Source organism: Pseudophryne corroboree, chromosome 1, assembly GCF_028390025.1.
Source record: "Pseudophryne corroboree isolate aPseCor3 chromosome 1, aPseCor3.hap2, whole genome shotgun sequence".
Classification (NCBI taxonomy): domain Eukaryota; kingdom Metazoa; phylum Chordata; class Amphibia; order Anura; family Myobatrachidae; genus Pseudophryne; species Pseudophryne corroboree.
This window is the reverse complement of record NC_086444.1, coordinates 227,598,951-227,671,039: the sequence shown is the minus strand read 5'-3', so window position 1 is coordinate 227,671,039 and position 72,089 is coordinate 227,598,951. Positions and strand designations below refer to the sequence as shown.

The 72,089-nt window shown below is 45.1% G+C and overlaps 1 long non-coding RNA gene and 1 pseudogene across 1 annotated transcript; both read right to left on the bottom strand.

Annotated features, from left to right (window-relative positions):
- Nucleotides 1-9,601: 9,601 nt before the first annotated feature.
- LOC134948932 (5S ribosomal RNA) lies at nucleotides 9,602-9,719 on the bottom strand (annotated as a pseudogene).
- A 3,639-nt stretch (nucleotides 9,720-13,358) lies between these two features.
- LOC135053500 (uncharacterized) lies at nucleotides 13,359-53,465 on the bottom strand. Its single transcript, XR_010242890.1, has 4 exons — nucleotides 53,298-53,465; nucleotides 37,563-37,669; nucleotides 23,779-23,991; nucleotides 13,359-13,592 (listed from the first exon to the last, which is right to left on the bottom strand). It is a non-coding gene; the product is annotated as an uncharacterized LOC135053500 (long non-coding RNA).
- Between the last annotated feature and the right edge of the window lie 18,624 nt (nucleotides 53,466-72,089).

The following is a 72,089-nucleotide window of genomic DNA, read 5'->3' as shown; positions in this document are numbered from 1 at the left end:
TGCAATAGGCTGATACACACACCTATGACTTGAATGGCGTGAAATCAAATGAACTGAGGTCCTCATTCCGAGTTGTTCGCTCGCTAGCTGCTTTTAGCAGCATTGAACACGTTAGTCCGCCGCCCTCTGGGAGTGTATCTTAGCTTATTTTAGCAGAATAGCGAACGAAAGATTAGCAGAACTGCTAATAAATAATTCCTTGCAGTTTCTGAGTAGCTCCAGACCTACTCACAGATTGCGATCAGCTCAGTCCATTTAGTTCCTGGTTTGGTGAGCAAGTCGCCACAGAAACAGTACTGATGGTGCCAGGATGCTGGATTCAAGTATTGATGCTGGTGTCAAGCCATGAAAGAGTTGAAGCTTTATTCCAGCAAGCTCAAATCAAAGGTTGTCTGTATCCAGACCATGATTGACATACAGTAATAGAACTGTAAAGTTTGCCAGCAGATGAAAATGTAGACTATCTTGCCTGACACTGAAAAAGGCCATATAGACTTTGATATAAAAGCTGCACAAGTATGGCAATTTGAATTCACTGTTTTCCAACATGAAGATGGAGAAGAGTGCTGTATTGAACAACTACAGAACACAGTCATGCAGGAGTGTAGTTGTCTCAAGCAGAGTGATGCAAAATAAGAGACTATCTTGATGTTGCCAAAGATTTAAAGACTTATTATTATGGGACGATTAAGAAGATTTGAGCAGACAACAGACACTTATTTTATAGAAACAAGATTGTGTATAATGGGATTTCTATAGCATGATTCATAATATTCACAAAGTGGACATCAGTATGATTGAAGGAATTTTTGTATTATTTAGAAAAGAGGAATATTCATACATACACAAAATTGGGTTTTAGAGCAGGATGTATACATATATGCTTTGTTAACCTGAGGGTGGTAAAAGCTTGAACTTTTTGGGATATTTGGTACACAAGCACATACATTTATGTTTAGAAATAGAAACTGGTAGAGGAGATATTATCAGTAGGATAAAAAAAAATTATTTTGTTTTCATGTAATGGTTTATCTCACAGTGGGGTAAATTTACTAAGTTGGGAGTTTTTTTTTAGAAATGGTGATGTTGCCGATAGCAACCAATCAGATTCTACTTAACATTTATATAGCTGCTTCTAGAAGATAATAAATATAATCTGATTGGTTGCTAAGGGCAACATTACCAGTTCTAAGAAAAACCTCCCACCTTAGTAAATTTACCCCACTGTCTATTGTTCTTAAGTCAAAAGCTAATTATTTTTATGGTGGTTGAAAGAGGAGATGCGAGGACTTCACTTGAGATGTGCCTCAGATGACTATGGCTACAGATTTGTTGGATACACAGATTCACCAATATTTATTTAAGACTTTATTGAACTTTACGGACATTAGTTACCTTATAAGTAAATTATATATTTGATATAATCTTATGTAATCATAGTTGTGATATTGCTATATTCTTCATGATATTGTTATATTCTGTGTAATGAATTGATGTAAAGGACAATGCGGGTTTTTGACATTGTAATGGGATCATATTTGCTATATGTGGCATGCAGAAATCAGTGGGTGTTATGTTACCAGTGGGTTAAAATGATTTCTGCATGCCTAACAGTTTATTGTGTTAGGCCCAGTGCAGTAGTCATCACTCTAATGTTAGTGACCTTTCTGATGAGGTCACCATAACGATTTATGGGCAGACTGATATATTGGCCAATGTATACTAACAACCTCAGATATGATGTGTACTGTAATTACATTTTATTGTAATTCTAATGGTTGTATGGTGCACCTGCTCTCTTGTTCCTATGTTCTAGTAGTTATCACATATCTGTAAACAGACAAATATACCTTCTATGTGCCTAGCTGTTTACTGTGTGATCCAGAATGAGAAAATGGAGTTTGCACACATACTTGAGACAGAAGATAGACCATGAAGATAAGCAGTGAGTCACGGTGTTGTAACCTAGAGTGAGTACACTGTCACTGATACCCCTTTTCCACCTAAGTACCGTGTCCGATCCTGGATGTTTAACACTGCTACAACCCGTGTCGGTCACCCCGTTTCCACTACACTTCGACACGGATTATTCCTGTGTCTGATCTGTTTCTACCTAACCCGGGTAAGCTCTGTAAAAGCCTATTGCTGTCATTACAAATGGACTTTTTACTGTCTCATCAAGATGATAGCATCCTTGTTCCAGTCACCTGCCTTCTAATTTCTTCCTCTCCCCGAATATTAAGCAGCTCTTTGATCTCTGTGTCTGACCAGGTATGGCTAGCCATGTTGCTGTGCTGGAGCTTCTGCTGCTGTATATTGTCTGTTTGTTTGGAAGCTGCTGCAATAAAAATATCTGTATGTACCCAGCGTGACTTCAGAGTGTTTTGTTTGCAAGCTGCCTCAATGCCTGCATGTGCCCAGCATAGTGTTGTAGCTGCTGCAATAGATGTGCATCCGCGTTTGTTTGCTGCTGCGTTGCCTGCATGTGCCCAGCGTGTCTCCCAGGGACATCACCTTCCAGTGCCCCAGAAGCACCAATCGGCGTCTCAGAGTGTTACTCGGGTCTGAAAACACGTGTAATGACCGTTTCCACTGCACCGTTATCCGTGTCATTACCGTGTTCTACCCAGGTAAATAGCCGGGTAGGATTCCCCGGTCACTCAACCCGTGTTGACCCGTTTCCACCTACTAAAAACCCGTGTCGATGCGCGCCCCCGTGCTTGTGGAAAAGTGGTATGAGTATAGGTCCAAATAACCAGTTAGAATAAGATTAGCTTTGTAAGCAGTAGAGATAGTATATGAAGGGAGTCTTCTCTGCATGAAATTGGGATTTGGCTATGACGACGGATCTCCCTCAGATGATTGATGATTTGAAAGACATATTCAAAGTTGAGTATTAATTCTTGTTTGATTATAACTCTTGAATTGCATGCTGTTTTGTTAACATAATTTATATGAACCAATAAGCTGTATTTAAATATTTGAACATACTAAAGAGTTAAGAGTATGTTTACTGATTGACATAGAACAAAAGTGAAAAGGATTATACAACCTAGCCCTAATTTCTCATACGTCCTAGAGGATGCTGGGGTCGCCATTAGAACCATGGGGGGGGGTATAGACGGGATGCGCAGGAGACATGGGCACTTTAAGACTTTGAAAGGGTGTGAACTGGCTCCTCCCTCTATGCCCCTCCTCCAGACTCCAGTTTTAGAATTGTGCCCAGGCAGACTGGATGCACTCTGAGGAGCTCTACTGAGTTTCTCTGAAAAAAGACTGAAGCGCGCCATTAAGGGGGTGGAGCTTCGTCCTCACAGCTCACACGGCTCAGCGCCATTTTCCTCTACGCAGGCTGCAGAGACGCTGGTCCTTCCTCACACTTCTGAATAAGTATCAGAGTGCAAAACGGGGGGGGGGGGGGAAGCACAGGAATATTGGTGCAATATATATTTAATATAAAAGCGCTGCAGGTCTGGGGCATTCTTTAGTGTTTCAGAACCGGTGATTAGGCGCTGGGTTGTGAGCTGGCAAACTCCCTCTGTGTCTCTCTGACAGACTTTACTGTGGGTCTGTCCCCTATATGCCCGGTGTGTCTGTGTGTGTTTGGTACACGTGTGTCGGCATGTCTGCGGCTAAAGGCTCTTCCCAGGAGGAGACTACATTAGGGACACAAACGGCTGTGGGAGTGACGCAGTCGGCACCGCCGACTCCTGATTGGGTAAATATTTTGAATGCTTTACATGCTAATGTGGCTCTTATTAGTAAGAGATTAGATAAATCTGAATCTCAGAACCAGGCATGGAAGAAATCTGTGGAGGATGTGTTATTACAAGTCCAGACCCCCCCGGGGTCACAAAAACATTCATTTGCCCAGTTGGCAGACACGGATACCGACACGGACACTGACTCCAGTGTCGACTATAGTGATGCCAGATTGGATCCAAAATTAGCAAAGAGCATTCAGTACATGATTGTGGCGATAAAAGACATATTACATATCTCTGAGGACCCTGCTGTTCCTGATAAAAGGGTCTGTAAGTATAAGGAAAAGAAACCTGTGGTAACGTTTCCTCCCTCTCATGAACTGAACACTCTTTTTGAAAAGGTTTGGGAAAGACCTGACAAAAAGTTTCAGATTCCCAAAAGGATTCAGGTGGCATATCCGTTTCCCTCTGGGGATAGGGAAAAGTGGGGAGTCACCCCCCATTGTGGACAAGGCCCTATTGCGGTTGTCTAAAAAGGGGGCTCTCCCGTCTCCTGACACGGCAGCCCTTAAGGATCCTGCAGATCGTAAGCAGGAAAATACATTAAAATCCATTTATGCCACCACGGGTACGCTGCTCAGACCAGCCATTGCATCTGCGTGGGTGAATAGTGCTATCGAAAAGTGGGCAGATAACTTGTCATCTGACATAAATACCCTAGATAGGGATAGCGTCCTTTTGACACTGGTTATATCAGAGATGCTGCTGCTTACCTAAAGGAAACGGCGAGAGATATTGGCCTTTTGGGGTCAAAGGCCAATGCTATGGCAGTCTCAGCTAGGCGAACATTGTGGATCCATAAATGGAATGCTGATGCTGACTCCAGGAAAAATATGGAAGCTCTGCCATATAAGGGTGGTGTCTTTTTTGGTGACGGTCTCGCTGATTTGGTATCTACGGCTACCGCGGGTAAGTCATCATTTTTGCCTTACGTTCCTTCACAACAATAGAAAACACACCACTATCAGATGCAGTCCTTTTGGCCCAATAAATACAGGAAAGGCAGAGGTTCTTCCTTCCTGTCTACTAGAGGAAGGGGAAGGGGTAAATGATCACCGGCCTGGCAGGTTCCCAGGAGCAGAAGTCCTCCCCGGCATCTGCCAAATCCACCGCATGACGCTGGGGCTCCTCTGCAGGAGTCTGCACCAGTGGGGCACGTCTCAAACTCTTCAGTCAGTTCTGGGTTCATTCGGATCTGGTCCCATGGGTTTTAGAAATAGTGTCCCAGGGGTACAAACTAGAGTTTCAGGACGTTCCCCCTCGCCGATTTTTCAAATCGGCCTTACCAGCTTCTCTTCCGGACAGGGAGGTAGTATGCAACAACAGGGAGGCTTTTATTCGAGCCTGTTTGTGGTTCCGAAGCTGGATGGCTCGGTCAGACAAATCCTGAACCTAAAATCCCTCAATTTCTACCTAAGAAAATTCAAATTCAAGATGGAGTCTCTCCGAGCAGTGATCTCCAGTCTGGAGGAAGGGGATTTTATGGTGTCGGTGGACATAAAGGATGCCTACTTACATGTTCCTATTTATCCTCCACATCAGGCTTACCTGAGGTTTGCAATTCAGGATTGTCATTACCAATTTCAGACGTTGCCGTTTGGTCTGTCCACGGCTCCGAGAATTTTCACCAAAGTGATGGCGGAAATTATGGTTCTCCTTCGCAAGCAAGGAGTCACAATTATCCCGTACTTGGACGATCTCCTGATAAAAGCGAGGTCCAGGGACCAACTGGTGTAGAACGTTACACTCTCCCTGGCAGTTCTGCAACAACATGGTTGGCTTCTAAACTTGCCAAAATCACAGTTGATTCCGACGACACGGCTGTCATTTTTGGGAATGATTCTGGACACAGAATTACAGAGAGTTTTTCTTCCAGTGGAAAAGGCTCTGGAAATTCAGAACCTGGTCAAACAAATTCTGAAACCAGCAAGTGTCAGTCCATCAATGCACTCGTTTGCTGGGGAAGATGGTGGCGGCCTACGAGGCCATTTAGTTTGGCAGGTTCCATGCCAGAGTGTTCCAGTGGGATCTGTTGGACAAGTGGTCCGGATCCCACCTGCACATGCACCGAAGAATAATTCTGTCTGCCAAGACCAGAATCTCACTCCTGTGGTGGCTGCACAGCTCTCACCTCCTAGAGGGGCACAGGTTCGGGATCCAGGACTGGATCCTAGTAACCACGGATGCGAGTCTCTGAGGCTGGGGTGCAGTCACACAGGGGGAAAACTTCCAGGGAAGATGGATCAAGCCAGGAGACTTGTCTACGCATAAACGTTCTGGAGTTAAGGGCCATTTACAATGGCCTTCTTCAAGCGGAACATCTGCTTCGCAATCTGCCCGTCTTGATCCAGTCGGGCCATATATCAGCAGTAGCGTACATAAACCGCCAGGGCGGAACAAAAAGCAGAGTGGCAATGGCGGAGGCCACGAAGGTTCTCCGCTGGGCGGAAAGACATACAAGCGCCCTGTCAGTGATTTTCATTCCAGGAGTGGACAACTGGGAAGCAGACTTCCTCAGCAGACACGATCTCCATCCAGGAGATAGGGGTCTTCATCAAGAGGTCTTCACAGAAGTGACAGGTCTTTGGGGAATTCCTCAAATAGACATGATGGCATCTTGTCTCAACAAGAAACTTCAGAGATATTGTTCCAGGTCGAGGGACCCTCAAGCAATAGCAGTGGACGCCCTAGTGACACCATGTGTGTTTCAGTCGGTGTGTGTATTCCCTCCACTTCCTCTCATTCCAAAGGTACAAAAGATCATAAGAAGAACAAAGGTTCAGGCGATCCTCATTGTTCCAGACTGGTCAAGGAGGGCTTGGTATCCAGATCTTCAGGAGTTACTCATAGGAGATCCCTGGCCTATTCCTCTACGAGAGGATCTATTACAGCAGGGGCCGTGCGTGTATCAAGACTTACCGCGGCTGCGTTTGACGGCTTGGCGGTTGAACGCCAGCTCCTAGCCCGAAAGGGTATTCCCAGTGAAGTCATTCCCACACTTCTTCAGGCTAGGAAAGGAGTAACGGCTAAACATTACCACTGTATTTGGAGAAAATATGTGTCTTGGTGTGAATCCAAGAAGGCTCCTACTGAAGAATTTCAGTTAGGACGTTTTCTCAATTTTCTACAAACTGGTGTGGATGCAGGCTTAAAGTTGGGCTCAATTAAAGTACAAATTTCAGCCTTATCGGTTTTCATTCAAAAACAATTGGCCTCCCTTCCAGAAGTTCAGACTTTGTGAAAGGCGTGTTGCACATCCAACCTCCATTTGTGGCTCCAGTGGCACCATGGGATCTTAACGTGGTGTTGCAGTTCCTTCAATCACATTGGTTTGAACCATTACAGAAGGTGGAGTTAAAATTCGTCACTTGGAAAGTGGTCATGCTGTTGGCCTTGGCATCCACAAGGCGGGTATCGGAGTTAGCGGCTTTGTCTCACAAGAGCCCTTATTTGATCTTCCATGAAGATAGTGCAGAGTTGAGGACTCGTCAGCAATTTCTGCCAAAGGTGGTTTCATCGTTCTACAAAAACCAACCTATTGTGGTGCCAGTAGCTACTGACGCCTTAGTGGAGTTGAAGTCTCTCGATGTGGTCAGAGCAGTAGCGGATCTTGCCACGGGCAAGCAGGACTTTTGCCTGGGGCGCCGCCTTCCGTAGGGCGCTGGCGCCATCCGTAGGGCGCCGGCGCCATCCGTAGGGCGCCGGACCATGGCAAGATCCACTACTCTGTGCCCCCCGCTGGCCGCTGTGTCCCCCGCTGGTCCCGCTGTCCCCCGCTGTGAAGGGAAACTAGACGCTACGCGTCTAGTTTCCCTTCGTGTAGAGCACTATTGCTGTGCGGTGCGCGATGATGTCATCGCGCACCGCACAGCATTGTGGTACTGACAGACGCTAGGGGTCATAATTGACCTCTAGTGTCTGTCATCTGATGAAAGAAACGGCGCCGGCGGAGATCGGGAGCGGGGATAGCAAGTATATTTTTTTCTTTCAGCGGCGCTACTCCACTGTACAGGGGGCGTAACTGACCACGCCACCTGTATGAAGCCACTCCCCCATTTTCCGCCCGGGGCGCCAAAGGGTCTAGAACCGGCCCTGCGTCAGAGCTTTAAAAGTTTATGTTCCCAGAATGGCTCAGATTAGGAAAATGGAGGCTCTGTTTGTCCTGTATGATCCCAACAAGATTGGGGCTCCTGCTTCCAAGCAGACTATTGCAGTCTGGATATGTGCTACGATTCAGCATGCTCATTCTATGGCTGGATTGCCGGTATCGAAATCGGTGAAGGCCCATTCTACCGGAAAGGTGGGCGCGTCCTGGGCGGTTGCCCGGGGGGTCTCGGCATTACAACTTTGCCGAGCAGCTACTTGGTCGGGTTCAAACACTTTTGCAAAGTTTTACAAGTTTGATACCCTGGCTGAGGAGGACCTGATGTTTGGTCAATCGGTGCTGCAGAGTCATCCACACTCTCCCGCCCGTCCTAGAGCTTTGGTATAAACCCCATGGTTCTAATGGTGATCCCAGCATCCTCTAGGACGTATGAGAAAATAGGATTTTAATACCTACTGGTCAATCCTTTTCTCTTAGTCCGTAGAGGATGCTGGGCGCCCGTCCCGGTCCCAGTGCGTACTGTATCTGCAGTTATTAGTTATGGTTACACACAGGTTTTGTTATGTTTATAGTCAGCCTGTTGCTGACATTGTTCATGTCGTTGACTTGAGTTCTGTTGAATACCACGTTGTACGGCGTGTTTGATGTGTGAGCTGGTATGTATCTCACCTTAGTTTAACAATAAATCTTTTCCTCGAAATGTCCGTCTCCCTGGGCACAGTTCCTATAACTGGAGTCTGGAGGAGGGGCATAGAGGGAGGAGCCAGTTCACACCCTTTCAAAGTTTTAAAGTGCCCGTGTCTTCTGCTGATCCCGTCTATACCCCCTCATAGTTCTAATGGTGACCCCAGCATCCTGTACGGACTAAGAGAAAAGGATTTACCGGAAGGTATTAAAATCCTATTTTGATGTGATTGTAATACAGATGTGTTTCCGCACTGAATATAATAACACAGAAATTGACAGCATATATTGAAAACCAACTTCTTGTACAGGTTGAGTCTCCCTTATCCAAAATTCAAAATCCCACATTTATGGGTCCCCTACTGAGATAATGACAACAATATTATTATTATGTGTATATATAAATATATTATATAGATATATAATATACATATATTTGTGTCATTATCTCAGTAGGGGAACCAAAAATGTGTGATTTTGAATTTTGGATAAGGGATACTCAACCTGTATTGCAATTGCTAGTATTGCCAGTGATAACTTATTGGTGGCGCACCGAAGATACAATAGAACACTACTGGTAAGTCAATTCACATAAAACAAAAAAGTAAGACCCTTTAGTGGCGCACTCATTAGAAGAAAAAAATATAGATTAGTATTGATAGCTAATAATTTAAAACATAACTTTTAATTGGCATTATATAAGCATTAATAATCAAGAGTTTTGATCCGTCCTGTACGTTGTATATACAGTATAGAAGAAAAGTGGTACTCTAAGATTAGAATAATTCAGGCAAAATAGCCAGATATGCAGCAGGATACTAGTATTATTCCTAACTTTAGGGATTGGACAGCAGTGCCCTCTGGTGGATATACCATACACCCTGAATTCACAAACAGTACTGGGAAATTATTTCTTGTTCAGAGTTACCGTCTGCCCAAAATTCCTATATACGGCAAGTATAATGGAGAGTATACTAGAAAAAATGAGAAATACAAGCAAATATATGAATCTGCTGTCAACATTAGACTGGATTGTTATTTCCCATAGAACCTACTACACCGGATATTCTCTGGGGGTCCCCCTCCTGGTACTGATCTGGCCCAACACTTTATTGCTTCCAAGATCGGACGAGATTGGCCAATTTAAGTGTGGTTTGGTAGTAGATAAAACCGTGACTCTACCGGAATCGTTGATGAGAGTTCATGCATATGAAAAGTGAGTATTGGATAGAAAAATAAAAGTCAAAGTATGATAGAAAAGTGGATCTGCTGTTGGCGTTAGGCAGTGAGAAACCTGTCAGTTGGAAAATTGCCACAGGGACTCACTGAATCACCAATGAGAGTCCTGAAACTCAAAAGTAGGAAAAGAACAAGTGTTAGTATTTGGAGAATGTAATAAAGATCAACGGTAAGGATTTATGTCTGTATCAGCAGGTATCATTGAATTGTGCTACGTTCACCTTGTGTTCTACAGTGGGGCAAAAAGTATTTGGACAGCCACCAATTGTGCAAGTTGACCCACTTAAAAAGATGAGAGAGGTCTGTAATTTACATCATAGGTACACTTCAACTGTGAGAGACAGAATCTGAAGAAAAAAAACAGGAAATCACATTGTATGATTTTTAAACAATTTACTTGTATATTCTTGTGGAAAATAAATATTTGAACACCTACCAAGCAGCAAGATTTCTGGCTCTCATAGACCTGTTACTTCTTCTTTAAGAAGCTCTTCTATCCTCCACTCGTTACCTGTATTAATGGCACCTGTTTGAACTGGTTATCTGTATAAAAGACACCTGTCCACACCCTTAGACAGTCAGACTGCTACCTATTCACCATGGCCAAGACCAGAGAGCTGTCTAAGGACACCAGGGACAAAATTGTAGAGCTGCACAAGGCTGGGATGAGCTACTCAACAATAGGCAAGCAGCTTGGTGAGAAGAGATCAACTGTTGGTGCAATTATTAAAAAATGGAAGAAATAAAAGATCGCTGACAATCTCCCTCGACCTGGGGCTCCATGCAAGATCTCACCTCGTGAGGTATCAATAATCTTGTGAACGATGAGGAATCAGCCCAGAACTACACGGGGAAACCTGGTCAATGACCTCAAGAGAGCTGGGACCACAGTCACAAAGGTTACCATTAGTAACACACTACGTCATTATGGATTGAAATCCTGTAGCACCAGAAAGGTCCCCCTGCTTAAGCCAGCACATGTCCAGGCCCGTCTAAAGTCTTCCAGTGACCATCTGGATGATCCAGAGGAGGATTGGGAGAATGTAATGTGGTCAGATGAGAGCAAAATCGAACTTTTTGGTATAAACTCCACTCGCCGTGTTTGGAGGGAAAAGAATGATGAATGACATCCCAAGGACACCATACCCACTGTGAGGCAAGGGGGCTGCTTTTACGCAAATGGGACAGGACGACTTTACCGTATTAAGGAGAGGATGAATGGGGGCCATGTATCGTGAGATTTTGGACAAAAACCTCCTTCCCTCAGTAAGAGCATTGAAGATGGGACATGGCTGGGTCTTCCAGCATGACAATGACCCAAAACACACCACCCGGGCAACTAAGGAGTGGCTCCGTAAGAAGCATTTCAAGGTCCTGGAGTGGCCTAGCCAGTCTCCAGACCTCAACCCAATAGAAAATCTGTGGAGGGAGTTGAAAGTCCGTGTTGCCCAGCGACAGCCTCAAAACATGACAGATCTAGAGATGATCTGCATGGAAGAGTGGGCCAAAATTCCTGCTACAGTGTGTGCAAACCTGGTCAAGAACTACAGGAAATGTTTGACCTCTGTAATTGCCAACCAAGGTTATATTACAAAGTATTGAGTTAAACTTTTTGATTGTCCAAATATTTATTTTCTGCAAGAATATACAAATAAATTGTTTCAAAATCATACAATGTGATTTCCTGGTTTTTTTTTAATCAGATTCTGTATCTCACAGTTGAAGTGTATCTATGATGGAAATTACAGACCTCTCTCATCTCTTTAAATGGGTCAACTTGCACAATCGGTGGCTGTCCAAATACTTTTTTGCCCCACTGTATGTCTGCATCAACATGTATCAATTAAACTGTGCTTTATTCACAAGATCTTATTTCCTATTAGCAAACATATGGGTTAACAGTGAAAATCCTATGTATCCCATACAATCTTGAATTGATAGAATATTGTTACATTCAACTGACAGGACTTCTCTGTCTGCTGCTCAGCTGTTAAATGTTGCCAATCAAGAAGTTGAAATGTATATAAAGAAAAAAAAAAAACATGCCGCTGTACTGTGTATTTATAAAGACACTGTGTCAGTCCAATTCACTTCCAAAGAACATAGACCAAATCGTAAGAAAGAGAGATGGGTCAGTTGATTAATGATAATAAACATGAATGAAGGGTGATCCCTTCTTTGCAGCTGAGCACGTATAGCACACCAGGGTAATCATAGGTAAAGCCAATGCAGTGGAAAACAGGTGGGTGAATATATTACGTTACCACTCCCACTGGTGTGCGCAGACGGAGGTCAGAGAGGTGTCACAGACCGCTGCTGAGAGAGGTCACTGAGGGTGCTTGTCGGGTCCTGCTGCCATGTGCCGCCGGAAGACGCGTTTCACCCGTCAGGCGGGCTTAATTGCATCCTAATTTCATGTGTAGACAATCTGACTGGAGACATTCACAAAGACGACATTTCAACAGTGTTGACATTGTGAATGTCGACAGGTGAAAAATTGTGACATTTTTAACACTTTGACATTTTCAATGCCAACAATATGGTGTTGACATGCTGACTGCACCTTGATTTACCTGTCTATCATGTTTGTATCTGACTTTCAAAAGAAAGAATACATTGGTTCCAAACAGAGCATTTTTCATTGTGCCCTATTAGTTATAGATAGGTAAAGAATACAAGTGGAACAAAGAACAGTGTTAATTCTAGTTCTATCACATTTCAATGATTGTGTGTCACCATCATTCAATAATTAATTTTTATAATCTTTGACATTTTCATTTATAAAAACATTTTCCATTTGGCAAGTACATCAAGGACACAAAAGACTTCTAATCACTTTGATTAATTTGTTAAACTATTGAAATGTTTTTTTCTATACCTCTAATATTGAAAATGAACAGAATGTACAGCTCTGATGGAATATAGCACATGCTAATGTGGCAGCTGCAAAACAGAAGGAAACTCACATTCGTTGGCTGGAATCCAAGACGCATCTGTAACAGTGACAGAACCGTTAGTGCATCTCTCGATTAAGATTCATGCTGCTAACAGCTCTCTTGTGCTACAGCTTCAAACCGCAAAGCTGCTGAAAAAATGGTGTTTATGGACAGAAGCCTTAATATGGGGACTGTTGCTCCACCAAAATGTGAAGGTTCTGTAAGCCTTAAACAATAGAATGAGAAATAGCTTCAAATCTGTAGACGTACAATACATGTACTGTATTAGAACACAGAAGGGGAAATGCAGAATTTTTAGGGTAGTACGGATGGTGTAATGGTTCCTTCCATGCTTGCGTGGGTTCTCTTCAGGTTACTCCCACAATCCCACAATCCAAAAATATACTGGTAGGTTAATTGACTCCTGGCAAAAAAATAACCCTAGTGTGTGCATGACTAGACTAGATGGGCCAGGTGCTTCTTCTTTGCTGTCAAATTCTACTGTGTGTTTCTATGTTTAAATGTGTGCGTGTGTGTGTGTGTATATATATATATATATATATATATATATATAGGGTGAGGAGGGATGGATGGCACTCCAGCAATCGAATAAATACTCAGGAAACAAAGTCAATAGCCAACGTTTCGGAGCTGTCCTCCTTTATCAAGACTTTAAAACATAATGAACATACATAACATATATATACCTAACTGTGTACTCAGCACGTGTGCACAGGGGAAATCGCCGCCGCCATCCACTCCGGAATCCACGTGACGTCATAGGCAGCCGCCGGCGCCCAGGATCCGTCACAGAGGCTGCAGGCGGGGGGAGTGACCATCACCATGGCAACAAGAAATAACAAACTGCGGGAAGAAACAGCAATGATAAAGCCGCATGTACAGCCCTGTATTCTAAACGAAAGCACTGCAGTCTGACAAAATAACATACTATGCAACTGCAAAACATGTAGATATATACACAAATTACTATATAAGTTGTATGGAATGTTGCTGTAGTGGTAAAATCGATAGAGGGCTGTAACATGAATGCATTAGTAAAGGGCACATAGAAAGCAGCTGGACGCTAACCTGAAAGATGATGAATGAGATATTTAAAGCAATGATCAAAATAATTAATTGCTACAAAAAAGATGCGCAATGTAGCCCAAATGGACCACAAGTAATAAATGTAGTATCAATGATCTAAATGAAACAATTAGATACAGACAGAGCAAGAATAAATTATAAAAAGAAATTCAATGGTAATGATTCATTCAGTCCGAATGGTTGGACTGTTTGTAGTAGATGTATCCACCTCGCTTCTCGCTGGAGTAGGATGCGACCCCTGTTACCACCTCGGGGACAAGGGGGTACCCAATCAATGATGCGGTACCTGATGGAGGATAAATTATGGTGTAGATCCCTAAAATGTCGGGCAACCGGCTGGTCACATTCTTTGCCTTCAAGGGCTGCACGTATACTAGACCTATGCTGGGTCATACGTTCCTTCATTTGCCTTGTGGTCTTGCCCACATATAGTAAACTACATGGGCATTTGATGTAATAGACCACGAATCTCGTGGTACATGTTACTGGGTGTTGTATTTTGAACACTTTACCAGATCTCGGATGTGAGAAGCTGTTACCAGTCTCCAGGAAACTGCAAGTGATGCAGCCCAAACATCGGTAATTGCCACCTTTCCTGCTGAGGAAATGAGTGGCTGTGGCAGTGGTATGCTGGCTAATGTCATTGTGGACCACCACATCTTTAATGTTTCTACCACGAGAAAAGGACGGTAGGATAGTGGTGTTATGTAATGCTGGTAAACTGCGATCCTGTGACACGATGGGCCAAATGGTTTTAGCAGATTTCATCAGTGCGCCGCTAGAGGTGGTGTATTGTTGAGTCCATACTATGCAGTCTTTTTGGGCTGTTGAAATGTTCTTATGCAATGCCAGTTCTCTGGAGATCGAAAGGGCCTTCTGCTTGGCTGCTTTCAATGCTCGAGGATGGTAACCGCGTGCTAGAAATTTAATGAGCATCTTATCAATTTGATCAATGGTGTCCATGGGATCACTGCATATACGGACAATTCTCAAAAATTGTGAGAAAGGAAGGCCCTTAATTAGGGATGGCGGATGGTGACTGGCTGCATGTAATACCGTGTTACGGTCGGTGGGTTTGAAGTACATGGAGGTATGTAAGGTGCCATCATCTTTTTGTGTTACTGTGACATCTAGATAATGGATGCACTCGTAACTATGATTCGAAGTGAATTTAATGGAACAGTCTTGTTCGTTGATGTCCTTTATCATGGCAAGGAATGCTTCCTGTGTCCCATTCCAAAAGAGACAAATATCGTCTATATACCTGGTATACCCAGTGATGTGCTGACATCTGGTGTCCTCCATAAAGAAAAAGTCCTTTTCAACTCCGAACATGTATATATTCGCAAAGCTCGGAGCTACGCAAGAGCCCATAGCGCAGCCCGAGCGTTGGATGAAGAACTTCCCATCAAAGATAAAGTAGTTCCGCGTTAAAGTGAGTCGTAGGAGTTGAATGAAAAATTCTACATCAGGCCCAGTGTATAACGGGTGGTTCTTGATGTACCTTTTGACCATCTCTATACCGTGTTCTTGTGGGATTGATGTGTATAGGCTCACGACGTCTATGGTACACATCAGCTGTTTCGCTGGTAAGGGTGAACGTTGTTGTAGCCACAAGATAAATGTAGTGGTATCCTTGAGAAAGGATGCTTCTTGATTGATCAGAGGCTGTAAAAAGTGATCTAAATACTTAGAGATGTTGTAAAAGAAAGACTCTCTCGCCGCAATATATATATATATATATATATATATATATATATATATATACATATATATTTATATATAAAGTCTACCTGAAGTAATGAGGCGGCACTCAGAGTCTTGTAAAACAGCAAACTGTGTATTGATGCAGATCAACGTTTCGGGGTTTCCCCCTTCGTCAGGATTAGTGCAAAGTTACAAACAGTGAATTTAAATACCACTTACCCCCTCCACAGGACATCCCCTCTGGCCGGAGCCGCTGGCCGCGCCGTCCCGGTCTTCAGACTGACGTCACCGCTGTCTCACCGGAAGTGACACGTCGGCGCCGGGTGGCGCGTCCATGGCAACCAGGCCTTAACAACTAAAAAACAAATCACAGTGTAAAACAATGCCGTGAAAATCAACATATAAGACACGGCTTTTGTGTAAAAACTCGGTACAAGGTATTACCTATTAAAACCACAGTATTAAAAGTGTTTCTCACATATGCACGTGACTTGCTTTGTGCTAAGCATATTGTATCTTTAAACATAGTGAAACATTTGGCCATACTTACTACAACCTACACCAGGCTCCCCTCTGTCAAACAACAGGGAACCTCCCTTTTCCCCTGTATCCCTAATAACCATTTATAAGCTATACAAGCATATATTAAAAATGGTGTAAATCAACTGGCTCTGAACTTCTCTTTTCTCGATTCTATCTATACCTGTGTGGATCCCCGTCTGTTCTCCGCTGTAAACTGAGTACAACCCTGCCTGTGTTATCCATCCCCTAGTGTAAATATTGTTATCCCCATTGCGTATTTGTGGGGACTGGTCGTGTGTCATCCAAGTCACATTTAAACACCCCTCCCCTACTCTGTTAGATGAAGTTGATTAAACCAAGATTATCATTCATGCCGGCAGGTCTAAGGGTGTTTAGCCTATGAATCCATCTTGATTCTAGCTGAAGGAGTTTTCTGCCCCTATAGCCCCCCAGTAAGGATTCTGGCACGTGATCAATAATTCTGTGTTTAAAGGTGGCCATAGTGTGTCTATACTCGAGAAAATGTTTGGCAACAGGTTGATCCCCTTTGCCTGAAGCAAGGGCATTTCGCAGTGAAATCTGCTTTCTAGACCTCAACATTAAAATTCAGGAAGGTCAGTTGGTGACGTCTTTGTTTAAAAAACCGACCGACCGAAATACAATTCTGAGGTATGACAGTTGTCATCCAGCCTCCACGGTTAGAAGTATCCCCTACTCTCAATTTTTGAGAGTGTGCAAGAGTAACAACTGCACACAACAGAGGGACAAACAATTAGATGAAATGGAGCTTAGACTGAGAGCCAGAGGTTACCCACGACAATTATTAGTTCAAGCGAGAAGGAAAGCAGAAAGGATGAATAGAGAAGAGTGCCTGAAACCTAAAAAAGCAAAAGAGCTGGAGGGTGTAATTCCTTGGGTCTGTGAGTTTGATGTTCACAGCAATCAGGTAAGCAAGGAGGCAAAGAAATTATGGCCCCTTGTGGCAACTGACCCGGAATTACCGATGTTTCGCCACCAGCGGGTTATGCCCAGCTATGTCCGTGGTAGGAGTATCAAAGACATGGTGGTCAAAACTGATATGGCCAAATTTAAAGTAACACCAGTGCATTTTTTGAAACGCAAAAACGGCTGTTTCAAGGGCACAGGATGCACGACATGCTCACACATGTCTGTGGGAGACCACATTGTACATCCATACTCAGGAAAGAAGTTTCCAATTAGATGGCCCCTGACTTGCACCACTAGATATGTGGTTTATGCGATTATTTGCCCTTGTGGCAGGTACTACATAGGCAAAACTGAGTGCCAATTCAAAATAAGGATGGCACAACACAGGTTGGCTATAAGAAATGCCCTTGCTTCAGGCAAAGGGGATCAACCTGTTGCCAAACATTTTCTCGAGTATAGACACACTATGGCCACCTTTAAACACAGAATTATTGATCACGTGCCAGAATCCTTACGGGGGGGCGATAGGGGCAGAAAACTCCTTCAGCTAGAATCAAGATGGATTCATAGGCTAAACACCCTTAGACCTGCCGGCATGAATGACAATCTTGGTTTAATCAACTTCATCTAACAGAGTAGGGGAGGGGTGTTTAAATGTGACTTGGATGACACACGACCAGTCCCCACAAATACGCAATGGGGATAACAATATTTACACTGGGGGATGGATAACACAGGCAGGGTTGTACTCAGTTTACAGCGGAGAACAGACGGGGATCCACACAGGTATAGATAGAATCGAGAAAAGAGAAGTTCAGAGCCAGTTGATTTACACCATTTTTAATATATGCTTGTATAGCTTATAAATGGTTAATAGGGATACAGGGGAAAAGGGAGGTTCCCTGTTGTTTGACAGAGGGGAGCCTGGTGTAGGTTGTAGTAAGTATGGCCAAATGTTTCACTATGTTTAAAGATACAATATGCTTAGCACAAAGCAAGTCACGTGCATATGTGAGAAACACTTTTAATACTGTGGTTTTAATAGGTAATACCTTGTACCGAGTTTTTACACAAAAGCCGTGTCTTATATGTTGATTTTCACGGCATTGTTTTACACTGTGATTTGTTTTTTAGTTGTTAAGGCCTGGTTGCCATGGACGCGCCTCCCGGCGCCGACGTGTCACTTCCGGTGAGACAGCGGTGACGTCAGTCTGAAGACCGGGACGGCGCGGCCAGCGGCTCCGGCCAGAGGGGATGTCCTGTGGAGGGGGTAAGTAGTATTTAAATTCACTGTTTGTAACTTTGCACTAATCCTGACGAAGGGGGAAACCCCGAAACGTTGATCTGCATCAATACACAGTTTGCTGTTTTACAAGACTCTGAGTGCCGCCTCATTACTTCAGGTAGACTTTATGTATGGGGTTTGCACCCTGGGAGGAAGGCACCTGAGCAGATCAGTCCCATAATAGGGGCAGTGCCGAGTGCCGGAGCAGAATTTGTATATATTTATATATATGTATATAAATTAGAAATCCCTGCACTCTCACACAGCTCAGCCAACAACTGGGGTGCCAATCAGAGCCCGACCCACTCAGAGGTGGGACCCATAGTACAATACAAGATTATCCACAAGGTGGAACAGATAGCACTCTCCAGATTTCAATTCAATAATCAAAAAAATAAAAAAAGGTAATTTTTAATGTAAGAAACAGTCTCACAGTTCCAAGGTAATGTCCATATTCATCCAACGTTTCGGTCCACACCAGGACCTTTGTCAAGGAATTACAGCATGGTCAGCACAACAGCATCACAACGGGGTCAGTAGTACAGGTAACTGGAGTCTGGAGATATTGCCTCACCGGCCCCTGCTAAATAGCCAGCATTATGGCGTCAATCCCGCCCCCATGCACACAGGACGTGTGGTGGAGCGCTGGCTGGAGCGCAAACGTCACTTCCGGTTTTACCGGAAGTGGTCTCTTTGCATCATCAGGTTAATGGAGTCTCAGCACACTGGACGTGTGGTGGAGCGCAGGCTGGAGCGCAAACGTCACTTCCGTTTTCACCGGAACTGAGCTGCGTGTATCATCAGGTTAATGAAGTCTCAAGCACACTGTGGAACGCAATCCGGAAGCGGGAAATTAACGAAGTGGAACGCAAGCGTCACCGCCGTTGTTGCCAGAAGTGAGCTGCGGGCCATGACATTAGCGCAAACTATAGCTCATCTCAGCAGCAATCAACACTTCTGGGGAATCCCAGGCATGTTAAAATGCAAGATGTGTATATTTAAATATAAGGGGAAAAAATTGCTGCGGAGAGTGAGCATAACAAGTAGACAAATTTCAATCCGGTGGCGATGGTATTATGTCCATCATGTCCGGACCATAATCAACATCAATGAAAAAAATGAGAACTACCTCAACCGCGCTCAGCTTAATGAAGTCCACTTGAATGTATTGACCGTTCAGTAGTCTGTCAGTTCGAAAAAAGAGAGGAGGTCGTCTTCCAATCTTTTTTATGTACACCTAGTCCATAGGATGGAGAAATTCCCTCTGGGTTAGTCCAAAGTCCCTCAAAAAAAGAATAGAAGAACAATATCGTGTAGTATGTCCTAGATTCGGGGACGATCAGTATTTCTAGATTCTGTAGTTAGTCACGATGGTTCGTACCGTACTCACGTCTACAAAGGAAGAGTTTCCACTCATAAAGGTTTCTTTATGGGTCCAAACTTCTCCTAGCTGGCTGGATTGGGATTCGGTCTCCTCTCAAATCCTCCCAAAGTGGTCCCAAAATGTAAAAGACAGGGAGAAGAACGACCCAATCAATAAATCACAGTGGCTTGGATTTTTTCACCCCACTGCTAGCCATCCGGTCTGGTGTGGATGTCGCCTATTGTTCTACAGGAGGTTTATCGATGACATCTTCCTGTTGTGGAAAGGGTCAAATGAATCATTTAACCAAATGGTTAATTCATTGAATGGACTTGATAGTCCGGTGAGATTCACTCATCAGATTGATGCCTGCAACATCAACTTCTTGGACATTTCAATTACATTGGAAGGGGGTCGCATTAGCACAAGTCTCTATCGGAAACCAACTGACCGGAATACCCTGTTACTGGCAACCAGTCAACACCCGCCTGCCCTTAAGGACAATCTCCCCATTTCCCAATTTTTGAGGGTCATGCGTAACAACACGAATAAGGACATCATGGAAACCCAACTATCTGAAATGACCTCATGATTTCTTGAGAGAGGGTATGATAGGAAGACTGTATCTAAATGTTTAACGAAGGCCAGGAGAAAATTTGAACCCTCTACAGCCGCGACGCAGGTGACATCCACACCAGACCGGATGGTTTTCACGACCACATATGACCACTTGTCCAATAGGGTCCGGGGAGCCATTCGGAAGATTTGGCCTATTTTAACCACGGATGATCATCTGAAGCTGAAAAAGAGCCCCCCCCCCCCCCCCCCCAATGATGGCACACCGTCGGGCAGCCAATTTAAAACAATTACTCCTAAGACCTATGGCTGGGCAGGAATCACCAACAACGATGACATGGCTTCATGAAAGAAGACCTGGATGCTTCAAATGCAATGGGTGCACCACGTGCAGGGGTATGTTAACAGGACCATCCTTCCCGCACCCCCACTCAGGGCGCCCTAAAGCCATTAAATACAGATTGCACTGTACTATGGACCATCTGATATATATTCTAATGTGTCCGTGTGGACTATATTATGTTGGAATGACAACCAGACGATTTCGAGACAGGATGACAACCAGAGAACATAGATACACCAAGCGACTACCACGGGGACTGCCACCTTGCCGGTGGCTAGACATTTTATGACTCTGCGACATCAAGTATCTGATCTTAGGTCCAAACTGATAGATTTGATACCCCCATTACCACGAGGCGGTGACCGTGCTCTTCTGCTTAGGAAAAGAGAAAGCCTTTGGATACATAAACTGGACACGATAGCACCAAAGGGAATGAATGAAAACAACCCTTTATCAGTTTTTTTGAAATAGACTAATAAACTCTTTGGCGATAATTCCTATCGCACTTATTGACAGTTTATGTAAAATGCACTTGTGACAAACCCCATGGATTGTGGTGTTTACTGTATATATTGCTTGTTCCTCTCTCTTTCTTCACCTTGTTTTTTCTATTTTCTCTATTTTTTCTATTAATTTCATTCTGTTAGAGTGTTAAGATATAATCCTAATTCTGTGACCTCACTGGCCTCTGCTACACCCAGCTAATTTAATAGATATACCTTAAGTTGTGCCGTTTATAATTAAGCCCTGTGTTGAACCACACTTAGGTGGGTGATGTTGATTATGGTCCGGACATGATGGACCTAATACCATCGCCACCAGATTGAAATTTGTCTACTTGTTATGCTCACTCTCGGCAGCAATTTTTCCCCTTATATTTAAATATACACATCTTGCATGTTAACACGCCTGGGATTCCCCAGAAGTGTTGATTGCTGCTGAGTTGAGCTATAGTTTGCGCTAATGTCATGGCCCGCAGCTCACTTCCGGCAACAATGGCGGTGACGCTTGCGTTCCACTTCGTTAGTTTCCCGCTTCCGGATTGCGTTCCACAGTGTGCTTGAGACTTTATGAACTTGATGATACACGCAGCTCAGTTCCGGTGAAAACGGAAGTGACGTTTGCGCTCCTGCCTGCGCTCCACCACACGTCCAGTGTGCTGAGACTCCATTAACCTGATGATGCAAAGAGACCACTTCCGGTAAAACCGGAAGTGACGTTTGCGCTCCAGCCAGCGCTCCACCACACGTCCTGTGTGCGTGGGGGCGGGATTGGCACCATAATGCTGGCTATTTAGCAGGGGTCGGTGAGGCAATATCTCCAGACTCCAGTTACCTGTACTACTGACCCCGTTGTGATGCTGTTGTGCTGACCATGCTGTAATTCCTTGACAAAGGTCCTGGTGTGGACCGAAACGTTGGATGAATATGGACATTACCTTGGAACTGTGAGACTGTTTCTTACATTAAAAATTACCTTTTTTTGATTTTTTTGATTATTGAATTGAAATCTGGAGAGTGCTATCTGTTCCACCTTGTGGATAATCCTGTATTATTATATATGTATATATAAAAATACAGTGGTCAAAGTGGAAATTTTGAAATGGGGGTATTGAAAAGTGAATGTTGTAATTATGCGCTGCGGAAAAGGATGTGTGGCCACTTAAAGTGTCATGTCCTTAAGTGTAGGACATGGGCGGCGGCAGTGAGTAGAACGCCTGGAGCAGAGTCCACCATTTGAAATCTGCGGCAGACCGCAGACTGGCAGCCAATCAGGAGCGGACGTGCAGCCGCTCCTAATTGGCTGCCGGTTTCAGCACAGAATTTGAAAGGCAGCGGCGGCCTTCAGTGCTCAAAGTGCCAGTATGTCATACTGGTGTATACCGGCCCACTTCGAGCACTGTATATATATATATGATTTTGACAGTCTGCACAAATAACATATATAAAATAGGCGAGCGCAAGGCTTCCTAACATGTTGTATATAGAGAAGAACATGCCAGCACATGCACTGAAAATGCAAAAAAATCCTTTATGTATAAAGCATCTCAATAACAATAGATGAAATAGAAAGAGCCATGGAAAAAGCATAGGTCAAAAATTCATGGTTAAGAGTGCGAATGCCAAAATACTCATTAAAAAAACATGATTCCCAGGCAACAGGGTCAGCTCTACAGTTGTCTCGGTGCACACCAAGCCACCGTCCTCAGGAGCACCCGAGGACGGTGCGTAAGTGTGCACCGAAACAGCTGTTGAGCTTTTTGACCTGTACTTTTTACATGGATCTTTCTATTTTTTTCTATTGTTATTGAGAAGCTTCATACATAAAGGATTTTTTTGTATTTTCAATGGATGTGCTGGCTTGTTTCTCTCTCTCTCTCTCTCTCTCTCTCTCTCTCTCTCTCTCTGTATATGTATATATATATATATATATATATATATATATATATATAGAATGCTACAGCATAAATATTTCTTTTTATAAACAATCACAAATCTATGTTGTGAGATTTAAGGAACGTAGATACCACACAGGCCTTATTTACAGGCCCCTTAGGAGAGCTAGGGACAGAGATAGGTCATATCTCTTGGTCTATAGAGATAGAACAACAGCTGTGAATAAAAACTTCTGTCCATTTGTCACTCAATTTAATAGCAAGAATAAAGAAATGAAACAGGTACTGAGGAAAAATTGGCACATACTTAAACATGACCCGATTTTAGCAGAATATCTTTCAGAATATCCTGATCTCATTTATAAAAAGGCAAAGAACTTACAATCAATGGTATAAAAAAGCTACCTTGATAAAATATCTCTGGGAGAAGATAATTCTAGGAGAAACTTTTTAAAGGAAGCTAAAGGCTTCCTTATTTTTGGTTCCTGCAAAGTGTGCTTATTGGGTGAAAAAACTCAGAAATTCACAGTAGACAGCAGCAGAGAAAAAATACAGAATATTGGTACATATATATATATATATATATATATATATATATACACACATTTTATATATATATATATATATATATATAGCAGCAATTGATGCAACAGCGGCACTCAGAGACTGAAGAAGTAAATAGGAGTGAAAAAAACTTGGTGCTTTAATTCATAATGTCAGCTTGTAGTCCAACGTTTCGGGGCGCAAACGCCCCTTTGTCAAGGTGAGCATAACAACAGTGAAAAAGTGATAAAATTCAATTACCTTTATAGTGAGGAGGACCCGCCAGCGGGAAGAACAGCAGTGGCCGGGGGAGCCGTTTGCTTCCGTCCCGGTGTGTGTGACATGTGTGCGTCTCGGTCACATGCTCCCGCACCGCGTTGTTGGATCCCAGCGTCGCCCTGGCAACCTCATGCATTCACACTATTGTGGCACCCAGGGGCTTCCGTGGTCTCCCGATTGCGGCGGTGGACCGGGCTGTGTAAAAGTATTAAAAAAGCTAATTTTAAGAAAAAATTAAACAAATTGATTGACAATTATATAGTATCTAGTGGGCACCAGGTAAATCTGAAGATAAGAACATTATTAGTTGATTGCTAATGCAGTGCCTGCATGTGTTATGTTTATTAAATAATAGATCCACCTAGGTGGATGTTACAATAGATACTCTGCTATTAAACAGTGGTATCATGATGTAATCCTACCTAACTTGTAGGATATAGGTGTATTATTGTACATAAATACATCAGGGGTCCCTCATATTATATACAAATGTAATTAAACAGATCTCCTAGACACGCATAAGGAAGTTATTCATCAGACAAGATTGTCACAAGAACAAAAAATTATCTAAAAGAAACTCCACTGTATTTTGTCGTTGAGACCCTTGGGTCTTACAGTGTCCAACTTGAATATCCATCCTGCTTCCGGTTTAAGCAGGATACCAGCCCTATCACCTCCTCTTAAAGTGCTGGGAATATGATCGATGATTTGAAATCGTAAATCCTTAAGCGAGTGGTGTTTTTTGCCATAGTGTCTGGCCACCGGCTGTTCAGATTTATTGTGAATAAGTGCTGCTTTAACAGCAGACCTGTGTAATGCAAGGCGTTCCGTACAGTCTTGCCTACATATTGGTGCTTGCAAGGGCAGGTGATCAAGTATATGATAAATGTAGTTGTGCATGTAAGCACTTGACGTATACCATATATTCTGCCTGACGAACTGGAGGTAAATGTCGAGCCCGTGGTCATATATCTGCATGTTTTGCACCCCAGGCATTTGTAACAGCCTGGTGCTTTCGTTAAGAAGTTGGTAACTGGTGTATGGTCAAATCCCATGATGTCGGAGTGCACAATAATAGGATTTTAATACCTACCGGTAAATCCTTTTCTCTTAGTCCGTAGAGGATGCTGGGGACTCCGTAAGGACCATGGGGTATAGACAGGATCCGCAGGAGACATGGGCACACTATAAGACTTTGAATGGGTGTGAACTGGCTCCTCCCTCTATGCCCCTCCTCCAGACCTCAGTTAGAAAACTGTGCCCAGGGAGACGGACATTTCGAGGAAAGAATTTATTGTTTAAACACGGTGAGTGTCATACCAGCTCACACCATGAACATACCGCAGAACGTGGCATTCAATAGAACACCAGCCAATGGCATGAAAAAACACACAGCCACATGCTGATAAAATATGTAACACACCCTGTGTGTCAACCCAATCAACAATAAGATACCGCATGCCATGGCATGAACAACGTCAGCAACAGCCTGACAGCAAAGAAACACCACAAGAGTGTAACCATAACCAATAACTGCAGACACTCAACTGCAGAACTCAATGCAACATGAGCGTAACTATAACCAAACTGCAGATACAGCCCGTACTGGGACGGGCGCCCACATCCTCTACGGACTAAGAGAAAAGGATTTACCGGTAGGTACTAAAATCCTATTCTCTCATACGTCCTAGATGATGCTGGGGACTCCGTAAGGACCATGGGGTTTAAAGCTCCAGACCGGGCGGGAGAGTGCGGACGACTCTGCAGCACCGATTGAGCAAAAAAAAAAGGCCCCCATCAGCCAGGGTATCATACTTGTAGAGCATAGCAAAAGTGTTTGAACCCGAACAAGTAGCCGCTCGGCAAAGTTGAACTGCCGAGACTCCTCGGGCATCCGCCCAAGAAGAGCCCACCTACCTAGTAGAATGGGTTTCCACTGACTTCGGTAACAGCAATCCAGCCGTAGAACGAGCACGCCCGCCGAATCGTATCATAGATCCAGCCATAGAACGAGCACGCCGAATCTTATCATAGATCCAGCGTGTAACAGACTGCATAGCTGCAGGCGCCCCAAACATGCTGGGAACATACCGGACAAACCAAACCTCTGTTTCCTCAATCAGAGCCAAATTGGCGATCTAAAAATTCAAAGCCCTGACTTCATCGAGAGACTTTGAATCAGCCAATGCTTAAGTAACCACAGGCATCAAAATAGGCTGGTTTCTGCGAAACACAGAAACCACTTTTGGCAGAACTATTATCCGAGTTCTCAATTCCGCTCTGTTCACATGGAAGATCAAACAGGGGCTCTTGTGAGACAAAGCCGCTACTTCCGACACCCGCCTTGCGGACGCCAAGGTCAATAGCATGACCACTCTCCAAGAGAGAAATTTTAACACAACCTTTCATAAAGGTTCCAATCAGCGTGACACAAGAAACCGCAACACCATGTCAAGGTCCCACGGTGCCAATGGGGCACAATTGGAGGCTGGATGTGCAGTAGTCCTTTCATGAAAGTCTAAACTTCCGGAAAGGTGGCCAAATTTTTTTTTTTTTTAAAGAAAATTTATAAGGCCAAAACTGGACTGAAATGGAGCCTAACTTTAGGCCTGCCTCCACACCTGCTTGCCAAGAATGGAGAACGACCCAGCTGAAAGTCTTCCGTAGGAGCCTTCTTGGATTCACACCAAGACACATACTTACACCAAATACGGTGGTAAGACTTTGCTGTTACTTCTTTTCTAGGCTGAAGAAGTGTTAAAACCGACTTCATAGGGAATACCCTTTTGGGCTAAGATATGGCGTTCAACCGCCACGCCGTCAAACGCTGCCGCGGTAAGTCTTGATACACGCCCGGATCTTGCTGTAACAGATCCTCATGTAGATGAAGAGGCCAGGGATCTTCTATGAGTAAATCTTGAAGAACTGGATACCAAGCCCAACATGTCCAATTGAGGCACTCCTCAAAGACTTGTCACTTCTGTGAAAACTTTTCGATGACGACTGTATTTCTCCCGGATGGAGATCGCGTCTGCAGAGGAAATTCATTTCTCCGTCGTCTACATCTGGGACGAAGACTGCTACTATAGCGTTTACCTGTATTTCCGCCCAGCGGAAAACTTTTTCGGCTTCTGCCATTGCCGCTTTGCTCTTTGTTCCGCCCTAGCGGCTTTCTTATGCCACTGCTGTCAAGTCGTCTGACAGAATTAACACGGGCAGATCACGAAGAAAGTGTTCGTTGAAAATAGCTCTTTATTCAAGAAAACTTATTGCAGACAAGCTTCCCAGCTTGACCTTTTCCTCTGGAAATACTTCCCTTGGAAAGACTGCTCCCCAGCCTCAGAGATCTGCATTCATGGACACCAGGATCTAATCCTGGATCTCGAACCTTCGTCCCTCTAGGAAGTTAGACTGTGCAGACACCACAGGAGCGATATCCTGGCTATTAGGATTATATTCCAGTGCATTTGCAGGTGAGAAACGGACCACATTTCCAACTGGTCCCGTGAAAACTACTCTGGCATTTGACCTGCTCACCGAACAGGCCTCTTAGGCCGCACCCATCTTCTTCATCAACGGAACCTATTGATGGATTGTCACTGCAAATCTGATCCGACTCTGGATCCTCAGACCTCTTTCCACAGGAAAACACAGAACCTCAACCGTTCAGTATCTACTCTGATACCCACCTCCGACATCCGCGTCGTTGGGAACAACAGCCATTCCCTGTGTTGAAGAACAGTCAGAGAGAAACAACGATTTGAACCACTTGTTTCTTGACCTCGCCGTAATCAGGAGAGTGTCTCAGTACAAAATAACAATGGCTCTAACTATTGAAAGAAAACCATCATACTGCCAACACTCCGGTGAAATGGCAAAGACAATCCTGGATATCAACCCAGGCAGGCTGAATGCTGAGAAAAACGCATTTAAACCTTTTTTCTACCTTTACGTGCTGGAGCTCCCTGGCCTGAGAGATTCCATCCCGTAGTTCAACTTCGTAAGTAGAAATGTTTGTTTCTTTTTTCTTTTTTTTCTTTTCTTTTTTTTTAACAGGGACAGCAGGACAAAGTCCTGAACCTGACGCAACTCTGGTATGGCGTCGCATACTACCTCCCCTTCCAGAGGGGAATCGGTAAGATATATTTGAAAAATCAGTGAGGGGAATCATCTGTAAACTCCAGTATGACCCCCTTTGGATTCTATTATTAACTCCCAGGTCAAGGTCCATTCCCGGACTGATGGAAGAGCCTTAGACGAGTTCCCACTGGTGTGGGCTCCAGCCAGATAGACCCAGCGACATGCGGTGGAAGTGGTAGAAACAGAAGACAATATCCGCTTCTGCGAACCTAACAAGGCGGCAGAGCTCTTACCTTTTCACCTTCCACTATCTGCACAGGAAAGGAAAATAGAACGGTATCGAACCGGTTAAAATGACTGCATCCCACAAAAGAATGCGTCACCAACCGTTGTGAGGGAATCTAACTCATGAAGGTAGACTTACCAGTGGTATCCGTCGAGTGTAACTTAACTGAGGCATCCCCAAACAGCGGTACACCGTCACAGGGAAAAACTCCAGTATCTCTCGGAGTCAGCCTCAGCATTTCCCCGGCCACACCTCCTGTATACACACGGCAGCCAGCCGCAATGTTATAGAGAAGAACCAACATAAGAAACATCCCCTCTCTCTCTAGGGTAATTCTATCGGATGCCTTTCCGAATACAAGCACTCCCCCATGCACATGTAATGCAAATAACATCAAAGCATATAAATAAAATATCACTTAGCTTCCTGTATACGATCCTTTGTGACAGGGCCCCGTGCCGACCAGGAGTTGACTTTCACAGTATTCTATCCGTGGTGGGAAAATAATAAACACTCGGACTCCTCGTGAGGATCTGAGACCAACTCGCCACGGCCGACCTAGAGCTTTATCAACAGAGCGACCAGCACATGAGAAGGAATACTTTTACTTCAGCATTCATTAGAAATCGTAATATGAATATACATATTGTAATACACATATACACACATATCCTATAAATATATATATATATATATATATAATACATATAAACAGATTGTCCGGAACCGTCGGGTCCCTAGTGACATTAATGTGTTCTGAATGTGTATGACCATGTACTGAATGCCCAAGTTGTGGATCTAACCAGGAAACCTTATGGTCGACAGAAAAACTAGTATTCGTCGACAGCAGGGAGTAGTAACTGGGCAAAATAACATTTGTTAGGCGCCGGGGTCCGCTCGTCGGTGCGGCCCGGCGCCTAGCAACCAGGGACGCCGTGCGCGTACAGCCGCCGGCTCCCTGGCAACGCTAGACGCCGGGCGCACGGAGCCGCTCTGACCCTAGCAACGGGGACGCCACGTTCGGGCCGCGTTCCCCGTTGCTGGGTCTGTTCTAAATTGTATCATGATGTGCTGATTGTATCATGGTGTGCTGGCCGTGCAGCATGCAAGCTGCACGGCATTAATTGTGATGACCCAGTCTGGCTCCTGATTGGGGAGCTCACACTTATAAGCACCCTTTGGACTTCTCACAGACGCCGGTGATAGCTTCCTGTTTGCCTTTGTCAGTTGCAGAGAGTTTCCAGTCCTGCTCTATCCGGTTGTTCCTGTCCTCAGTGGTCCTGTACTCGGATATTTGTCATCTATTCCTGGAGTCTGACCGAGCACCTTTAACATCCTGTGGTGTTCGTGAGTCGCGGCGCAGCCGTGTGTTGCGGCTTGTCCGCTTACTGTTTATTATTTAGTTTATTTGTGTTCTGGAGCTTTTGCGGAGGATTCCGCTCCCACAGATCCACTCTGGTATCCAGCGGTGCTGGATAGGAGTAACGGATCAGTGGATCTTTGGTTGTCCTTTTCCCTGGCGGCTAGTCCGCACATACCTTGGTTTAAGTTAGTTAGCTTGTAACCCCTGGCCTGGTTGCTTAGTCAGAGGGCCCCTTGTTATCACCCTGTCTCGGATTTCCCTTTGTCTCCCATTAAGACCTGAGGGGGCATCGGGGTTGGGCAGACATAATCCGCCCTTCGAACGCGGCTGCCATGGGCTCAAGCAACCATAGTCTCGCAGGGGATTTCTGATAACACGGGCGAGACAACGGAGTTAGGGCGCCAGGGGTTACTAGGCTCTCCTGCTCCCACAACCAGCAAATCTTCCCAGTACTCAGACCTCTGCCATTAGATCTCCTCTGGTCTGGAGTACGGGAATCATAACATTATCACCGGCCAGACAAAAAAAAAAATTAAAATTAACAGGAGTTGATTTTTTTTTACTTATTCAGTTGGGAGATTTTTGTCGGCCTCATGAATCCCACCGGTGTTGGGCCAAATCCTGGCCAGCTTCTAGTTAGTCAGATTCAAGAACTTACTCAGATGGTTCAGGATCTGTCCCTCCGGGTGAGGTCACAGGAAGATCTGTTACGGACTTCCCCGAGGGTCATTCCTGAACCAAAGATGCATCTGCCTGACCGTTTTTCTGGGGATAGAAAACAGTTTTTTAATTTTAAAGAGTCTTGTAAACTTTATTTTCGTTTAAGACCAGTCTCCTCAGGTACGGAGGCTCAGCGGGTTGGAATTATTATTTCTCTGCTTCAGGGGGATCCTCAGACCTGGGCTTTTGGTTTAAAGACAGACGATCCAGCCTTATTGTCTGTAGACGCCTTTTTAAAATCGTTAGGGCTACTGTATGACGACCCTGATAGAGAGGCGTCCGCTGAGAGTCAGTTGCGTGCTCTCAGACAGGGTAGGAATCCCGCAGAGATTTATTGTACGGAGTTTCGCCGTTGGTCGAACGACTGTGGATGGAATGACCCAGCCCTGCGCAGTCAGTTTCGCCTCGGCTTATCTGAATCTATTAAAGACAGTCTCCTTCAGTATCCCGCTCCTGAGACTCTCGATAAACTCATGGAGCTCTCTATTAAGATAGATCGTAGGCACAGAGAGCGGAGGGCTGAAAAAGGAGCGTCTGTCGGGTCTACTCCTTGTGTTTTTTCCATCCCTGTGGACATGGAGGAGCCTATGCAGATAGGTCTCTCCAAATTGTCTCCTGAAGAAAGAACCAGGAGGCAAAATTCTGGTCTTTGTTTATACTGTGGAGGTAAGGGACATTTTGCCCGTAGTTGTCCGAACAAGTCGGGAAACTTCCCGACCAAGTGAGTTGTGAGGGGGTTCACTTTGGTCTGCAGCTTATCTCCTCAAATAATTCACTGTTAGTTCCTGCTAAAGTTTCCTTTGGCAGCCTCTGTTCCTCGGTCTCTGCTTTTGTGGACAGTGGAGCTGCAGGGAACTTTATGGATTTAACATGGGCCAAGGCCTTAGGTATTCCTCAGTTAACCTTAGGTAGGTGTGTCACCATGCATGGTTTAGATGGGAGTCCCTTGTCCAATGGGGTTATTTCTCTCTGTACACCTCCTGTTTTACTTTCGGTAGGAGCTCTACATTCTGAAAAGATTGAGTTTTTCCTTACCCATTGTCCAGCAGTTCCTGTGGTTCTGGGTCACCCTTGGCTGGCCTTTCATAATCCCATCATTGATTGGCAGTCGGGGGAGATCTTACAATGGGGTACCATCTGTAATAAAGAATGTATTACGCTTCCTATCCGAGTAGCTGCCGCCGTTCCCGCACCCATTCCTGTGGAATACCAGGATTTTGTTGATGTATTTTCCAAGGGCAATGCGGATATTCTGCCTCCCCATAGGCCTTATGATTGTGCCATTGAGCTAATTCCTGGTGTCACGTTGCCTAAAGGAAGGTTATATGCATTGTCTGGTCCTGAAACTGTGGCCATGAATGAGTATGTGAAAGAAAGCCTTGGGAAAGGATTTATCAGGCCATCCAAATCCCCTTTAAGTGCAGGTTTCTTCTTCGTAGAGAAGAAGGATGGTTCTCTCAGACCCTGCATTGATTTTAGAGCTTTGAATAAAATCTCAGTAAAGAATACTTACCCTCTGCCGCTGATCTCTGTCCTCTTTGATCAGCTACGTTCGGCTGTGATTTTTTCTAAGATTGACCTGAGAGGAGCATATAACCTCATCAGAATCAAGTCAGGGGATGAGTGGAAAACGGCATTCAGTACTCAGTCAGGCCACTATGAGTATCTGGTCATGCCATTTGGCCTGTCTAACGCTCCGGCAGTCTTCCAGGATCTCATTAACGATGTGCTCCGTGAATTTCTTGGAAGGTTCGTTGTAGTCTACTTAGACGATATTTTGATATATTCTGATTCTGTAGAACAACATGTTACCCAGGTGCGTCAAGTTCTAAAAAAATTACGTGAAAATCACCTGTATGCCAAGCTGGAGAAGTGTGAATTTCATGTTACGGAGGTATCCTTTTTAGGGTACATTATTTCCCCTCGGGGATTCTGTATGGAACCAAAGAAGCTCCAAGCCATCCTTAGTTGGGCGCAACCCACCAACTTAAAAGCAATTCAGCGCTTTTTAGGGTTTGCGAACTACTATAGAAGATTTATTCACTCTTTCTCTGACCTAGTTGCTCCCATTGTGGCACTAACTAAGAAGGGAGCAGATCCTACCAATTGGTCACGTGAAGCTGAGTTATCTTTTCAGGCCTTGAAACAAGCCTTTGTCTCAGCCCCTGTCCTCAGACATCCCAACCCAGAATTGCCTTTCATTGTTGAGGTTGATGCCTCGGAGGTTGGAGTGGGGGCTATCCTATCTCAGAAGGATCCGGATTCCCTTGAATTACATCCTTGTGCCTTTATGTCCAGGAAATTCTCATCTGCAGAATCCAACTACGATGTTGGTAACCGGGAATTGCTGGCTATTAAATGGGCTTTCGAGGAGTGGAGACATTGGCTTGAAGGAGCGACTCATACTATTTCAGTTTTGACTGATCACAAAAATCTTCAATACATTGAATCAGCTAAGCGACTGAATGCCCGGCAGGCTCGTTGGGCTTTATTTTTTACTCGTTTCAAATTCATTATCACCTTCAGGCCAGGTTCCAAGAATACTAAGGCAGATGCCCTGTCACGCAGTTTTCTTCCAGTTCAAGACAACAGTCCTGTTACTCCCATACTGCCGTCCTCAACCATTCGGGCAGGCCTCACACAGGATGTATTTACCCAGTTAAAGCTGCTTCAACATCAAGCTCCTGGAAATACTCCTGCTGGTCGTCTTTTTGTCCCTGAGTTTTTGAGAGCAACTGTTTTGACGGAGTTTCATGATAGCAAAGTTGCCGGGCATCCGGGAATCGCTAAGACTTTGGAATTAGTCTCCCGCTCAGTATGGTGGCCTGGTCTTTCCAAAGACATTAAAGAGTTTGTTTTTTCATGTCAGGTCTGTGCACAGCATAAAGTTCCCCGTTCTTTACCCATCGGTCAACTTATGCCCTTGAATGTTCCTCTTAGGCCATGGTCGCATATCTCCATGGATTTTGTGGTGGACCTCCCTCTGTCAGCCGGATGCCGAGTCATATGGGTGGTAGTGGACCGTTTTAGCAAAATGGCCCATTTCATTGCTCTTCCCCGATTGCCATCTGCCCAGGGATTGGCAGTCTTGTTCCTCCGCCATGTTTTCAGACTCCATGGCTTACCCACTGATATTGTTTCTGATCGGGGTCCACAATTCATTGCACAATTTTGGAAGTCTTTTTGTGCTTCATTAAAGATGAAGTTATCTTTAACGTCCGGCTATCATCCCCAATCCAATGGGCAGACTGAGCGAGTTAATCAATCTCTAAAACAATATTTGCGTTTGTACTCGGCCAAACTCCAAAATGACTGGTCGGAGTTTCTTCCATTGGCGGAGTTTGCTTATAATAATGCCTGTCATTCTTCCACCAATGTGTCTCCATTTTTTGCAGTTTTTGGTTTTCACCCCAGAGCTAATTCATTTTTTCAACATTCCTCTGTCTCCTCACTGGCCCTGACCTCTCATCTTAAACTTATTTGGAGAAAAGTGCACCTGGCTCTCAGAAAAGCGGCATTCCGGGAAAAAAGATTTTCTGACAGGCTCCGGCGGCCGTGCACTTTTAAAGTAGGAGATAAGGTGTGGTTGTCGACTCGCAACATTAAACTTCGACAAACCTCAGCCAGATTGGGTCCTAAATTTATTGGACCATTTCACATTATCAAAAAAGTCAATCCAGTTGCTTTCCGGTTACGTTTACCAAAAACTTTACGGATCGGAAATACCTTCCATTGCTCATTGCTGAAACCATATGTTTCGTCCAGTAGATTTCCTCGTAAAATATCTCAGGGGAGATCACCTATAAATGTACAGGGTCAGCAGGAGTTCTTGGTGGAGAAGGTTCTCGATTCCAAGTTGTCCCGGGGTCGGCTTTATTTTTTGGTACATTGGAGAGGTTATGGGCCAGAGGAAAGGTCTTGGGTCCTGGATGAGGATCTTCATGCCCCGAGGCTCAAAAGGGCATTTTTTCGAGAATTTCCTCAGAAACCTGGCTTTAGGGGTTCCTTGACCCCTCCTCAAGGGGGGGGTACTGTTAGGCGCCGGAGTCCGCTCGTCGGTGCGGCCCGGCGCCTAGCAACCAGGGACGCCGTGCGCGTACAGCCGCCGGCTCCCTGGCAACGCTAGCCGCCGGGCGCACGGAGCCGCTCTGACCCTAGCAACGGGGACGCCACGTTCGGGCCGCGTTCCCCGTTGCTGGGTCTGTTCTAAATTGTATCATGATGTGCTGATTGTATCATGGTGTGCTGGCCGTGCAGCATGCAAGCTGCACGGCATTAATTGTGATGACCCAGTCTGGCTCCTGATTGGGGAGCTCACACTTATAAGCACCCTTTGGACTTCTCACAGACGCCGGTGATAGCTTCCTGTTTGCCTTTGTCAGTTGCAGAGAGTTTCCAGTCCTGCTCTATCCGGTTGTTCCTGTCCTCAGTGGTCCTGTACTCGGATATTTGTCATCTATTCCTGGAGTCTGACCGAGCACCTTTAACATCCTGTGGTGTTCGTGAGTCGCGGCGCAGCCGTGTGTTGCGGCTTGTCCGCTTACTGTTTATTATTTAGTTTATTTGTGTTCTGGAGCTTTTGCGGAGGATTCCGCTCCCACAGATCCACTCTGGTATCCAGCGGTGCTGGATAGGAGTAACGGATCAGTGGATCTTTGGTTGTCCTTTTCCCTGGCGGCTAGTCCGCACATACCTTGGTTTAAGTTAGTTAGCTTGTAACCCCTGGCCTGGTTGCTTAGTCAGAGGGCCCCTTGTTATCACCCTGTCTCGGATTTCCCTTTGTCTCCCATTAAGACCTGAGGGGGCATCGGAGTTGGGCAGACATAATCCGCCCTTCGAACGCGGCTGCCATGGGCTCAAGCAACCATAGTCTCGCAGGGGATTTCTGATAACACGGGCGAGACAACGGAGTTAGGGCGCCAGGGGTTACTAGGCTCTCCTGCTCCCACAACCAGCAAATCTTCCCAGTACTCAGACCTCTGCCATTAGATCTCCTCTGGTCTGGAGTACGGGAATCATAACAACATTCATGCGACCCTGAGGAGTCCGAGGGAAGTATACATATATAATTTTAATCTCACTTCCACACAAATACTACCATGTCTGTGCTCGAGCTACAGGTCCATGGAACAGTACCATACATATACATATAAAAATATATACAGGTTAGTTACAGCATGTTAATTTACACCCAGTAATAACAGTTGGTGCCGACAGGGTCACCCACATAGTACTGTGTCTCCCCTACATTGTTTACTTTTGAAAAGCATACAACTACCGACCTGCTGACACTGCATCTACTGAATCAAGTATCAACAGGAGTTGGCGATGCCGACAGAAAGATTCCCATAGCTGTTTTCGACATAGCACTCACACATGTCGACACATGTGCACTAAAAAGCTATAGTAGGTATATCTGACAGGGAAAACACAGACATATATGCACAGAGGCGGATTGGCCATAGGGTTTACAGGGAAGATTCCCGGTGGGCCGACGCACCCGTGGGGCCTGTTTTGTTTGAGGACATGTGGTCCTTTTTATAGACATAATGAATAAGATGCAAAATAATTTGCATATGTGAAAAGTACTTTGCCACTTAGCCTGTGATTGCAGATGATCTAGTGTATGCTCTGTCTGTCTGCTTGGCTGACATAGAAGATTGAGTGAATAGTGATTGGGATACGGTTGGTGTAATAAGCAAGAAAATATATCTTTCTAAAGAATGATATAGTTTCCTAAATTCTGAAGGTGTGTCATATAATGTGCTCATAATATTTTATTTTATTTCTTTTTAACTTCCCCCTTGATGCTGGACATGCCCACTATCTGGAAAGTCTTGGAGGGAGGGTGCTGCTGCCATGGCCCATGGCTAGAACTTACACCTCTGGTGCTGCCCATGTGGGGCCACTAGTAAAAATTTTTCCAGGGCCACTTTTTGTTCCCAATCCGCCCCTGTATATGCACAACTACAATGATTACATGCCCATTATCTAAGATAGTGCTATATTTCATTCTATATTGCACTACTCACTGTGCCCCCCCTTTGTTTACACTGTACACATTGCTTTGGCGGGGACCGTGGAGAAAATGGCACTGTATCATGTTGTGAGGGCTAAGCTACGCCCCTTCTCGGCGTGCTTCAGCCCCGCTATAATTTTAGCCTTTTATGCTGGCAGGGGTCCGTATACAGTGCCTATGCACTGTATACACGTTTAGCCAGGCTTAATGGAGAGGTATATTGCTGCCCAGGGTGCCCCCCTGCGCCCTGCACACTTGTAAAGCCGTTGGTGTGTGGGAGCAATGGCGCGCAGCGTGACCGCTGTGCGGTACCTCTGAGACTCTGAAGTCTTCTGCCGTCACTGAAGTCTTCTGTTCTTCAAATACTCACCCGGCTTCTTTCTTCTGGCTTCTGTGAGGGGGGTGACGGCGCGGCTCCGGGAACAAGCAGCTAGGCGCACCAAGTGATCGTACCCTCTGGAGCTAATGGTGTCCAGTAGCCTAAGAAGCAGAGCCCTTAACTCAGAAGAAGTAGGTCTGACTTCTCTCCCCTCAGTCCCATGAAGCAGAGAGCCTGTAGCCAGCAGGTCTTTCTGAAAATAAAAAACATAAAGTCTTTCAGAGAAACTCAGTAGAGCTCCCCTAGTGTGTGTCCAGTCACTCCTGGGCACAGAATCTAACTGAGGTCTGGAGGAGGGGCATAGAGGGAGGAGCCAGTTCACACCCATTCAAAGTCTTATAGTGTGCCCATGTCTCCTGCGGATCCCATCTATACCCCATGGTCCTTACGGAGTCCCCAGCATCCTCTAGGATGTATGAGATATTGTCTTTGATGCTTTTTCCTTTTGTGTGACATATCATGGGTCGTTTGTTGCGTAGGGTAGTTAGATTCTTATCTGTCGCTACTATGGGCCATAAAGCTTTAAGGGCCCTGGAGACCACTGGACTGGATGTGTTGTATCTAGAAACGAAAGGTATAATCTGTTGGTCATTCTTACTTTTCTGTTCAAGAAGATCAGTCCTATTCATAGCTGCTACCTGATGTTCATGTGCACATAGGGTCCCATATTTGTAACCCCTGGTCACAAACCGTTTGGTTACATTGAACAATGCTCCCCCTAATTTAGCGGAATCGCTAGTGATGCGGGCTGCCCTAATATATTGTGATTTGGGCAAGCCTTTTTTGAGGGCTGGCGGATGATGGCTATTGAAGCGCAATAACGTGTTTTTGTCAGTGGGCTTATGGTACACTTCCGTTTGTATACCTGTGTCACTGATGGATACGTTGACATCTAGATAATTCAACATAGTGGACTCACGTTGAGCTGTAACTTTTATTGGTGATTTCCTGTTGTTGATATGCTTGATGAAGGCATCGAACTTCTCCTTGCCACCCGTCCACAGGATGAAGACGTCATCAATGTACCTGGAATAATATAAAATGTATTTGGAAAATTCATCATTGTTAAAAAACATCTGTTGTTCTTCCAAAAACATAAAAAAGTTCGCAAATGATGGAGACACATTACTCCCCATGGTGCAGCCCTTACTTGGCGGTAAAACCTCCCGTCAAATAAAAAATAATTACGTGTGAGCATTAGTTCCAACAGATTGAGAAACAGGATATGATCTACACTGTCCATTTTGGACTGTCTTAGAAATTGTTTCATGGCCGCTAAACCTTGATTATGGGGTATACTTGTGTAAAGGCTGCAGATGTCCACTGTACAAATAATGGTGCCTATAGGAATTGTGGCAACTGTTTTTAGTTGATTAAGAAAACTGGTGGTGTCCTTTATAAAATTGGGCTGCATGCTGATCAATGGCTGTAATATACTGCCCAAGAAGACAGACATGGGCTGGTAAAGTGACTTGTGCGCAGAAATAATGGGCCTGTCCGGTGGGTTTTCCATTCTTTTATGGATTTTGGGCACCATAAATTGCAAAGGTACTACTGGGAATTCCTGCTTGAGCGCCGTGCACAATTTATGTGTTATAAATCGGGTTGAAACAGCTGAATCTAAAATGGCATCAACTTCCATCTTGTATTCAGTGGTAGGGTCTGCGGTCAATATATATATATATATATATATATATATATATATATATATATATATATATATATATAAATCATCCAAGCAGCCGGCACTCCCCTTGCTTACGTGACATCTGCTCCGGTGCTCTCCCTAGGAACGAATTCCAATTGTAGATAGGAGAATGGGCGGCACTCTGGAGACTGTTCAATCAACTTTCTTTATTGAAAAGACATCCTACAATTGTTTCGGGCGTCCGCCCGTCGTCAGGGATGTACAATACAAAACTAACAAGCATTATATACCCTCACAGAGACTTCCCACATATACAATTAAAATTAACTCACCCCACCTGCGTTTCTGCCCTCCGATCCGAACACCACGCTGACCGCTGCTCTCACACACTGTGCAGCGGCTTCCGTGTAGCGGGCGACGTCATCGGAAGGCGCCCGCGGGGAGGGACGAGCTCACATAGACGTTACCAAGGCAACCAAACAACAAAACAAAAACGACTTCATGCACGTGAGGCATCTCATCTATGATCAAAACAGAGCATAGATATTACGATGCAACCCAATCGCATGAGCAAATATTAACAATACAGATAAAAAAATAAGATTACAAAAATACAAAAATTACAAAAAAAGATATATATACATAAAATATAAAAAACACACACTCCGTGAGACACTCTAGACAATCTGAGATCCAACACATCATAAAACACATACTGGCATCGTTATATGTCCAGAACCATCCCCAAGGTAATTTCATTATAATAGAATCCAACTATAATATAAATATTTACTTATATTTTTTATTGATGTTTCCATTAAAAGCAAACAGCATATACCAAGCACCCACTATTAATTAGCCATTAATTGTGACGTCATAATAACGCCCAGCTGGACCTACAAAAAACTGTGTAGTCCATGCTGTTCATTCAGCCCTTTCGGGGACAGTGTATCCAACCTAAAAATCCACTGACTTTCTAACTGGAGCAATCTTCTACCTCTATTACCACCATGAATAGATGGCGGCACATGGTCTATTATCTTGCTTCTAATGCTAGCAATATTGTGCGAGCGTTGGGCACAATGACGAGCCATAGGTTGATCACTAGAACCTGACTCAAGAGCAGCTCTAATTGCAGATCTATGATTTGCCATTCTTTCTTTAAATTGACATTCTGTCTTACCCACATAGAAAAGACCACATGGGCAAGACAGAACATACACAACGTACCGTGAGGTACATGTGAGTGGAAAATTAATAGAATATTTTTTACCTGATCTAGGATGGCAAATAAAATCTCCCACCAGCATAGAGCGACAGGTAACACATCCTATGCACCTGAAGCATCCAGGTTTACGTGATAGAAAATGTGGAACAGATTTTACTTTCGTTAATTCCGTCACATCAACCTTAACTAAAAGATCTTTCAAATTTTTTCCCCTGGAATATGCTGGCATAATCCGAGCATTATGAAGGCTTGGGAGGTCCTTATCTGTATTTACAATAGGCCAGATTTTTTTGATTTCCTTGTTGGTTTTGTGACTAGCCTCTGTATACCTATTGACCCAAGGAATCCTTTGCTGGTCACCATCTACAGAAGTTTTACCTTTAAGAGAGACCTCCCTAGGGATTTGTAAAACCCTCTGTTTGGTAGCCAATAGTAGTTTATTATCATAACCCCTCTGTTTAAATTTAGACACCATGCCATCCAGAGCATCATCAATTTTAGAGGGATCACTTGTGATCCGCCGTGTTCTAAGCATCTGGGAATATGGTAATCCATATTTTAATGAAGGAGGGTGAAAACTATCAGCTTTAAGGACAGTGTTACGATCCGTCTCCTTGACATATAGGGATGTACAAATTTGGCCATCACTACATGAAATGGTGACGTCTAGAAAGTTAACATTAGTTGTACTCAAATCATAAGTAAATTTTACAACACTAGAAGATGCGTTGTGGCTGTCCAAAAGATCACGTAAACATTCCTGAGAACCACCCCACACGATCAATAAGTCATCTATGTACCTGACGTACATAATGACCTGATGACTGAAGGGGCTGTCCAAAAGAAGGGGTTTTTCAATCCAACACATGAACGCATTAGCGTACGATGGGGCCACATTGGACCCCATCGCACAGCCAAGGCGCTGCAAATAGAAATCACCATTGAAAAAAAAGTAGATCCTAGTCAACACCAAAGACAATAATTCTAAAAACAATTCCTTAGGTGGACCAACATAGTGGGGATTGTTTGGCTACCAAACAGAGGGTTTTACAAATCCCTAGGGAGGTCTCTCTTAAAGGTAAAACTTCTGTAGATGGTGACCAGCAAAGGATTCCTTGGGTCAATAGGTATACAGAGGCTAGTCACAAAACCAACAAGGAAATCAAAAAAATCTGGCCTATTGTAAATACAGATAAGGACCTCCCAAGCCTTCATAATGCTCGGATTATGCCAGCATATTCCAGGGGAAAAAATTTGAAAGATCTTTTAGTTAAGGTTGATGTGACGGAATTAACGAAAGTAAAATCTGTTCCACATTTTCTATCACGTAAACCTGGATGCTTCAGGTGCATAGGATGTGTTACCTGTCGCTCTATGCTGGTGGGAGATTTTATTTGCCATCCTAGATCAGGTAAAAAATATTCTATTAATTTTCCACTCACATGTACCTCACGGTACGTTGTGTATGTTCTGTCTTGCCCATGTGGTCTTTTCTATGTGGGTAAGACAGAATGTCAATTTAAAGAAAGAATGGCAAATCATAGATCTGCAATTAGAGCTGCTCTTGAGTCAGGTTCTAGTGATCAACCTATGGCTCGTCATTGTGCCCAACGCTCGCACAATATTGCTAGCATTAGAAGCAAGATAATAGACCATGTGCCGCCATCTATTCGTGGTGGTAATAGAGGTAGAAGATTGCTCCAGTTAGAAAGTCAGTGGATTTTTAGGTTGGATACACTGTCCCCGAAAGGGCTGAATGAACAGCATGGACTACACAGTTTTTTGTAGGTCCAGCTGGGCGTTATTATGACGTCACAATTAATGGCTAATTAATAGTGGGTGCTTGGTATATGCTGTTTGCTTTTAATGGAAACATCAATAAAAAATATAAGTAAATATTTATATTATAGTTGGATTCTATTATAATGAAATTACCTTGGGGATGGTTCTGGACATATAACGATGCCAGTATGTGTTTTATGATGTGTTGGATCTCAGTTTGTCTAGAGTGTCTCACGGAGTGTGTGTTTTTTATATTTTATGTATATATATCTTTTTTTTGTAATTTTTGTATTTTTGTAATCTTATTTTTTTATCTGTATTGTTAATATTTGCTCATGCGATTGGGTTGCATCGTAATATCTATGCTCTGTTTTGATCATAGATGAGATGCCTCACGTGCATGAAGTCGTTTTTGTTTTGTTGTTTGGTTGCCTTGGTAACGTCTATGTGAGCTCGTCCCTCCCCGCGGGCGCCTTCCGATGACGTCGCCCGCTACACGGAAGCCGCTGCACAGTGTGTGAGAGCAGCGGTCAGCGTGGTGTTCGGATCGGAGGGCAGAAACGCAGGTGGGGTGAGTTAATTTTAATTGTATATGTGGGAAGTCTCTGTGAGGGTATATAATGCTTGTTAGTTTTGTATTGTACATCCCTGACGACGGGCGGACGCCCGAAACAATTGTAGGATGTCTTTTCAATAAAGAAAGTTGATTGAACAGTCTTCAGAGTGCCACCCATTCTCCTATCTATATATATATATATATATATATATGTTATTATGCACTTGTGGTTTTCAATATATATGAGAAACAAAGAAAGACTAAGGGGTGTATTCAACAGATGTTAGATTCTTTCCGACAGAAAGGATCCGACATCTGAGTATTCAATGAGCGGCCAAATCCGACAGGTTTTGGCCACTCATGACAATGCCATCTGACTTTTATTAAAGTTGGATTGACATTGTTGGAAACAGGGCCAAAACCTGTCGGATTTGGCCACGTTTCCTTCAAAACACGTGCTCAGCTTTCTGACAAGTTGGAATTCCCAACTTGTCGGAAAACCTGAGGGGGCATCGAATAGGTCGGAACCCCTTCTGACTTAAAACAGTTTGAAACTGTCGCCAGTTTCCGACAAGAATTGAATACCCCCCTAAGAGAGAGTTGAAGAATCGAATACTAGAACATACTAGAAATATAGAAAATGGTGCCACTAACCATAGTGTCCCATGACACTTTAAAACGTATCATAATAGTGATACTTCCTTCTTAAGATTTAAAGGTATTGAGCATATTACACTGGATAAAAGGGGATGCGGTCAAGATCCCGACACCGGAATCCCGTCCGGCACAATCCCGACATATTCTCCCTCTGTGGGTGTCCACAACACCCATAGAGGGAGAATAAATTAGTGTGCCCGCAGCATGGCGAGCGCAGCAAGCCTGCAAGGGGCTGCGTTGCGCTCGCCCCCCTGTCGGGATTGTGCCGATCGGGATTCCAGTGTCGGTATTCCCGACAAAAGAGGTGGAGATTGGGATAAGTTACTCACAAAACTGGAAACATATTGGATAATAACTTTACCAAACACTTGTACACACTTGTACTAAAAGGTGATGATAATTATAAGATCACTCCGTTTGTACTTGACTCCTAAGAAACTGTGATACATATTACTGATTTAAATTGCATTACTCTCTGTGTACTAATATTGTAATTATCTGTGTATTGCTAATATGTTTCTATTACAAGCTGCAAAAAACATTGTTTCAGAATGTATCATCTATAACAGTTACTCTATAGGGTTCCATATGTAAATCCTATTAGTATAAATGATATGCAGCTGGTATATTTAAATCGAAATTATGTAAAGGCAATCCTATAAAAATAAAAATTTCTGTGGCCATATATTTTGTTCTAACTGGTTAAAAGTACTAATGGGTAATGGTAGGTTTGTTGCCAATAATTGGATATATACTGAATACATACTGAATCTATTTTAGACACTAGCCAGTGATACCATTTAAACAAAGAAATATAATTACCTGGCGCATAACTTGTATCTGTCAGATAAAAACACTATGGGTGGTATTGAAATGATATATCACGTCCAATCTCTTTTCTAAAGTGATCCACAATATCGCACATATCGCGCCCACAGTAATCAGGTTTAGCTGCATAAAGGGTTAGGGTGCATCGTTACCCCAGGGGTAGCTAGCTGAAATAACGATACCACACCCGGCTGCAGAAACAGAATAGGTGTGGATGGGGGCGAAAATAATTGAATACCGCCCTATGGCCCTCATTCCAAGTTGATCGCACATAGCAACTTTTTGCTGGACGTGTGATCAACTTGACGCCGCCTATGGGGGAGTGAATTTTGGCATAACAGGGCTGCGATCGCTTGAGCAGCCCTGCTATGCTAAAAAAGTTTCCTGTAAAACAAGACCATGCGCAGTTCCGACCCATTCGCACCACAGCGAAAAACCACCTCGTACGAATGGGTCGGAATGACCCCCTATGCATATTTGACATGCGCCTTTGTGTAAATCTCAATAGAAGACAAATAATTAAATACATGTTAATAAATGTACTAAGCTGTGCGGTTTTATAGATTGAGAATAGATCTTTTTAACAGTAATAGATCAAAAATCCATTAAAATACACTGTAGTACATTTTAGTTATATTTTAAGTGTGAAGTCTTTAAAGCCTAATTATATATATATATATATATATATATATATATATATATATATGCTGATAGCAATCTGCCCAAATGATTTTTGCTAATATGGGGCAGCTTGTTGAGAAATTATTGTTTTAATTACGTATAAATGCATTTGGTATAAAACAGGCTTTGTCACGTTACTGGACCAGCCCTCTAACGAAGTCTTGTGTCGAAACGCGTAGAGGTGTGGTCCTGTGATGTGGTCCTCACCCTCCGATCCGTTCCTCCTGATGGTTTGGTATGACCTTGTCCCAGCGCCATGAAACAGGAAAATACCTGACAGCGCGTGGTGCAGGTCACGGACAACAAACAGACGAACAGCGGTAATGGTTATTCAGAGGCTTTCTCCGATATTCAATTACCCCAACAGCAAGTTGGGTGTAATGTATCGCCGCTGTGGGCTATCTAATTAGCCCCAATAAGACGGTGCGTGCCGTGGCTTATCAGGGATTTTGTTTCACCTGCCTTTGGCAGGCGAAGCAGAATCCCCGATAACAGCCCAATTTTCATCCGAAAATAGGGCCATTTCACCTGAAAACACACAGGTTTCACTGAACCTGTATGTTTACAGGTGTAAATGCACTTGTTACCGGCTGAGCTAATCAAATAGCCTGACCACAGCACCTGAAGAAACATTGGGGGTTTTTACTCCCAACGTCTCTTCGGGGCAAATTAAATATCCCCGGTTATGTATAAGGTCAAGTTGCACTTAGTCCACTCAGATGATTGTCTAGGTACGCTTAACACCTGCACAACATGTCTGAGCAATGTACTCTTTTCAATTGAATAAACTGTGTTGCAGTATGAAGCGCCCCCTCTGATTCCTATATATATTTCTCTGACGTCCTAGTGGATGCTGGGTACTCCGTAAGGACCATGGGGTACAGAGCCGGCCTTAGGTATAGGCAAACTAGGCAATTGCCTAGGGCATCTGGTATGCCTAGGGGCACAGGCAGCTCCTGCTGATTAAAATGATATGCGGCATGCCTATATTCTGTGTGCAGCATTTCGTATGCAGATACAGCCACAGTCGCACACAATATATAGGCATGCTGCATATCATTTTAATCAGCAGAAGCTGCTTGTGCATCCTAGCAACATAGCAATGCAAATAAGATGCGTTTTCATAAAAAATAGGCACCCGACGTTAGCAGAGCTGCCAGTTGACTCACGCCAGGAACTATATGTGTCATTATTTGTATAAGGGCATTAATAATGTGTAACATACTGTATGTGTAAGGGTCACTATGTGTGTCATTATGTGTATAAGGGCACTAATAATGTGCGTCATATGTGTAAGGGACATTATGTGTGTCATTATGTGTATAAGAGCATTAACAATGTGCGGCATATGTGTAAGGGAAATTATGTGTATAAGGGCATTAATACGGGTTGGCATAATGTGTAAGGTGCACTATGTTTATAAGGACATTAATAATGTGTGTCATATGTGTAAGGGGCATTACTGTGTGGTATTATGTGTATAAATGCATTACCGATGTGTGGCATTATGGGTATAAGGTGCTCTACTGTGTGGCGTAACGTATAGAAAGGGCACTACTGTGTGGTCTAATGTGAATAAAGAGCAATATGGTGTGGTGTAATGTGAATAAGGAGCAATATGGTGTGGTGTAATGAGAATAAAGAGCAATATGGTGTGGTGTAATGTGAATAAGGAGCAATTCAGTAGATGTTATGTGAATGAGGGGCACTACTGTGAGAAATAACGTATATAAGGTAAATTGGTACTACTGTGTGATGTAATGTGAATAAGGGGCACTATCGTATGATAAATTGTGAATAAAGTTGCACTACTGTGAGGCATAATTTGAATTGGGGGTAGTATTGTGTGGCCATGCCCCTTGCCAGCAAAAACACATACCTTTTTGGGCTGTGTGCCGAATGTGCACACTGTTGTTATTTAAATTACAGGGGGTAGGAAAACAAAAAAAGGACTGCTATGGGTGGGGAGTGATGGTGCTGGGAAAGGGGTGCAGGGTCAGAGGCAGAACTAGCGGTGGTGCTAGGGGGCACCAGCCAAAATCTTGCCTAGGGCATCACATTGGTTAGGGCCGGCTCTGATGGGGTATAGACGAGCTCCGCAGGAGACTGGGCACTCTTAAAAGAAAGATTAGGTACTATATCTGGTGTGCACTGGCTCCTCCCTCTATACCCCTCCTCCAGACCTCAGTTAGTATCTGTGCCCGGCCAGAGCTGGATGCACCCTAGGGGCTCTCCTGAGCTTCCTAGAAAAGAAAGTATTTGTTAGGTTTTTTATTTTCAGTGAGATCTGCTGGCAACAGACTCACTGCTACGTGGGACTGAGGGGAGAGAAGCGAACCTACCTGCTTGCAGCTAGCTTGGGCTTCTAAGGCTACTGGACACCATTAGCTCCAGAGGGATCGAACACAGGCCCAGTCCTCGGTCGTCCGGTCCCGGAGCCGTGCCGCCGTCCCCCTTGCTGAGCCAGAAGAACGAAGAGAAGTTGAAAATCGGCGGCTGAAGACTCCGGTCTTCATTAAGGTAGCGCACAGCACTGCAGCTGTGCACCATTGCTCCCTTAGCACACCACACACTCCGGTCACTGATGGGTGCAGGGCGCTGGGGGGGGGGGGGCGCCCTGGGCAGCAATTAGATTACCTTACTTGGCGAAAAGCACATAATACAGTCTGATAAACTGTATATGTGCATTAACCCCCGCCATTAAAGTACATAAAAGGACAGAAGCCCGCCGCTGAGGGGGCCGGGCCTTCTACCTCAGCACACCGGCGCCATTTTCTCTTCACAGCTCAGCTGGAAGGAATCTCCCCAGGCTCTCCCCTGCAGTATCCTGGTACACAAAGGGTAAAAAAGAGAGGGGGGGGGCACATAAATTTAGGCGAAAAACTGTGTATATAAGCTGCTATAGGGGAAAAATCACTCAGTATAGTGTACATCCCCGTATTATATAGCGCTGTGGTGTGTGCTGGCATACTCTCTCTCTGTCTCTCCAAAGGGCCTGGTGGGGGAACTGTCTTCAAATAGAGCATCCCCTGTGTGTGTGGTGTGTCGGTACGCGTGTGTCGACATGTCTGAGGTAAAAGGCTCCTCTAAGGAGGTGATAGAGCGGATAAGTGTGTGGGAGGGTGTCTCCGTCAACAACGCCGACACCTGTTTGGATATGTGTAAGTGCTGAGGTAAAATTATTGCACAAAAGGTTAGGGAACAGAAAGGAAATCTACCCTGGTCTGTCCCTATGTCACAGAGTCCTTCAGAGTCTCTCTATGTTCACTATCCAAAATAACAAAGTATCGACACGGAATTTAACTCCACTGTCGACTACGATAATGCAAAGTTACAGCCAAGAGAGCTAAAAGATATTCAATATATGATTATTGAAATAAAAGCTGATTTGCATATCACTGATGACTTATCTGTCCCTGACACGAGAGTACACATGTTAAGGGGAAGAATGCTGAGGTAAATTTCCCTCCTCTCATGAGGAAAAAGAGCGGGAATCTCCAGACAAGAGACGGCAGCTTCCCACAAGAGAATTCTCAGGCTGTATCCTTTCCCTACTAGGGCCAGGATGTGTTGAGAATCTTCCCCTTGGGTGTCCTGTTTGCACTAGCTATTCTCAGGGATCCTGCAGATAGCGTGCACATTCTAGTATACTACCCAGACCGGCGACTGTGTCGGCATGGGTTTATAGCGCTGTGGCAGCGTGGACAGGTACCTTATCAGCAAAGATTGAGACCCTAGTATGCATATAAATATTTTAAGATGCTGTCTTAAGTGATAGATATATAATTATAAAGCATGCCCAAAGGGACATGAGTATACTGGGTCCTAGAGACAAAAGCTATGTCGATTTCTGCTTGACGTGTCCTGTAGAATATACATTGGACAGATGATGCCGACTTAAGAGGCATATGGAAGGCTGAGGATTGTGTGGGGAAAGGTTCTCGGGCCTGGTCTCCACAGTTATAGCTGGTGATTCTGATATTTTGCCTTATATTCCTGCACAGCCTAGGAAAGCACGACATTATTAAATGCAGCTTTTCGAATAAAGAAACAAGAAAGTCTGAGGTGCGTCCTTTCTTGTCAGAGCCGGGGGCAGAGGAAAGAAGCTGTACAACACAGCTAGTCCCCAGGAACAGAAGTCCTCCCCGGCCTCTACAAAAATCCACCGCATGTTGCTGGGGCTCCACAGGCGGAACTAGGCCCGGTGGGGACACGCCTTCGTAAGTTTAGCCACAAGTGGGTTCACTCCCTGTTAGATCCCTGGGCAATAGAAATTGTATCGCAGGGATACAGGCTGGACTGTGAGAAGATGCCCCCTCACCGAGGACCCGGCGGGCTTCCCCCAAGAGAGGGAGCCAGTGTTAACTGCAATTCGTAAATTGTATCTTCAACAGGTGGTGGTCAAGGGTCCCCTCCTTCAACAAAAGGGTGTTATTATTCGACCATGTTATAATCCCGAAACCAGACGGTTCGGTTAGACCCATATTGAATTAAAATCCCTGAACATATACCTGAAAAGGTTCAGGTTCAAGATGGAATCGCTAAGAGCGGTCATTGCATGCCTGAAATGAATCGGGACATAAGGCATGCATACCTTCGTGTCCCCATTTATCCACCTCATCAGGCGTACCTCAGAATTGCGGTACGGGATTGTCATTACCAATTTCACCAAGGTAATGGCGGATATGATGGTGCTCCTGCGGAAGCAAGGTGTCACTATTATCACATACTTGGATGATCTCCTCATAAAAGCGAGATCAAGAGAGCAGTTGCTGGACAGCGTATCACCTTCTATGGAAGTGAAACGGCAACACGACCGGATTTTATATATTCCAAAGTCGCAGTTGGTTCCTACAGCTCATCTGCCTCGCCTAGGCATGATCCTAGACACAGACCAGAAGAGGGTTTATCTCCCGATAGAGAGAGCTCAGGAGCTCATGACACTGGTCAGGAATCCATTGAAAACCAAAACAGGTGTCAATGCATCACTGCACTCGAGTCCTGGGAAGGATGATGGCATCATACGAGGCCATCCCCTTCGGCTGGTTCCATGCAAGGACAATGGAACTTACTGGACAAGTGGTCCGGATCACATCTTCAGATGCATCGGTTAATCACCCTATCCCCCAGGGCCAGGGTGTCTCTCCTGTGGTGGCTGCGGAGTGCTCATTTTCTCGAGGGCCGCAGATTCGGCATTCAGGACTGGGTCCTGGTGACCATGGATGCAAGCCTCCGAGGGTGGGGGGCAGTTACACAGGGAAGAAAATTCCAAGGTTTGTGGTCAAGCCAACAGACTTGCCTTCACATCAATATCCTGGAACTAAGGGCCATATACAACGCCCTAAGTCAAGCGGAGTTCCTGCTTCGCGACCAACCGGTTCTGATCCAGTCAGACCGCAGGGGCTCATGTAAACCGCCAGGGCGGCACAAGGAGCAGGGTGGCGAGGGTAGAAGCCACCAGAATTCTTCGCTGGGCGGAGAATCAAGTAAGCGCACTGTCAGCAGTGTTCATTCTGGGAGTGGACACGACCTCCACCCGGGAAAGTGGTGACTTCATCAGGAAGTCTTCACGCAGTTTTGCAAATTGATGGAAACTGCCTCAGGTGGACTACATGGCGTCCCACCTCAATAAAAAGATAAAAAAGGTTTTACGCTGGGTCAAGGGACTCCCAGGCGATAGCTGTGGTCGCACTAGTAACACCGTGGGTGTTCCAGTCGGTCTATATATTCCCTCCTCTTCCTCTCAGACTCAAGGGCTGAGAATTGTAATAAACGGAGGAGTGTGAACAATATTCTTTGCTCCGGATTGGCCAAGAAGGACTCGGTACCCGGAACTGCAAGAAATGCTCTCAGAGGACCCATGGCCTCTGCCTCTCAGTCAGGACATGTTGCAACAGGGACCCTGTCTGATCCAAGACTTACCGCGGCTGCGTTGGACGGCATGGCGGTTGAATGCCGGATCCTAGCGGAAAAGGGCATTCCGGATGCAGTTATTCCTACGCTGATAAAGGCTAGGAAAGACGTGACAGCAAGACTTTTTCACTGTATATGGCGAAAATAGGTTGCTTGGTGTGTGGCCGGGAAGGCCCTACAGAGGAATTCCAGGGGGGTCGATTCCTGCACTTCCTACAGCCAGAGTGACTATGGGCCTAAAATTAGGATCCATAAAGGCCAAGATTTCGGCCCTATCCCTTTTTCTCTCAAAAAGAACTGGCTTCACTGCCTGAAGTTCGGACGTTGTTACAGGGGTGCTGCATATTCAGCCCCTTTTGTGCCTCCAGTGGCACCTTGGGATCTTAACGTGTGCTGGATTCCTAAAATCCCACTGGTTTGAGCCACTTAAGACCGTGGAGCTAAAATATCTCACGTGGAAAGTGGTCATGCTTTTGGCCTTAGCTTGGACTAGGCGTGTGTCAGAATTGGAGGCTTTGTCATGTAAAAGCCCATATCTGATCTTCCATATGGAAAGGGCAGAATGGAGGACTCGTCCCCAATTTCTCCCTAAGGTGGTATCATCGTTTCATTTGAACCAACCTATTGTGGTGCCTGCGGCTACTAGGGACTTGGAGGATTCCAAGTTGCTGGACGTAGTCCAGGCCCTGAAACTTTATGTTTCCAGGACGGCTAGAGTCAGAAAAACTGACTCGCTATTTATCCTGCATGCACCCAACAAGCTGGGTGCTCCTGCTTCAAAGCAGACTATTGCTCGCTGGATCTGTAGCACCATTCAGCTTGCACATTCTGCGGCTGGACTGCCGCATCCTAAATTAGTAAAAGCCCATTCCACGAGGAAGGTGGGCTCTTCTTGGGCGGCTGCCCGAGGAGTCTCGGCTTTACAACTTTGCCGAGCTGCTACTTGGTCGGGTTCAAACACTTTTGCAAAATTCTACAAGTTTGATACCCTGGCTGAGGAGGACCTTGAGTTTGCTCATTCGGTGCTGCAGAGTCATCCGCACTCTCCCGCCCGTTTGGGAGCTTTGGTATAATCCCCATGGTCCTTACGGAGTACCCAGCATCCACTAGGACGTCAGAGAAAATAAGAATTTAGTCACCGGTAATTCTATTTCTCGTAGTCCGTAGTGGATGCTGGGAGCCCGTCCCAAGTGCGGACTCTCTGCAATACATGTATATAGTTATTGCTTAACTAAAGGGTTATTGTATGAGCCATCTGTTGAGAGAGGCTCAGTTATTGTTCATACTGTTAACTGGGTATAGTTATCACGAGTTGTACGGTGTGATTGGTGTGGCTGGTATGAGTCTTACCCTGGATTCCAAATCCTTTCCTAGTAATGTCAGCTCTTCCGGGCACAGTTTCCCTAACTGAGGTCTGGAGGAGGGGCATAGAGAGAGGAGCCAGTGCACACCAGATATAGTACCTAATCTTTCTTTTAAGAGTGCCCAGTCTCCTGCGGAGCTCATCTATACCCCATGGTCCTTACGGAGTACCCAGCATCCACTACGGACTACGAGAAATAGAATTACCGGTGAGTAAATTCTTATTATATATATATATATATATATATATATATATATATATATATATATACATATACACTGCTCAAAAAAATAAAGGGAACACTTAAACAACACAATGTAACTCCAAGTCAATCACACTTCTGTTAAATGAAACTGTCCACTTAGGAAGCAACACTGATTGACAATCAATTTCACATGCTGTTGTGCAAATGGAATAGACAACAGGTAGGAATTATAGGCAATTAGCAAGACACTCCCAATAAAGGAGTTGTTCTGCAGGTGGTGACCACAGACCACTTCTCAGCTCCTATGCTTTCTGGCTGATGTTTTGGTCACTTATGAAAGCTGGCGGAGCTTTCACTCTAGTGGTAGCATTAGACGGAGTCTACAACCCACACAAGTGGCTCAGGTAGTGCAGCTCATCCAGGATGGCACATCAATGCGAGCTGTGGCAAGAAGGTCTGCTGTGTCTGTCAGCGTAGTGTCCAGAGCATGGAGGCGCTACCAGGAGACAGGCCTGTACATCAGGAGACGTGGAGGAGGCCGTAGGAGGGCAACAACCCAGCAGCAGGACCGCTACCTCCGCCTTTGTGCAAGGAGGAACAGGAGGAGCACTACCAGAGCCCTGCAAAATGACCTCCAGCAAGCCACAAATGTGCATGTGTCTACTCAAACGATCAGAAACAGACTCCATGAGGGTTGTATGAGGGCCCGACGTCCACAGGTGGGGGTTGTGCTTACAGCCCAACACTGTGCAGGACGTTTGGCATTTGCCAGAGAACACCAAGATTGGCAAATTAGCCACTGGCGCCCTGTGCTCTTCACAGATGATAGCAGGTTCTCACTGAGCACATGTCTGGAGACGCCAAGGAGAATGTTCTGCTGCCTGCAACATCCTCCAGCATGACCGGTTTGGCAGTGTGTCAATAATGGTGTGGGGTGGCATTTCTTTGGGGGGCCGCACAGCCCTCCATGTGCTCGCCAGAGGTAGCCTGACTGCCATTAGGTACCGAGATGAGATCCTCAAATCCCTTGTGAGACCATATGCTGGTGCGGTTGGCCTTGGGTTCCTCCTAATGCAAGACAATGCAAGACCTCATGTGGCTGGAGTGTGTCAGCAGTTCCTGCAAGACGAAGGCATTGATGCTATGGACTTGCCCGCCCGTTCCCCAGACCTGAATCCAATTGAGCACATCTGGGACATCATGTCTCGCTCCATCCACCAATGCCGCGTTGCACCACAGACTGTCCAGGAGTTGGAGGATGCTTTAGTCCAGGTCTGGGAGGAGATCCCTCAGGAGACCATCCGCCACCTCATCAGGAGCATGACCAGGCATTGTAGGGAGGTCATACAGGCACGTGGAGGCCACACACACTACTGAGCCTCATTTTGACTTGTTTGAAGGACATTACACCAAAGTTGGATCAGCCTGTAGTGTGTTTTTCCACTTTAATTTTGAGTGTGACTCCAAATCCAGACCTCCATGGGTTAATAAATTTGATTTCCATTGATAATTTTTGTGTGATTTTGTTGTCAGCAAATTCAACTATGTAAAGAACAAAGTATTTAATAAGAATATTTAATTCATTCAGATCTAGGATGTGTTATTTTAGTGTTCCCTTTATTTTTTTGAGCAGTGTATATATATATATATATATATATATATAGGTGGACCCAAGGACGGCACTCACTGGACTTGCAATAAAAACTGGACACGGTACTCTTATCAATGTTTCGGGTTTATTTCAACCCGTCATCAGGATACACATAACCATTGAAAAGTGGCAATAAACATACCTTATATACCCCTCCTTGCTGCCAAACGAGCGCGCCAAACAACTCCTCTCAGCTGAGCAATCAAAATATCAATTAGTCCGGGATAACACAGCACATTAGCAGTTGTGCCGGGTTGCCTTGACAACCCAGCCACTCCCCCGGACAGTGTGCTATGAAGCGCACCAATCACGGGGTGCGCCAGCCACCGCATCTCTTATAACCAGTCAGCTGTAGCGCACACCTATCACGGAGCACGCCAGCGGCCGCTGCTGTTACCATAGTAACCCGCCATAGCTAATCACAATGCCAAGCATGGCATTCTGTATCCATGGCAACCCGTTTGGAACAATATTCAAAATACCAACATCTAATTCATACACAAATACTAACAATATACATAATCATATATACAAATTAATACAAACACATACAACATATATACAAACATACATATACAAGTGCTTGTGCATACATATTAAGTCCGATCTCAAAACCCTACAAGGACTCCCTATATCCACACACATATATATATATATATATATATATGTGTATATATATATATATATATATATATATATATGGCCATAACATAAGAAATACTCTATTTAGTTCACCAAATATAGGAACATCATAAGTCGATCAGAATGCATGAAGTAACCCCTTAATTACCAATACATATTAAAAGTAAGATGGTCATTAAGGCCTCTTGGTTTAACAGTGTCTAATAATTGTATCCATTTTGCCTCAATCTGTAAGAGCCTCCTATGTCGATCTCCACCTCTCAGGCTATCTGGCACATGGTCAATGATAATGTACCTAAGGCTGGACAAGGAATGATTATTTTCAAAAAAATGCCTTGCCACAGGTTGCTCAGAAGGCTTTCCCATCAAGGCCGCCCTAATAGAGGACCTATGTAGGGTCATCCGCTCTTTAAATGTACGTATCGTCTTGCCTATATAGCAGGAACCGCAAGGACATTTAATCATATACACCACAAAACTCGTCGAGCATGTGACTACTGATCTTATCATATACCTTTTGCCACTATGAGGATGAAAGAAATATTTTCTAGCAATCATAAACCGGCAAGTGGTGCATCCAGAACACTTATATATATATATATATATATATGTGTGTGGATATAGGGAGACCTTGTAGGGTTTTGAGATCGGACTAAATATGTATGCATAAGCACTTGTATATGTATGTTTGTATATATGTTGTATGTGTTTGTATTAATTTGTATTTATGATTATGTATATTGTTAGTATTTGTGTATGAATTAGATGTTGGTATTTTGAATATTGCTGCCAAACGGGTTGCCATGGATACAGAATGCCATGCTTGGCATTGTGATTAGCTATGGCGGTGTTATGCACACCAGTGCCTGCAGGAATGTACTGGTGTCTGAACTGTTATGCACACCAGTGCCTGCAGGAATGTACTGGTGTTTGAACTGTTATGCACACCAGTACCTGCAGGAATGTACTGGTGTCTGAACGGATAGGGATACAAAACAAATGAACTCACAGACAGACTGGGGAATATGACATTACGTACACAGAAGGTGATAGGGTAACAAAACAAACACAAAGTGAACAGAGAAGCCCGGAGGCCAAGAAACTGGGTGTCTCCCCAGTATTAGTAATGCTCAGATGGAAAAAGCAAGATGTTGTGTTTTAATACGTAGAGAACCCGAAATGCTGTTGCTAAGGGCAACAGCAAAACCCTAAAGGGTTACCAACGGGTGTGGCAGTAAACTCCTTGGTCAGAGATGGAATAATAGACACAAGGAGAGTCTCCACAGTCCTTGTCCTCACTTGCAGTGCACAGGTTCAGCTTACTGCCACTAAACTGACCCCTGAACACCTTGCACAGTGACACAGGATTTAGGCAGGCAATTCTGAGAATACAGCCGCAAACTTGCTAAGTTCACAGAGTAGCAAAAGAACCCCAGCAAGTTAAACGACTGACTCCAGTCTTACTGCTAGGTCTGGATTGGCAGAGTGTAATACCAAATCCCCAGGCCTATTTGCAGTAAGCAACAACAAATACAAAGCTACACAGTACTGGCTAACTTTTAGGAACTGACTAACCAACAAAGATTCAGCAGCATCTGCTCAACCCGAGAAGAGGCCCCACATAGCAGGTGCTGTCCACGCCCCACTCAGACCTCACAGACTGTGAGCACAAAAACCAGCACCGGATCCCCTGCCGTGCACAGAGCCTGTAACCACTGCACAGCAAAAGACCCGAACCGGAGTATCAGCTGCACTCAGGTTACTCTGCTAGCACTTGTCTCCCGGTTGCCTTGACGACGTGGCAGCACAGGGCAGGAGACCCTAACAGTACCCCCCCTCTGACGAGGGGTCAAAGAACCCCTACCACCGGTTTATCGGGGAACTGCGAGAAGAAAGAGCGTATCAGTCTGGGGGCATGAAGATCACAACTGCGCACCCACGACCGCTCCTCCGGGCCATACCCCTTCCAGTGCACCAAAAATGACAGCCGACCCCAAACCATCTTGGAGCCAAGAATCCTTTCAACAACAAACTCCCTCTGGCCACGTATCAGAAGAGGGGAAGGTCTTCCACTGGAAGAAGGATTACTAATCGCCCGTTTTAAAAGGGAACAATGAAATGTTTTATTGATACCCAAAGAACGGGGCAGATCTAACTGATATGCCACCGGATTGATAACCCTGGTGATCTTATAAGGGGCGATGAACCGGGGGCCTAACTTATGAGATGGCTGTCTCAACTTCAAATTCTTTGTAGACAACCAGACGAAGTCTCCTAATTTGAAGCTGCAGGGTCTTTTCCGCTTATCAAAAACCCTTTTGGTCACTAATGACACAGACACAAGGGCTTTCTTCACTTTCCTCCAAATACCTCTAAGGACCGAAACCACAGAGGAACCACCAGGCGTGGAGTCCAGGGGTCAAAAGAATTGGCCTTAGGATGATGCCCATACACACAAAGGAAGGGAGAGATCCCTGTAGCAGAGTGAGCCGCGTTGTTATAGGCAAACTCCGCCATGGACAGATGAGCAACCCAGTCAGTCTGACACTTGGAGACATAACACCTGAGGAACTGCTCCAAGGACTGGTTCACCCTTTCAGTCTGCCCATTAGACTGCGGATGGTAGCCTGACGACAAGCTGACAGAAATCTGGAGATCGGAACAAAATACCCTCCAGAATTTGGCCACAAACTGGGATCCGCGGTCAGAGACCACATCAAGTGGCAACCCGTGGAGACGCACAACATGCAGCATAAATAATTCAGACAGGCGTCTGGCCGATGGCAGCCCAACCAGTGGAACGAAGTGCGCCATCTTCGAAAACCTGTCAACGACAACCCAGATGGCTGTCATCCCCGAGGATTTGGGCAAGTCCACCACAAAATCCATTGAAATGTGGGTCCATGGCTTAGATGGGATAGAGAGTGGATGTAATGGGCCAACAGGAACCCCTCTAGGAATCTTATTTCGGGCACAGATGTCACATGCCCGAACCCACTGATCCACATCCTTAGCCACCGAGGGCCACCACACCGCCCTAGATAGCAACTCCCGAGTTCTGGCAATACCCGGGTGACCTGCCGACTTCTTGGCATGGAATTCCAGGAACACTCGCTGTCTTAACCTAGGAGGCACAAACAAAAGACCTACCGGAAGGTCTGGAGGAGCCTGCTCCTGTGCTCTAAGGACTAATGATAAGAGGTCCTGGGTAATGCCCACTTTAATACATGATGGGGACACAATGGGCAACGGCTCCTCGGTGGTCTCCTGGATTGGAGCAAAACTCTGCGAGAGCGCATCAGCCTTCATGTTTTTTGACCCAGGGCGATATGTTATCAAAAAATTAAAGCGAGCAAAAAACAAAGCCCATCGTGCCTGCCTGGCATTGAGACGCTTCGCTGACTCTAAATATGCCAGATTCTTATGGTCGGTGAGAATTGAGACCACAAACTTAGCCCCCTCAAGCCAGTGTCTCCACTCCTCGAGTGCATCCTTAATAGCCAACAATTCCCGGTTACCCACGTCATAATTCATCTCGGCAGGCGAAAATTTACGGGAAAAGTAAGCACAGGGATGAAGGCGATTATCAGACACTCCCATCTGAGAGAGCACTGCCCCAATACCCATCTCAGAGGCATCCACCTCCACCACAAAAGGACGCTCTGGATCTGGGTGTCGCAGCACCTTGGCCGATACAAATGCCCTTTTGAGACGGGCAAAAGCCGCTTTAGCCTCACAAGACCAGTGAGCAACATCCGCCCCTTTCTTAGTGAGTGCCACCAAGGGCGCCACTATAGACGAAAATCCAGCGATAAATCGTCTATAAAAATTTGCAAAGCCCAGGAAACACTGAAGCGCCTTCAAACTAGTGGGCTGCACCCAATCCAGGACTGCCTGTACCTTGGAACCCTCCATTTGGAAACCTTCTGGGGAGATAATATATCCTAGAAATGCGATTTGCTGAACTTCAAATTCGCACTTCTCCAGCTTCGCCCCAAGCTGGTGGTCTCTGAGTTTCTGGAGGACTAAGCGTACATGCTTCCGATGTTCCTCCAGGGAATGGGAGAAGATTAGGATGTCATCTAAGTATACAACTAAGAATCTATCCAAATATTCCCTGAGTACATCATTCATGAAATCCTGGAAGACTGCCGGGGCATTACAGAGCCCAAAAGGCATCACCAAATATTCATAATGCCCTGAGTGGGTATTAAAGGCAGTCTTCCATTCATCCCCCTCTCTTATTCGGATTAGATTGTACGCACCGCGTAGGTCAATCTTAGAAAAAATGGTGGCAGTACGAAGCTGGTCAAACAAGACCGAAATGAGAGGCAGTGGGTATGAGTTTTTAATCGTGATACGGTTCAATTCCCTGAAGTCGATGCAGGGTCGCAACGAACCGTCCTTTTTACCCACGAAGAAGAACCCCGACCCAACTGGAGACTGTGAAGGTCTGATAAATCCCTTAGCCAAGTTCTCCTGAATGTACTCTGCCATAGCCTGAGTCTCAGGACGTGACAGGGAGTACAACCTGCTCTTGGGCAGCTTAGCATTTGGCAACAAATCAATGGCACAGTCATAGGGGCGATGGGGAGGTAGTACCTCTGCAACTTTTTTGGAGGACACGTCCGCAAAATCTGCATAACACCCTGGCAATCCTGGCAAACTGAGCTGCGAGAGCCTGACTGGAAGGCTCAAGCAATTCCTGAAACAATCAGTACCCCAACTAAGAATCTCCCCAGAGACCCAGTCAAATTGAGGATTGTGGGCCCTTAACCAGGGTAACCCCAACACCAATGGGGCAAAAGTACAGACAGTCACATAAAAGGACAATTTTTCAGAGTGTGTGGCTCCAATAAACAAAGAAATCTGGCTAGTGCAAGAGGTAATTTTACCTTGGGATAATGGTTCCCCGTTTAACCCACAAATCTCAATTTCCGATGCCAAGGGTACTAAGGGAACAGAGTGTTTCAGGGCGAATTGGCGGTCCATAAAAACCCCGTCGGCCCCACTGTCCACAAAGGCCTCAGTCTTGACAGTTTGACCGAGGATCTTCAAGGTCACCGGAATGATAAAAGTCTTCTTGGGAAATTCTGACTTCTGGCCTGACAGGATATTTCCCATCACCCTCAGGCCCTGAAGTTTTCCGGCTTTTCTGGGCATGATACTACCACATGACCTTTATTCCCACAGTACAAACACAACCCCTGCTGTCTCCTCCGCGTCTTCTCACGCGAGGAGAGGCGGGTAGCCCCAATCTGCATAGGCTCCTCGGAAAATTCCTCAGAGTCTGAGGTTCCCTTGGGAAAGAAGGAAACCTCGGTCTCCCTTTCAAGCATACGCTCTCTCAGCCGTCTATCCACCCAGATGGATAACTGCATGAGCTGATCCAAGCTATCAGGCAAGGGATATTGAACCAGTTGGTCTTTTATCTGGTTAGAAAGACCTCTTCGGTACTGGTGTCTCAGGGCTCGGTCATTCCACTGGGTATCATGGGCCAACCTCCGAAACTCCGTACAGTAAACCTCAACTGGCCTTCGCCCTTGCTTAAGGATCGAAATCTGAGCCTCGGCTGAGGCCGTCTTGTCAGGATCATCATACAGCATGCCCAGTGCCGTAAAAAAAGCATCAACACTTTTAAGCGACGGACAGTCAGGCTGCAACCCATATGCCCAGACCTGTGGGTCTCCTTGTAGCAAGGAAATCACTATGCCCACCCGCTGAATCTCCAACCCAGAAGACTGAGGCCTAAGCCGGAAGTATAGCTTGCAGCTCTCCTTGAAACAAAAGAACTGCGAGCGATCTCCAGAAAAACGATCTGGGAGATTTACTTTCGGTTCCTTAACCCCTGAAGGTGCTGCTGCTGCGGGAGCTCCGCCAGCGGCCTGGGAGGTGTGCATTTTAATGGACAAATCATTAAATTGTCGAGTCAGGACCTGCACCTGATCAACCACCTGTTGCAACGTATTTTGAGGGGTATGCTCCATATTCCCACAAAATTTCAACAGGAGTATTAGGCTGCTGAATATGTTATGCACACCAGTGCCTGCAGGAATGTACTGGTGTCTGAACTGTTATGCACACCAGTGCCTGCAGGAATGTACTGGTGTTTGAACTGTTATGCACACCAGTACCTGCAGGAATGTACTGGTGTCTGAACGGATAGGGATACAAAACAAATGAACTCACAGACAGACTGGGGAATATGACATTACGTACACAGAAGGTGATAGGGTAACAAAACAAACACAAAGTGAACAGAGAAGCCCGGAGGCCAAGAAACTGGGTGTCTCCCCAGTATTAGTAATGCTCAGATGGAAAAAGCAAGATGTTGTGTTTTAATACGTAGAGAACCCGAAATGCTGTTGCTAAGGGCAACAGCAAAACCCTAAAGGGTTACCAACGGGTGTGGCAGTAAACTCCTTGGTCAGAGATGGAATAATAGACACAAGGAGAGTCTCCACAGTCCTTGTCCTCACTTGCAGTGCACAGGTTCAGCTTACTGCCACTAAACTGACACCTGAACACCTTGCACAGTGACACAGGATTTAGGCAGGCAATTCTAAGAATACAGCCGCAAACTTGCTAAGTTCACAGAGTAGCAAAAGAACCCCAGCAAGTTAAACGACTGACTCCAGTCTTACTGCTAGGTCTGGATTGGCAGAGTGTATTACCAAATCCCCAGGCCTATTTGCAGTAAGCAACAACAAATACAAAGCTACACAGTACTGGCTAACTTTTAGGAACTGACTAACCAACAAAGATTCAACAGCATCTGCTCAACCCGAGAAGAGGCCCCACATAGCAGGTGCTGTCCACGCCCCACTCAGACCTCACAGACTGTGAGCACAAAAACCAGCACCGGATCCCCTGCCGTGCACAGAGCCTGTAACCACTGCACAGCAAAAGACCCGAACCGGAGTATCAGCTGCACTCAGGTTACTCTGCTAGCACTTGTCTCCCGGTTGCCTTGACGACGTGGCAGCACAGGGCAGGAGACCCTAACAGGCGGGTTACTATGGTAACAGCAGCTGCCGCTGGCGTGCTCCGTGATAGGTGTGCGCTACAGCCGACTGATTGGTTATAAGAGATGCGGCGGCTGGCCCGCCCCGTGATTGGTGCGCGTCATAGCAGATTGCCCGGGGGAGTGGCCGGGTTGCCATGGCAACCCGGCGCAACTGCTAATGTGCTGTGCTATCCCGGACTAATTGATATTTTGATTGCTCAGCTGAGATGAGTGGTTTGGCGAGCTCATTTGGGATCAAGGAGGGGTATATAAGGTATGTTTATTGTCACTTTTCAATGGTTATGTGTATCCTGATGACGGGTTGAAATAAACCCGAAACGTTGATAAGAGGACCGTGTCCAGTTTTTATTGCAAGTCCAGTGAGTGCCGTCCTTGGGTCTACCTGCATGCTTTGTTCTGACGCAGCACCGTGGCAAGCTTTACACTTGGGACTGAAGTGAGTGCCGACCTTTGGAAACTGTATATATATATATATATATATATATATATATATTTAAATAAACACATGATCAGGCAAATTTCATAACATGGATGTCTTTTCACTCCCTGTTATGAAGATTGAATCACATTTGTGAACATTGGGAGAACACATAATTTGAGGAATAAAGTACACATCTAGATATAAGTGCTTCTCAATAAACAAATAATGCAATTCTGACACTCTTACTATACATGTACATTGTCATAACTTGTGAATTTCTTGACTCGGAGCAGGACTCGAGGGTTAATTACAGTAGAGCTAGAGGCCAAGGGTAGGAAACTAGGAGGCTAAATCAGCAGGGACATCTTAACATATAGGCACACTGGACAGCTGCCGGGGGCTCCACAATTCTAGGGGCTTCTGAGCAGGGCATGTGGCAGTGACACAATCAACATTCTCAACCTGCCTCCCAGCCTGTAGCCAGATAGTGAATAGCTGTCAGTATTCTGACTGGTGGATGACTGGAGATACTGGAGTGCTATTGGAGTGATGTTGGAGTGCTGATAGCCATTCACTATATGGAAGCATCTGGAGAGATGGTGTAGGAGGGGCATGTTATGATTTTTTTTTATTTCAACAGAACTGAAAGACAAATACTGTAACTCTCAGAGACATGCTACAGCAAGGACTGGGAATGAACTGGCAGTAACCTACAAAGAACATGACACTAGAGTGACTGGGCTGCCAGAGAAGTCTTACTTAGGTAGTTATCTTGTATAGGGGACTGTGGAGAGCACCCATCACTTTGGTTGCTGGTATTGAGGATGTCTTCTGCTTTTTGGTGTCTTGTAGAACAACCAGGTCCCGGGGTCTGCGCAATGGATCTGGCACAAGCTTGACTGCATAGGTAAAATCAGTCACTGGTTATATCACAAACACTAGAACCACATGCATGATCATATATCCTAGAACTACCTCAAAAATGTATTCAATACATTTTTATAAAAATATACTGTATGTCTATGGTTTGTGATTTGTCCTTTTCATTAACCAGGTGGAAAAGGCCCATCAAGGATTTCATTGGGAATAATGTGTAACATACGGCATATTCTTGTAAATTATTCACATTGTCCCTAAAGTAATAAGTGTCTACCTATTGATCACACACTCTAAAGCTGTGAGTTGTTGTCTCAATTAATAGGCTGCTGCAAACTGAGTTTATAAACAGAACATCTGACACTTTAGACCTCAGTGTAACCACAATGTAAGCAAATGTTTAAGCTTTTGTGTCAACTCAGTCTGTTAATGGTTCACAGATCACTGTTATTTGTATCAGTGACTAAAGACTATAGAGAGACTACAAATTGGAATTTATTTCACTGTATCTCCAAGTTAATTTTATATGTAGTTCTCTGACCAATACCATTACTGAAGGTTTGCACAATCTACAGGTTAAAACATTTGCTGTGTCCCCAATTTAATTACAATGTTTACCTGTCAATCAAATGCTCTGAAGTAATGAATTACTATCTCCACAATAGACTGTTGTTATATTCAGTAGCAGCTCTCTGAACAGGAAATCTGATGCTGCAATACATTAAAATTCAATGTTTAAACTTATATATCAACTTATTCTGATAAGGTTTTACAGATCTGCTACTTGTATGAATTCAGTTAGTTAATGTTGGAATAAAGTTAGACCTGATTGTACAGTGTCTCCAATGTTGTTCTATATAGCTCAAGTGGTGGGAGCGCCACTGCTGATTCAGTACAGATTGACATGCGGACTAGCTGTCTGCATGTCAATCTGGTAAATGTCCCTCCCAAAATGGCTGCCACCCTGGAGGAGACAGATGTTATAGGTCATACTTTACCTCTAGCTTCTGATGGCCAGGAAGTGCCGGGACCCGGGAGCCGAGCGCACAGTGCCGAGCGCTGGCGCCACGTAATCTTTAAACCCCTGGCAACAAGCATTACCCCTTGGCAATGAGCATTACATGCCTAGCACATGAAACCCCTGGCAACAAGCATTATCCCTTGGCAACGAGCATTACACACCCAGCGCATGAAACCCTGGAAACAAGCATTACCCCGTGGCAATGAGCATTACACACCCAGCGCATTAAACCCCTGGAAACAAGCATTTCCTCTAGCAATGAGCATTACGCACCTAGCACATGAAACCCCTGGAAACAAGCATTACCGCTTGGCAATGAGCATTACACACCCAGCGCATGAAACCCCTGGCAACAAGCAGTACGCCTTGGTGATGAGCATTACACACCCAGAGCATGAATCATCTGGAAACAAGCATTACCCCTTGGCAATGAGCATAGTACAGCCAGAGCATGAAACCCCTGGCAACAAGCATTACTCCTAGCAATGAGCAATACACGCCCAGCGCATGAAACCCCTGGCAACAAGCATTACCCCTTGGCAATGAGCATTACACATCCAGCGCATGAAACCCCTGGCAACAAGCATTACCCCTTGGCGATGAGCATTACACACCCAGAGCATGAAATCCCTAGCAACAAGCATTACCCCTTTTCAATGAGCTTGACACTCAGTGCATGAAATCCCTGGCAACAAGCATGACACTCAGTGCATGAAACCCCAGGCAACAAGCACTACCACCTGGCAATGAGCATGACACCCAGCGCATGAAAGCCCTGACAACAAGCATTACCCCCTGGCAACAAGCATGACACCCAGAGCATGAAAAACTCTGGCAACAAGCATGGAACAAAGAGTATTAAAATCCTGAATCACCTTTTTTTTTCCTGTGGTGGCCAATGTCTGGGCGTGCAGGTTGCAAAACTGGGATATAAGGTAGTCTTTTCCTGTGATGCCATGCCCCTTACACTGGAGCCACACCCATTTTATTGAGGCCATACTGCTTCATTTTTCTAATGGCAATTGGGGGGTGGGCACAGAATTTTTTTGGCTTTGTGAGAAAAAAATAATCTATTTACGCCACGTGTGTATGACACCCCATGTGTGTGTGTGCCTAGCAGGAAATGAGCCAAATTTTTGATGGGTCAGTCATATACTGTCCGACTTCGTGGGAGGAGAACTCTTCCATACAGACTTCTTGGGACAAAGGATTCCAGCATAAATACAAACCTCCTAATTTCTTATGCAACCACCATTGCAAAGGCTGAGTTTACAACTATAAGTCTCACCTTGAACATTTTTAATACCAGATTGTCCACTGTTTTTCTTTCTTTCATTTTCTCACATGGGTCTATCCTCTTGGAGACTTATCCTTGATGGTTAAGAAGCCTTGAAATCACATGTCTTATTGTATTACTGTGTGTAAGCTCTCTCTTCCAGTTTATTTATGGTATACCTCAAAAGACAGATTGCCTAGAACAATTTATTTACGGTATACCTCAAAAGATAGATTGCCTAGAGCATAGACTTACAAGATAGCTGGCCAGACGAGGTTCCTTCTCCACATATGTGATCTGGTATTTCGAACTCGGTTTCAACCTCCCAGGTGCAAAGTGGTAAAATTTTAAAATGCTAAATCTCCCAAAAATGTGGTTATAGTTTTGAGTTTCTAAAGTAGTGGGAGATCCTAGTGTTTATTTATTATTATTTATTAACAGATTCTTAGATAGCACATCATATTCCGTTGTGCTTTACAATTGGAACAATAGTAATAGAACAAAACTTGGTAATAACAAACAGACATAGAGGTACTTAGGAAGGCCCAGCTCACAAGCTTGCAATCTATAGTGAAATAGGTATTGAAACACATAGGTGCATAATGCTCCAGCCATATTGCAGAGGATATTAATGGGCTGTATGATATAGTCACCCAGCAACACTGGCCAAGGGTCTAGAGCACAGGTTCTCAAACTCGGTCCTCAGGACCCCACATAGTGCATGTTTTGCAGGTCTCCTCACAGAATCACAAGTGAAATAATTAGCTCCACCTGCAGACCTTTTAAAATGTGTCAGTTAGTAATTAATACACCTGTGCACCTGCTGGGTTACCTGCAAAACATGCACTGTGTGGGGTCCTGAGGACCGAGTTTGAGAACCTATGGTCTAGAGGATGTTAAAGTGAAGAAAGACAAAATATGTGAGGATATGTGTGGACTGTACAGATGGGGTGTAATTAAGGAAGTATTTGAGCTTGAGTGATTAAAAAAACTAATTTAGATGAATTTAAAGGAGTGTGTGAAAAAATGAATACATTTGTAGCTCCTTCAGGAGGATTCATTGATACTGTTTAATAAAGTCTACCAGGAATCTGAAGCAAGCATGGATTCAGTTAGAGATTCTTGCAAGGGAGTTGCTGGTTTTTCCCAAATGAGGGCTGTAGATGAAATAAGAGTAGTAAGTTTGCATGTGAGTGCATATCAATCCCAGATTTTGAAATTAGAATATGGCTCATTTAAGCCACAAATGGGATTCAAGCATGCAGTATTTTTGAAGAAAGCCTGAAGGTTGGTACTAATGATGGGTTGGTCTTAAAGTAAGTTGAATTTAGAATTGATATTTTGCTCCTTCCACCAACAAACCCTTAAAATGAAGGAGTATCTTACAGCTTTGTACATATGCATTTTTCCTGAAAGAACAAAAGTAAATTTTGATCACCTCACAGCTTACAATATTGTGTTAATCCAGTTTAAGACAAAATGTTGCACTGAGCTAGCTTGCTATCTAAGGGAAGTGACAGCAATGGGTGGCACAAACATGTGGCAGTTCAACTTCAAACATGGAAGATCTAGGAAACAGAGTGGCACCGCAGTGGCAGGTAGATAGTTTAATAAACTATCAGACCCCATAGAAAAGTGAAACCAAGAATGTTTTCATTAATGAAGAACTAGATCAGAAGGAAGGAAAGATTGATTCATAAATTAATTTCATTTGTTCATTTATTTATGAAAATTGTAATCAATGAGGCATTGGGTACAGTAATGATCACAAAATCTTCCTTCGTGGCCTTTTCTCTTCTCAGTTGCTGTAACAGAAATAAAGAAAGAAGGATTGATTTGGTAGTTCATTTTATTTAATTGTTTGATAAAGAAAACTTATGAAGGAATTTTCATAAAAATGAAATACAAATTCTATGAGGAAGACCTGTGCTGTCCAGTGCAACAAAGTACAAATACTTCTGTAATGGTTGCAGTGTTGGCAATTTTACATTTTTTGGCATCAAACTTTCCCTTTATTAGAGGGAATGCTTTAGCATTGTAAAAAGGGGCCCTTTCTTAATACATCTATGCCTTTGAGCACTGGCTTTAGTTGATGTTGAAGTGCTACATACTAATATCACAGTCATTATGACTGGCAGCAGCCACAGCTCTAGTACTTGGTTGCTGCTCCTGCTATTCTATCAATTGATCATGATCCTTATCGACTCACATTGCTTATATTTATTAATGTAGTGCACAACACCTACTGAACTTTATTGAATACACAAGTTGTACAAAAAACTTTTTTAGTTTTTTCCTCAAATGACAACTCACACTATGGACTCACAGTGCATATATTTATGAATGCAGTAGGACACAGTCTGGCCCTGAACACGCACAATTTAGTTTTTTTACATTTAGTTTTTTTTTCCAATAATTATTTTTTATGCACTACTGTGAATCACTGCACTTATATAATTATACTAATGGTGGCACACACCAGTGTGCATCAATAATGGGTTAATACTGCACTGCGGCAGTGGAAAAAAAACCAGTGGGTTAATGCTGCCCCAGTATTAGGAGGATAATATTGTTGATATTGGGATCAGTACGAGATCCTGCCGGATGGGATCCCGGCGGTCGGAATACCATCACCGGGATCCCGACCGGCACAATCCCAACAGGGGGGTGAGCACAACACAGCCCCTTGCTCGCTGCGCTCGCCACGCTGCGGGCATGGTGCCTCGCTACGCTTGGCACACTAATTTATTCTCCCTCTATGGGTGTCGTGGACACCCACAGAGGGAAAATATGTCGGGATTGTTGCAGTCGGGATCCCGGTGTCGGTATTCCGACCACCGGGATCCTGTCCGGCGGGATCTGGACCGCATCCCATTGATATTTGCCCTGGCAGTCAAGGGGCTGTGCTCTTACACCGACGTTCACTGTAAAATGGTACCCAAATCACTGTGGGAGGGACTTATGTTGAATCCAAAACACACAGGAGCCGACGCCGGGAAGATTACGTTTTGCCTTGTTTTGGAATCTGAACCTTTTGGGAAAGTCCAAGCAAGGGCTTGGATTCTCTCAGTTCCTGGATTTTTTCAGGAACGGTCTAGGAGAAGCAAACCTGCTCATCTATTTTTGTATCCTTTTTTACATCTATTTTTCATGGGAATGCATGATTAATGTTACTATAGACTAAAATAAATCAGATTGGATTGCACCTACACTGCATATGTGAATTACGACTTAAAATGAAATCAAACTGCACTTTTCATAGTGTTTCAAAATAATGTCCTGGCTGTACATTTCTGCAAAGCATTGCTCATTTGATAAGTTATATAATAGCTCAAAACAATAAAGAATTACTATTTTTGTTTTTTAATATTCTTTGCCGGAATATGTTCCACCTACTTTAACTGGTAATTATGGGGATGATGCAGAGTAGAAAGTAAGGACCAGATTTCTCAAACCTTGGAGAGAGATAAAGTGGAGAGACACAGCCTGTAAAATGATGGTTAAATCTTGATTGGTTGGTACTTTAACTCTTTCCAGTGTGTCTCTCTAGAAGATTTGATAAATCTTGGCCCAAGTCTGTTTGTGGACTGCACAGTATCTTGATGTTTTTGCTCTGTGTATGCTTGAGAACCAAGTGTACACAACTGCACTTACTGCATAACCCTGTGCAACATGTCCACCAAAGGGTGTAACTCAAGGAAGTAGCTGGATCAATGGAGGTCCAATAGCAACATTTTCCCTCTGCTGCGCTCTACTCAGTGTGGAACAAGCACTTACCTCCTGATCCCCGAGGATGGCTTCACTTTTCCTAGCAGCGTGCTGCTACAGGGTACTGTACCATCTGCTAACCCCGAGCCTGGCCAACCTGTGGCTCTCCAGCTGTTGTGAAACTAGAAGTCCCATCACCCCCTGCCACTGTTTTGCTATTAGGGAATGCTAAAACTGTGGCAGGGCATGCTGAGAGGTGTAGTTTCACAACAGCTGGAGAGCCACAGGTTGGCTAGGCCTGTGCAGCTAACCCATCTTCTGTCAAGGCCAGCTCTGTCTCCGTGTATTCTCACTGATGAATTACAGGGAGGAGGCATGGCTGTGGTTCCAGGATGTCCCAGCAGGCTTACCAAGGCCATGCCTCCTCCCAGTAATGCATCAGTGAGGACAGACAAAGCTGTCCGGGACAGAAAATTACATAGTACCCTGCAGCAGCACACTGCTTGGAAAGGTGAAGCTGCACAGTGGTGAAGGGCCAGGCCCCAGAGGCGGCCCAGGCCCCATAGCAGTCGTAGCCACTGCACCTCCTGTAGCTATGCCCATGGTGTGACTAGGATGTTGTGGGCAGAGATGGAATAACAACAGGTCAGTGAGTGCCCTCACACATACCTACATCACTATCATGGGAGGCACTGTGGTCTATGCGAAATGGGGGTTCTTTGTGACATAATGTGAACTGGGTACACTACAATGTAACACATTTGTGCTGCTAGGAGTCAGGCCCGGCACCACTCGCTCAGCAAAGGGATGCAGAGCAGGTAGGCGTCGGCAGCATGAAGTCCCCTCTCCTCTCCCTGGTGACAGCGGCAATGTTGGGCATTAAAAATGGGGAGGAGCTACATGGATGGAGTGGGTGGAGCTACACGGGACTAGCAGACTGCTACAGAGGAGGAAGTGCTGCTCCAGATCCGGTCAGCCAGACGGTAATAGGTAAGTGGAGGGAAAGTGAGTGAGAAAGTGTGTGTGTATGTGCGTATGTATGTATGTATGTATATATGTGTATGGGGGCTGGGATGGCAGGGGCAAAATGTGGATAAATTCCACTTTCATGGGAGTTATGCATAAGTAGCACTACTACTGGTTGTGTTATGCGTAACCTGTGCTACTACTCAGGCATTATGTGTAAGCTGCGCTACTGCAGTGGCGTCATTATGTGTAAGCAGCACTACTACTGGGGCGTTATGTGTAAGCGGCGCTACTACTGGGGCGTTGTGTGTAAGTTGCGCTACTATTGCAGCATTATGTGTAATTGGCGCTACTACTGGGCATTATGTGTAAGCAGTGCTACTACTGGGGCCGTTATATATAAGCTGCAATACTACTGGGGCGTTATGTGTAAGCGGCGCTACTACTGGGGGCGTTGTGTGTAAGTTGCGCTACTATTGCAGCATTATGTGTAATTGGCGCTACTACTGGGCATTATGTGTAAGCAGTGCTACTACTGGGGCGTTATATATAAGCTGCAATACTACTGGGGCGTTATGTGTACGCAGCACTACTACTGGGGGCGTTGTGTATAAGTGGCACTACTACTGGAGCGTTATATGTAAGCTGCGCTACTAATGGGGCATTATGTGTAAGCTGCACTTCTGTGAGTGTTATGTATAAGCAGCGCTGCTACTGGGGTGTTATATTTCAATGGAACTACTACTGGTGCATTATATATAAGTGGCGCTACTACTGGAGGAGATATGGGTAAGCAGCGCTACTACTGGGGGCTTTATGCATAAGTGGTGCTACTACTGGGGGCATTATGCATAGCTGCGCTACTACTGGGGCATTATGTGTAAGCGGTGCCACTACTGGGGGCATTATGTGTAAGTGGCACCATTACTGGCGGCACCACTATTGGGGGCATTATGTGTATAAACAGCACTACTACTTGCAGTGTAATGTGAATAAGATTGTGCTACTGTGTGGTGTACTTTGAAATGGGGGTACTAATGTGTGGCCATGCCCCTACCTTGTGGAACCACACCTCTTTTTAACGAGCACTGTCCCTTTGTAAAGTAAGGGAGGGTGCAAATTTATAGTTTGCAGGGGGGCACCGAACACCCTAGCACCAGCCCTTCAGGGAGTATATAAACATTCTACTTTTAATAACTTTGACAGCAATTCTAATTAACAGTTTTATTGTTAAGGGTCCATCCAAGTTAGTTGCCCTTAACCAGTGCCAGATTAAGGTTGTCACGGGCCTGGAGCTGAAATTTCTGCAGGGCCTATTATGTGCCACTGCAGGGGGTGTACCAGCATGGCGGGTGTGTGGATAATGATATGGGAGTGTGATCAGTGCTGTAGAAATATTTTGTGAATGATTCTGGCAGATAGGAGGAGGTGGTTGGGGAACAGATGGGATGGGGAGAAAGATGGGATAATGTGACACAGAGGAAAAATGAAAGGGACAAGGGGCAGAGGCATACATGTTGAGTAAAGAAGGGGCAGAGACATATGTGGGAAGTGGAGGAAGGGCAAAGACAGGGGGAGACCGTGTAGCGTCCAGTTTCCCTTTGTAGAGATGACCTATCCCATAGTGCACTGGGTCCACATCACCAACTATTTGGAATAGTAACCTGTGGCGAGTGAAGGAGGGGGAAGCAGGGACAAATGAGCAAGGTGGTAGGGAGGGGATAGAGAGACGCAGGGTGGTAGGGAGGGGATAGAGAGACGCAGGGTGCTAGGGAGGGGATAGAGAGATGCAGGGCGGTAGGGAGGGTATAGGGAGACGCAGGGCACTAGGAAGGGGATAGGGAGATGCAGGGCACTAGGGAGGGGATAGGGAGACGCAGGGCGCTATGGAGGGCATAGAGAGACGCAGGGCGCTAGGGAGGGCATAGAGAGACGCAGGGCGCTAGGGAGGGCATAGAGAGATGCAAGGTGGTAGGGAGGGCATAGAGAGATGCATGGTGGTAGAGGGGGATAGAGAGACGCAGGGTGGTAGGGGGTATAGAGATATGCAGGGTGGCAGGAAGGGCATAGAGAGACGCAGGGCGTTAGGTAGGGCATAGAGAGACGCAGGGCGGTAGGGAGGGCATAGAGAGACGCAAGGTGGTAGGGATGGCATAGAGAGACGCAGGGTGGTAGGGAGGGCATAGAGAGACGCAGGGTGGTAGGGGGGCATAGAGAGATGCAGGGCGGTAGGGAGGAAATAGAGAGACGCAGGGCAGTAGGGAGGAAATAGAGAGACGCAGGGCGGTAGGGAGGGGATAGAGAGACGCAGGGCGGTAGGGAGGGGATAGAGAGACGCAGGGCGGTAGGGAGGGGATAGAGAGACGAAGGGCGGTACGGAGGGGATAGAGAGACGAAGGGCAGTACGGAGCAGATAGGGAGATGCAGGGCGGTAGGGAGGGGATAGGGAGACGCAGGGCGGTAGGAAGGGGATAAAGAGAAGCAGGGCTATAGGGAGACGCAGGGTGGTAGGGAGGGGATAGGGAGATGCAGGGCAATAGGGAGGGGATAAGGAGACGCAGGGCGGTAGGGAGGAAATAGAGAGACGCAGCGCGGTAGGGAGGGGATAGAGAGACGCAGGGCGGTAGGGAGGGGATAGGGAGATGCAGGGCGGTAGGGAGGGGATAGGGAGACGCAGGGCAGTAGGGAGGGGATAGGGGGACACAGGGCGGTAGGGAGGGGATAGGGAGACGCAGGGCGGTAGGGAGGGGATAGGGAGACGCAGGGCGGTAGGGAGGGGATAGGGAGACGCAGGGCGGTAGGGAGGGGATAGGGAGACGCAGGGCAGTAGGGAGGGGATAGGGGGACGCAGGGCGGTAGGGAGGGGATAGGGAGACGCGGGGCGGTAGGGAGGGGATAGGGAGACGCGGGGCGGTAGGGAGGGGATAGGGAGACGCAGGGCAGTAGGGAGGGGATAGGGGGACGCAGGGCGGTAGGGAGGGGATAGGGAGACGCAGG